General features: G+C 37.5%; 3 protein-coding genes across 3 annotated transcripts in view; 1 reads left to right on the top strand and 2 right to left on the bottom strand.

Annotated features, from left to right (window-relative positions):
- The window catches only part of LOC139726890 (uncharacterized), a 34,322-nt gene extending 26,302 nt beyond the window's left edge, over positions 1–8,020 (top strand). Inside the window, exons 16-23 of the mRNA XM_071637884.1 lie at positions 593–731; positions 1,628–1,641; positions 2,731–2,839; positions 3,657–3,748; positions 4,639–4,878; positions 5,483–5,551; positions 6,235–6,426; positions 7,907–8,020. Coding sequence (XP_071493985.1) covers positions 593–731; positions 1,628–1,641; positions 2,731–2,839; positions 3,657–3,748; positions 4,639–4,878; positions 5,483–5,551; positions 6,235–6,426; positions 7,907–8,020 — 969 coding nt within the window. The remainder of the gene's footprint in view (positions 1–592; positions 732–1,627; positions 1,642–2,730; positions 2,840–3,656; positions 3,749–4,638; positions 4,879–5,482; positions 5,552–6,234; positions 6,427–7,906) is intronic.
- A 7,175-nt stretch (positions 8,021–15,195) lies between these two features.
- Positions 15,196–49,445, bottom strand: LOC139726902 (uncharacterized). Its single transcript, XM_071637896.1, has 23 exons — positions 49,094–49,445; positions 36,896–37,067; positions 35,282–35,361; positions 34,378–34,548; positions 33,700–33,909; positions 33,408–33,501; positions 32,356–32,620; positions 31,544–31,742; positions 30,843–30,934; positions 29,825–29,971; positions 29,070–29,190; positions 28,465–28,604; positions 27,485–27,606; positions 26,344–26,484; positions 25,224–25,588; positions 24,243–24,563; positions 23,352–23,489; positions 22,189–22,297; positions 20,392–20,483; positions 19,881–20,108; positions 19,219–19,287; positions 18,360–18,548; positions 15,196–15,463 (listed from the first exon to the last, which is right to left on the bottom strand). The coding sequence occupies exons 1-23, from the start codon at positions 49,340–49,342 to the stop codon at positions 15,206–15,208; spliced, it is 3,972 nt and encodes a 1,323-aa protein (XP_071493997.1). The 5' UTR covers positions 49,343–49,445; the 3' UTR covers positions 15,196–15,205.
- Positions 49,446–56,538: 7,093 nt separating this feature from the next.
- On the bottom strand, positions 56,539–70,410 carry LOC139726889 (transient receptor potential cation channel subfamily A member 1 homolog). The gene is made up of 14 exons (XM_071637883.1): positions 70,400–70,410; positions 70,155–70,275; positions 69,231–69,370; positions 67,792–67,913; positions 66,985–67,125; positions 65,391–65,683; positions 64,375–64,695; positions 63,302–63,439; positions 61,340–61,448; positions 60,538–60,629; positions 59,163–59,390; positions 58,250–58,318; positions 57,772–57,927; positions 56,539–56,928 (listed from the first exon to the last, which is right to left on the bottom strand). Exons 1-14 carry the CDS (start codon positions 70,408–70,410, stop codon positions 56,539–56,541), a joined length of 2,331 nt encoding a protein of 776 aa, XP_071493984.1.
- Positions 70,411–72,089: the final 1,679 nt, after the last annotated feature.

Below are 72,089 nucleotides of genomic sequence, written 5' to 3'. Positions count from 1 at the left end.
GGTGCATTTTTTATTGGTGAAGGTGTCTTTGGGACTTTGGACATGTAAGATTTTGCATTGTTTTCATTATATGTACCTGAATCTAATGGTAGATTTTAAAGAGTGTAATGAAATGAACCCACATCAACAAAAAAAGAAAACAAAAACAATTGGCAACAGTCATATTCTGACATTTCGTCGAAACAGACTATATCAGAGTACATGAACGTTCCATATGATTGTAAAAATATAAACATTGCTATATTAATATTATATACTAATGTATTAATGTAATGGGTCTCAGCTCAGGTTCTTAAAAGAGAGCCAATTTATGATGGCAAAAAATAATTACTGTAGACTCCTCCAGAGGCGTACATGAGGGACGTCGTAATAATTCCTCATTTTTCCCCTTGATTTTGCTTTTTCTTTAAATCAAAATGAATTTGCTTGCTTCGTATAAATTATCTTTTATGTGTGTGTGTGTGTGTGTGTGTGTGTGTGAGAGAGAGAGAGAGAGAGAATTCAGTTTCGTGTCGCTTTTGCTGCTTTTGATCAAACTTGAGTAAATACCAAAACATTTCTCTCCTATCTGTTACCCTTTCTCCTTGAAAAGCTCATTCAGCTGCGCTTTCAACGCCTCTCGTACCTCAATCTTGGCAATGCCATGGAGTGGACCCTCTACCTTTTAGCCTTATTACTCGTTCTGCCGCTGAATAATACCCCTTTCCCGCTGAAGAAAATCTTCCCCGGGGGCACCTGGGGGCACCCGGGGAACCCCGCAGTGTGAAAGGTCACTCGGTTGAAACCTAGGGGAAGCCTAGGTGAAACACCGATGAAATTTTGGGCAATTTTTACCCGAGAAGCGTCCTGGGTAAACTCCGATAGTTCAACGGGAAATCACCCGGTGGTTCACCGAGAGCGCCCAGCGTGAAAGGTTGTCTCGGTGAAACACCGGGGAAAATATGCAGATTATGTCAAAGGTCATGTTTTGTTTCTGGTCATGCACACGTTTTCAGCTAGCTAGCGCGCACTCGACCTCCCAAATCCACACGTACAGGGTACTAGTAATTCGTGTTTGTAAACATACACTCGACACTACATACTGTATGTCGTTTCGTGTGCAATGTGGCGTTCACAGTGCGACGGCATTGTTTTGCATCGTGCTGTGCATTGTATTGTTTAATTAGCACGCCGTGTATACATACACAAAGCTGATATAGGTTTACAGTGTACTTGATCGATTTGATGCGTCCTCCCTCTTCGTCTTCCTCTGGTGTCTAGCTCTTAACTCTTCCAGTAAAGTCTGATACAGTCCGCCTCTTGCTTGATTTTTTCGTATTTTGTGCTTTTCTCGTCAAGTGCTGGGCTTACAGTGTGCAGGAGAAATCCGTTGACGTTTTGTGCTGTTGAAATTTGAGGGAATTTTGCAAATGGCTGGAGTGTGGACCAAAGACGAAGAGAGAGTACGTATAGCGAGGCAGCAGTGAACGAAGAACTGAGCGGGACGTCGGCTGACGCTGCCGCGTACGAGTCCCTCCTCCGAAAACTTGCTGAACATGGGATCGAAAAAACCAAATCGCAGATGCACAACAAACTCAAGTACATAAGATCACCCACGTTGCGAGCAGAAAACCCGTCTAGGGGAAAGTTTCACCGAGAGCAGTGTGAAACGACGGCACTGAAACTTTCACCGAGAGGTTCCCCGGTGACTTCACCGGGGAACCTCTCGGTGGTTCATCGAGACGGGCAGCGGGAAAGGGGTACTCTGCACGCATGTATACGACCCACGACTATACGACTGAGAGATTATGGATCTAAAATGAATCACAGCAGCCGAAGAATAAACACGCTTGTTTAATTCAGATCCTAAGTTTGTCAGTCGAATATATTCGAGAGTCATAAAGCGTGCGGCGGGCTTAAGATGAAAAAAAAAAAACAACTACAGACGGTAAATCTGGATGGTGAGAATGTCATGGCCCTGATGCACGAAAAGAAACGTACAGTTGTATCTCAACAAGAAATAATTCTCGAACGTAGTAATCGGTATTTGTAATGTTTTTTTTTTTAACCCTTTGACTGCTTTGGATGCCGATTGGTACAGTAGACGACATGACATTGCATAAAGTCCCCGACACAGAAAGGGTTTAATCAAACTTGACACTCATGATGCAAGTTATGAATAGTCCCAGAGGAGTAAGTAAACTGTACTCACCGTGACAGTCGAGCTGAAATAAAATCAAAAGTTACCGAGGAATTTTCTCGATTTTAACCTGTTGAGGACGAGTCCCGAGTATACTCGGGCAAGTGTCTATGGGAAATGCGTGTTGTAGCAAAACCAGTTCTTTAGATAAAGAGATTGAAATAAAATCAGCATATAAAATAACGCTTAGGTTAACGAGAATTGTTGATAAAGAGACGCAAATGGAAAGCTTGCTTTCAAAAGGCGCTAAATCCATTGAAAATGATGGATATAGCGCCTTTTGGAAACTGATTCTTCAAATATTGTTATCATGGTAAATGTCGTTCGGCGTCCTGAATGACGCCAGAATACCATGGATAGGTGATTATCTTTAATGGTGAAAACGTTATCACTTATCCGGTCTCTTTCAGCAATTAATTGGCAAACTTGACCTTTATATGTGATTGTTGGTGCAAACTAGCCTGTCTCGTTTAGAAGAAGACTCAACTTAACTTGTTCTGGTTCAGACCTCCCTCCCCTCTTTTTGCTATATCTGTGTACGATTGGTGTAGGCCTGGCAGTGGCAGTGTGGGACGCTTGCCGTGTTCCTTGCTTGGATCAACCTCATTCTCTTCATACGGCGGGTTCCGATACTTGGGATCTACGTGATTATGTTCCTAGGTGAGAAAGGAGCCATTATATGAAACTGGATACGAGTTCTTGATTATTTCTTTCCGTAATTTTGTTTTGATTATCATAGAGCTTTAACGGGTACCACCCCCCCAAACAATTACAAGAGCTTTAATAAAACGAATTTACAGAATTTGATGACGTGTATAAGAAGTCTAAATGTTTCAAAATGATTGAAGAATTAAAGAATTCACGTTGGTCCAATGATGAATTGAGTATGTGCGTTAAGCTTTGAATTACATTCGAACCATCTCGCAAGCATGTTTCAATAATTTGATAGGTTATGATTATTGAATTATATAGCTCTTTAAAGGGACTGTACAGTACTGGTTGAGGTGGGAATTCATGTTTTTAACATTCCTAAGTGAGATAATGAGAAACCTCTTTCGAAATATGAAAGAGCATGTAATTTTAAGAAGGATTCAACGTTTATTTGATAAAAATTGGTTTTCAAATGGCTGAGATATCCTAAAAAGTGATAATTGGATTATAGGCGACAGGCCACGCCTTTTATTGGGATCTCTTTGTTTCACCTTGTTTTTGGCTATCTCAGCCATTTCAAAACCGATTTTCATCAAATAAACTTTTGCTACCCCTTAGAATTGCATGCTCTTTGACATCTCATAGAGTGGTTTCTGAATATCTCACAAAAAGTTAAAAGCTAAATCCTCACCTCAACCAGAACTGTACACACCCTGTAATGACAGAAATAATGTAAACAAGAAAATGTGATTTGAACAGAGTAAACAACAATAATTGAAACCTGACAGTGACGATATATCAATATTTTGACTTTTTTACTTTTCAGACATTGTTCGTTCCTTCTTGAAGTTCCTCCCGATACTTCTTCTCTTCCTCGCGGCTTTCACCCTCGCCTTCTACGCTCTCCTAATGAACCAGGTACAGTAACCACAACAATTAACATGATCAACACTAGGAGCAAAACGGGACACCACTCACTAAAACCACCACCCCAGTTAGAGTTTATCAAAATTTGGAAAACGGGACTTGGAAAACATGCTAAACTTCGATACCAGCGACTGTTCTTTGTAAGTTCTCATTAACAGTGACAAAGGACCGTAACGGTAAAAGTGCATGATCCAAAATTTACTGTGTACTGGTGTATGTCACACAAAATGTTTATTCAAGATAAAATATTTCAATAACTGATTTTCACCAAAGCCTGCCTCATCACCAAATAAAAACGGCGACATATACATAGTATTCTAAAGATTGTCAGTGAATGCAAAAATTCGAACATTGGAGTCGCAAATAATTTGCTGTCTGAAACAGTGGTTATGGGTAAACACACCTCAGGAAGAAAATCATTCAAGATGGAGTTTCATGCACCTAACCACGAAGGCAAAGCAGCAGAACGACGATAAGCGCCTGCCGGGAAAATTGACACAGTCAATGATAGTCTGCACATTATTGACTCGTGTAAACCATTGTAAACAGGACGTTCTCAAGCTAGACCGGAATAGCATTCTTGGTCGCAGCAACGTAACGTCACCTGTTGTCAAGATTGTGCATGCAAAGGAAAGAATATCTTACTAGAAATAACGTGTCACTATAACAATAACTTTCCTGAAGATGGTAACATAACCTTTTGAGAATGGTGGTTAGAGACATTTACATTAAATTTGTCGTAACTCTCCTTTTAAGAATGTGTGCAGTCTTCCCTGAAAGAGATATCGATTCCTTTCTGTACATTCATGACATGACGTACCCTTGTCATCCGATGGGGACTTCTTTTATCAAGACAATATCTGTCTTTTGTACCGCTGCAGGAACCGTTCCATCGTGTTGAATATTCTTTGGCCAAGACCATTGTTATGATGGTCGGCGAGCTGGATTTCTCGGACATCTTCCACAGTCAGAACTACCTGAATACGGAAAACACTCTTGCGGATGGAAGGGAAGACTACTTCTTGACTTTCGTTTTCTACCGGAGAACTACCTACATCATGTTAACCGTCTTTCTCGTTGTCATGTCCATTCTCATGATGAATCTACTGTTAAGTTTCAAAGTGCTGACTTGCCTTCTTGGAAATCCATTAAAACACACAAATTTATTAAACTTGCTCCGTGGTAAAGGCATAGATGTCACTAGGAGGAAACCGCTGGCATAATGTAATTCAACCTTTAATGTTTACAGACAATATTGCTGAGGCCTTTGAAAGGAAATTGGCTTTTAGATTTATCCGAATCTTTTGATTGTGTCAGTCATCAAATATACTTATTCGAGAAATGTAACAGTATGGGATACGAGGTATCATTTTAGATCGGTTTGTGGTATATCTTCAAAACGGAAATTTGTGACTATTGTTTTTCTTAATATGTTATTGATTATCTCTGCTGATGATACAAATTTGTTTTTGTGAAGGAGAAATATAGATATTGAATGGAAGAACGTATCTATCTGGTTTGTAGTTAACAAATTGAACCTTCATCTTGCTGTTTCATGAATATCATTTTTTTTTAATCAACTCAGGAATGAAAATATTGCTGTAAACAAAAACGTCAACAGAACTTTTTCTAGTCGTGTACCAGAATTTGACACAATATGTAATATATATACATATATATATATAATATATATATATATATATATATATTTGAATCGTCTTTCAGGTCGGTCTTGCAGTTGATGATATTCACGCCATCCAAGAGAAGGCAGAGTTACATCGTCTTAAAATGCAGGTAACTTATTTCTCAACGAAAGGAAAAGTGCACCGAAATCAGTGAAACACTTAATAAAAGTTTGAAAAAAGTCATCCAAACCCTTCAAACGCATGGAGAATAAATGCCCTAAAATATCCCAGTACCAAATCAATGCGATTAAAAAAAAATACATGAACACTTAAAAAAAACCCACAGCAATTAAACCCACAGTAGCCGTTTTTTTTCTACAAGTTCAGGAAAAAATACATTCATTTTCATACAAATACCCATCAAAACTTTTATGGCGATAGATACTTAGATAATCATTTCATTTGGCCTGAACACAAACTTTGGTAATAAAAAAAAAATCATCAAATAATGAAACCTCCTGACAACTATCACGGTCACCTAAAGGAACATATTATACGAACGAAATACAAATAATGGTGCAAAAATAATTGTCAGTCGTTGGAACAATACTAAAACCATCGCTTATATCAATGATGACAACTACATTGATATAGCGCTTCATACAACGTTTCAAAGCGTATTGAACGATTGCAACAAATTTAAACACACATCACAGAAACAATTGCAATTTCTGGATCTAACTTTACTTTTTTTTTTCATAGAGAGCACTGCAAAACAACGAAACTTTCGAGTAAACAGGGTTAATAATCGATAGACCGACTTTTCGTAATCTGTCATTGTTTCACCAACAGGTGGAGATGGTACTGGAAGTACAGCAGACTCTCCCGATCTGCATGTGGAGGCGGGCAGTCATCCAGCGTCAACGTGTCTACATCAACAAGGGACGCCTGATGGCGAGGCTGCGAAAATGGCGTAGCGTCTTCAATTGGATCATGCGCGACTTGATGAATGCCTCCAGGATCTGTTGCAAGAATGACACAAGAGTGAGTCAAGCAGCAACACACGCACACACACACACACACACACACACACACGGTCATCCCACGAGACCCAGGACTCATACAACCCACAAATTCCACATTGAAAACAGGTCCATGAGTCATACAGCTCACGAGTCATACAGCCCATGAGTTCGACACTAGGTAAAAACAGCCTAAAGTTCGACAGATACAACACGGGGCTTAATAAGTCGGTCTCGAGGGCCTTGTTTGCTTAGTGTCGAACTCTTGGGCTGTGTGACTCGTGAGCTGTATAACTCGTGGGCTGTATAACTCATGGGCTCTATGCCTCGTGGGCTGTGTGACTCGTGAGTGTCGGTCTCGTGACGTGCACCCCCCCCCCCCCACACACACACATTAACCGCGATATATTACAACAAATTGGTAATTTTGTCGAGACATGCGTGTCGAAAATATGCCATCTACACCTCAATTTCAGTCCAAATTCAAATCAAAATTAAAAGTCATTTCGTTTTAGAGAAGAACAAAAGTTAACGAGGTTAACGAATGGGATGACAATATAGTGAGATCAATTGGCAATCTACTCTTTTCAAGCAAAAGCGCGTGACATAACAATGAGAATTGATTTTTAACACATATTTAGCAAGAAATGTGAGTGAAATCAGTTGACAATCTTAAATTCTTCACTGTTCTTTTAAAATCAATATTGCTGACGTAACAATGAATGGTAAATTTAAAAGATCTTTAGCAATAAATGAAGGAGGTCGAAAAAAAGATACAAGAGAGATCGACCTCCAATATGATAATCCTATATACATTGCTACCTCTTTGAAACTCAATAAAATATGCGAAGGACAAAGTTATTCTTTTAAAGTAATTTGAAAGAAGGGAGTCGCCTAAGAATTTTATTTGGTCTCATTTCCAACATGGTCCATCCGAAATCATTATTTTTTTGACAAAAAGAAAAAGAAATCATGGTGGATCTTCGAAAATTAGAAAAAAAATGTGTTTTTTGTGTGACTTTATTGGTCACACTCCTATTAGTTTATTTATCTAAATACACATCATAAGTTGCCTAACACATACAACTGAAATGGATAGATAATGACGATCAATTGTTTTAATGTGTACAGGACCATGTGTATAACCACATATTAACGTGAAATGCATACCTATAGCTCCCTGCTCTAATGTTTACTTTTGTAAATTACATTTTTAAAGATCAAAGACAAATCTCTTACTCACAAATACTGTTCAAATACGAATGAAATGCATGTTAGCGGCCAATAGTCCAAATACAAACAAGCACTCATGTCCAGAAACATTATTTCCTATGTCTTCTTTTTTACATTTACAGCGGTACAATATACGTCTAGATATGTCATTAATTCTTTACGTTTCCAGTTTCTAGGAGAATATTCGAAATAATTTCTTTCTGATATTCAGGTAGGCCTATATCGACAATTTACCCTAACATTATCAGGACCACGTCTTTTCATTCAAGGGTGACTTCATGCAAGAAACAGTCACAGCCGATCAGCTTCTCACCAACATGAAATATCGTCTGAAAAAGATCGATAACAAAGTGGAGACCATTGTTGGGTGCGTGAATGGGTGACGATGGCCGACGAGCTATCGCAAGTGCGATCGGAGCAGAAGAAGCTGGAGAATCGGTTCGATCAAATGGAGAAGAAGATGGACTCACTGCTCGAACGCAGTGAGATGAAGTTGGTCGGAGGAGAAAGTCTAACATCGTTCTGAAATGGCTTCGATTACCATGTCCCTTAGGGAGTTTCCAAGGATTATAACACTTGGTGTTTATTAATTTTGTTATGTGCATGTGTATGTGTACAGCGTATGTGCTTATGTGCTTTCATTCGTGTTTGTTTTTATGTAGAATTTTATTACGCCTATCCAAGCATTTTAGAGTCTCCTGTAATGCGAACTAGCTTATCAAACTATTATTAATGAACACGTCAATTCGAATGCGTACAATCTTCATGAGGAATTACGACCTTTACCATCCCTCATAAAGAACTTAGTGGGTACTCCTCAGATATAGGGGTAGTCTTCAAAGGTTCCATGTTGTAGCCATGTTTTTCTCTGTCCAATAATATACAAATAATAGTATAATACACAGGTGAGAGTGCGTTAGTGGAGATGTAGCGCACTCGAGGGTATTTACAATTGTGAAACATGTTGCACTACGTTGTATATACCCGAGAGTGAGCTAACGTCACGAACGCAAACCTGTGTATTATTTGATTTATAAAATGGGTCAAAAACTAACAACATTTTTCATGTACCTTTGTGGGTCAATACCAGTCAGCTACATGTAGCACTCGCTCAAAAGTCAAGATGTCCGAAGATGTTCGTCCCAAACATTTACGCACGTCGCACTCGGAAATCCCGCACATTTAAGTACGTATAAGAGTATTGTACGCCACATGTTATGCACAAGAAAGGCCGGCTGCTGGCAGCCCGAACTAGAAGTTGTTTACAGGATTGACAGCGTGTATAGTAGCGCGCGACTCACTTGTAACAACTGATTGAGTGTGCACTGCTAGTGTAAACATTGTGACGTCAGTGACTTTACGCTTTTTTGCACGGCCGTGCATGTTAGTAAGAAATTAATGCACGCACACGTGACTCATTTCAGCGCTTCCAATTGGCTACATTCTTGAACCCATTTCATAAAATACAAATAGTGAATGGTCACGAGTGTGAAATCTTGTTCCATTGCATGAGTAAAGAAAATGCACTATTTGTTTCATACAACACCTAGAACGTTAACAGATGTGGTCTACACAGATTCTTGAATTCAGCAGAGAAATGGCAACCATTTTCCGTGAAAGACGTATTAGTAGCTGCACCGTCACTGTCACCATGTACGTATACTTACGCAAGTCCAATCAATTGAAGATCTTTTACAAAAAGAAATGACAAAGGTACAGCATTGTAAGCGCGCTTGTAATTGTTGAGTTCGCTCGGCAATAGTGTGTTTATTGTGACATCAGAGCCGTGCAATGGAACAAAAACTATGAGTCAATTGTGAGTTTAACATGGGAGTCAATAGAAATTGGCGACGCCAGCCATGCGCTATCCATCTTTGCTCAAGCAAAATTGCACGGCTGACAGCCACATCGTGAGATGGTACTTTTAGGAGCGTGATGGGCAATCGACCAATTGGATAGTTACATTCTTTTTAGGTGTTGTATAAAGAAGGAATATTGATGTTTATATCGTTGTTTTTTAATGGTATGTATTGATTTTCTTGTGTTAATCATCTTTAACATTATTTTGTTATCTTATTGTATGATCTCATGACATATCATGTACTGGACTTCATATGTAAATGTGCATGTATTGATATTAATTGATGATAATCAATAAGGGATTTTTGACGTGTACGTCCTAAAGTCCTAAAGTCCTGAAGTCAAATCGTAATTTCCTGACGCAAGGACATACATTTATTACACTATAGATCAGATTGCAATCGGAGCAGAACAAATCAACTCCATCAAATTTTCATCCCCTGCAAGTCCATGACTACGTTTGAATGTGGGTAAGGTCATGTAAACAATCATTGGGCAACATGAAACTAGTCTGCGTCACGTCACCGGACGTTGCCTCCTTTTGTGCATGGAAATTGAGCAGATTTTTTATACTGTATTTAGCATACACGTATTCTTTCAATGTGTAACTTTACAATATGTTTGTCAAACCATGTTTCTTTTTAAGCGATGAAACGAAAATGGTATGGTTTTTTATATTTAGTAATGTTATATAATATTCTTTTCATCCATATATACTTGTATCAAAATCTCCTAAGGTAGCTAAATAATTATGTAGCATGATAACGTTACTCGTTAAAATGGTAATGGGAATGTTAGAACTGAATGGATCAACTACTCAGTATAACAATGCTTTATATTTATTTATTTATTTATTTATTTATTTATTGAAACATATTTATACAGGATAAAAACGATCAGCTAAAAGCTGTTTTACATCGAAGTCCTGTGTAAAAACAATGCATTTTCCTGCACAGGGGATACATGTATATACTATAAAAGAGAGACCATCAAAAAGCGAAAAAAAAAATCATTTTCAACAGATTTAGAACAAAAAGGACTGCCGGACTGGGATACAAATGCACAATTCGTTAAGAAAAATATGAAAAATGCTAAGTTTTGGAGTATATTCTGCCCACTATTCACACCAAACAGAATCAATACACACAAGACTGAAACACGCAGTTTTCAGCAACCCCATTTATACAACATCAGACACTCGGTCAAGCCTACAGTTCACACACGGCACACTCACTTACACACATATGATCAGAAGATTTACGGAAACCAATATAGCACATGTGGCAGGATTTTTTTTTTCATCTGTATAGATCGTAATGTTATCATGCAAATGATGTCCTTTGTCAATGTGAATTAATCCCGGTGTAGAGGGATAGAAAAGTATTTAGATGCTTCTTGAGGGATTGTAATGAACTTAAGAAAGATTGTCTATAACACAATTTGAGCTTTGTGTACACAGCTTTTGAGGATTCAAAGCTCTCAAAGATCTCTTCTCAAAGATACAGGTCTGTGCTTTTTGTAAACATATCTAACCAATGTCAATATAAAATTTCATAATTATTATTTTACAGATTCTCTCTCTAGAATTTCGCTTAACTTGCACCAGAAAAAAAGTATACTTGAAACTTATTTTGGTATGCATGTTTGATATATTTTATGGTAAATCTATACTATACAAGGGTATGGCTTGGCGTAGTATGCATATAATATATAGTATCCAGATGTGGTATGGTATCGTATGGTATATGCTTGGAACATGGTACGTACCTCTCCCCGTGTGTCAAATAAACAATACAGAATGTTAAAGAAACAAATCAACACTGTATATTCAATTCAATTCAAACTTTATTTCATTTTTCGAAAAGAACATAAACGTTTCGCTTTCTTTGGTAACAGATAATAAGGTTGCATATAATCAAAACAGAGTAAATTGAGAAAACATAATTGTGGGACCTTGGAGTAACAAATAATGTTGTAATGAAAATTGACTGGAGTGATATAAACGATATAACATTACCCAAAATATCAAAAAATGGAGAGACCCACTAAAAAGGCAATGCTTGTAGAATGTGGGCCCCTCAACGCACTTCAAAAAACGAATTAGATGTGTAATATTTCAGTGACAAACTTGGCCAAGACGTTAAAAAAAAAAGCTCATGGTCGGAAAAAAATCTTTAAAAGTTTATAAAATTGAATAAAGGAAATAAATAAACAACCAAGCATAACAATATAGGAAAAAAACCGATTTACGTCGAAAAGTCAAGGTAAACAAATTTCTATCCGCTATAGATTTGACTGATTGTTAATTTTCAATTTTGAAATTTCGATCGCTGGTTACACTTAAACTAATGTAGGTAAGTTTTTTCATCCTTTTACCGACTGAAATCTTGAGTTGTTGTTGTTGTTGTTGTTTTCAAAATTGTGTGCACATTGTTTTTGTGAAGTCATTATATGCAATGAGTTTTTACAATCCAAAGTCAAAGAACCTGATTTCAAAAGTTGTCCAATAAAGGCCCCTTGACATCCAGTTCCGGTCCTGTGTCTATGACCCCTGATGATATTATTTGGTGTTTAACATTCAAAATTTAGAAATAATTCTTAATTGAAATATTCTTTGAAGCATTTCAACTTTCGGTTTTCTGCACCAATAAACGTCATCCTTCAAAAGATGTTTCTTGCCTTTCGTGGCTTCATCACCGTGAAGTCGGCCGGAATGAATTATGGTCTGCATCTCAACATGATAAGGTGCACCCGTTCCAGGTTTACAAGATCAGTCACCGACAGCAAAAATTCGTTTTATTTTGTTTATAACGCATTTCTTCATTTCAATTTTTCACATGTCTCTCTCTCTCACACACTCTAAAAAAAAAAAAAAAAACTGGCAAAAAAAAAACCAGACCAACTATTCTATCAAATTTTTAAGGTTACTACTGTATAAACTTTTCATTTTTCATTAATAACATTTCTCAGCCATTTCAAAACCAATTTTCATCAAATAAACGTTGAACCCTTCTTGAAATTACATGCTCTTTCATATTTCATAAGAGGTTTCTCATTATCTCTCTTAGGAATGTTCAAAACACGAATCCCCACCTTAACCAGTACTGTACAGCCCCTTTAACCTTTACATGATTATATTCTGCAATAATAACAATTATAACAGTCACATTTAATATAATTTTGGCTAGTTACATAAATTGAACATAAAATCAACGACTTAGCATATCTTATCCTCTCCCAGAAAGGTGAATTCAGATGATATATCTCAGTGATCAGGTAATGAATGTAGATTGTAGTCCAAAATTACTCCGTTTTATCTGTAATAAAATTACAAGCACAACTAGAACTTCCGTGGTTCACAAAACAAAGGAAGTCAACATAATAATAGACTCATTTGACCATAGCGGTTCTTTAACATCTAGCCAGGTATTGTCATATTAGATGACGTGTCACTACATTGAAAATATGGTAATTTTCTTTCTCGAGATGAACTTGACTTTGCACCAGAAAATATTTTTCTTTGGTTGATCTGCTCCCACTTTACTGTTTTTAACAATCTTTACATTTGGCCATAAACGCTGGGAGATTTTTCTCGACAGAGCTGACAACTGGAACACTGTCATGTAAGCTCTGCAGTATTGGTTCAGCCGGAAGAAATGATCGTCTTCGCTTACGCTAATTCTCTTCCAATGTATGAGGAGAGATTTGAAATATCAATCAATAATTGAAAAGGATTTAACATGATGTAATCTCAAACATAACAATCATCATATGAGTCAAGACACATTGGTATACATCTTCTTGAACAAGTACCATAGGTATAAAGACAAAAAATGGTTTGTCACAGTATACAGAAGATCAAGTTTTGAAAGAGAAGCTTTTCATGAAACTTTTCATGAAAGGGAAGCTTTTCATGAAACTATAGGTTAACCCGTTCCATTCAGGAACATGGAAGCCTGTGTATTAAGTCTATGGGGATTTCAGAACTCAGTATGGAACAGGTTAAAGACATAATTTACCATTTGCAGATGAAACAAAAACCCAGCATTAGTGCTTTAAAATAGTTCTAAAATGTGAGTTAGGGATAGAAACAACCACTCTAAAAATTTGAATCCGTATGATCGATGTTAAGTGTTGTTAAATTCACAAAATGTGAATGATAGTTATAATAAAAATGTTTCCAGACTAAACCGTCTACACAGTTACGGTTTATTGAGAAAAACACTGATATCTCCTTATATTTTAGGCTTAGTTGCGAAAATTATATATGACAGGATGTCTTGTGATACAACAGACCTACACATATACATCACATGTGATATTTTGAACATTTTTTTAAATCACTGCTCCCAAAGGTAAACTGGACCTTTAAGTAAAACGAGGGGGAGAAGAATGAGACAGAAAGATGTACAGGTTAAACAATATGCAGTGTCCAGAATTCCAAACTGTATCGCTGCAATACTCTTAATGTGATATTATCATAACATTTCAAAGGAAAGTTTCCTAAATCTTATATCTAAAAACGAAAAATAATGATTTGAAGATTAATGCTTATAATGTTCAAAGATATCAAACTTCGGGGCATCTTGGTAGTAGGATAATAATTCGAACCGAAACCAAATCTAACACTGTCCTGAGGCAGTAAACATGGAATAATCCGAAATTTAAAATAATTTTAAAATTAAAATTAATTAATTACAATTAGGAAAAATAACGAGAATAGCAGCATGGGCTAAACGTGATTAACAATGATACAGGATATGCACACAAGGCATCTATGAAATATAGAAATGAAAAAAAAAAACAGCATTCGGACAGCAGAGGAAAAAGTTATGACAGAAAGAGGAAAAAAAATGCATGTTCCCTCCAGAAAAACTTAATTTGATGACAACGAAGATATAGCAACAAACATTTCAATAACAAAATACTTTTTGTCAGAAGTTTTGAATTTCTAAGTACTCTACCGCACACCGATAACATTAAGTATACATAAAGTTGTGCACACAGTACATGCACAGTGAAACTTAAACACGAGACACGACTCAGAAAAATTATGCTATCACTAAAAAGACTGACCCAGTTAAATCGTACAGTGAATATTGCGTAGTGTGACTAATAATAATATCATTTCGCAACTCATATTAATTTGAACCAAAAGATCATGTAGGGCCTATTCGATATATCATGTCATTTATAATCAATCAAGCTATCACTCATAATTCATAAAGTGCATATTATGCATTTGATATGACGACCATAGTTACTGATAAAACTCTATACACTATTGTCTTACAAAAGTCTACAAACTTCGTGCATATAACTTATGCGTGCACGTAATTTATCACAAAACTATATAGAACTTATAGGCCTATTATCGACATTTGCTCTAAACATGTAACAATTCAAGTCTTATTTTTATCATCTTTATATCTTTGTACACTTCATTTTGTTCGACTCTAAAGAAGTTTCGATGTAACAAAAGCAAACTGCCTGTCCCGAGGACTTTGTTACAACGGAAGCATCCTAAATTTATTTTGATAAGTGGATTTTAATTACACGTGCCTTTCTATTAAGTAACTGTTGAATAATCGACTTTAAAAAAAGACACACACACACACACACACACACACATAAAGACGCAAAGCATGTACATAGTAATGGGAACTCATCACAATGGGACGCAGTGATTGAGTCAATTCAGATCGATCTTACGATTCTTCGTCTAACTTTACCCCACCATGTTTAAGCAACGCGTCTATCTTCTTCTCCATCCGATCAAATCGATCCTTCAAACTCTTCTGTTCCGACCGCACGTGCGATATCTCTGCGTCTCTGCCGGCCTGCTTTGTTATCTCATCGTTCACAGTACCGCCAATGGTTTCTACTTTGGTATCGATTCGCTTCAGACGATATTTCAGATTAGTGAAGAGTTGATCAGTCGTAACCGTTTCATGCATGACGTCGCCCTGGGACAGAAATGTAATTTTGACAATGCGGTTCAGAAACCCACAATCATCTATATAATTCATTTTATATTCTGCGCTATTATTCAATGAAATGTAAAACTTCAAACATTCCTTGTATATTTTGATCTACTAATGCAAATGAAGATAAGGAATGAATGAGGAATTAAGACATACATAGGCCCTATATGTTTTTCCTACGTTATAATTTTGCTGTGTCACTTGTTTTAACATTTGAAACAATGGATTAATGTACTTGTCTGAGTGTCTCTTATACCCTTTTCATAAACTCATCCTCCAATTATCCGCCTAAGAATTATGCGGACATTTCAATAAAAAATGCGTTCACAAACTCTGAAAATTACCCGCACTTTTTTTTTTTTACGAGCGCCCGTCCTGAAAAAGGCGGATAATCGTCATGGTGACTGCACACGTCCCTCCTGTGACCGCACCCCGGCAATTATCCGCATAACTTTGGATTTGCGTTCACAAACTCCAAATCTGGTCCCGATGCTGCTATTATGCGGATAATAGAAGCGTCGAAAAAAAGCGGATAATTCTTGCCCCGCTCCGATTTTACGACCAAATTATGCGGATATTATCCGCATAATTGAGTTTATGAAAGAGGTATTGGGTATTTACAAAATGGACTTTAAAAAGCCAGTTCTACAATAATGGTATAAGACGCGTTATATCAGTCATTACACTCCCAAGAGCTGATTTTAACGAATAAATTGTGATCACTATAACTTCACAATACTAAAAATGAAAAAAAAAATCATAACTGAACAACAACAACAACAACAACAACAACACCAACAAATTCTGGAATGTTAAAACTTGACAGATTTCTAAAAAAAAAACAAAACCCGGGGGTGATTTGATAACAATTAAAACATGATTTAATGTTCATGCTAATGGAGTGTTGATATCAGTAAGCGCAGGATTCTTTTAGCCTACGCATTTTTCGTTTTCTCATCAAATAAATCTTTGTTTGTTTGTTTTGTTTGTTTTATTTATTTCAATACGGTTTAAAAAAACCCACTATCAGCCTCAGGGCTGTTTTTCAGTGAGTCCGTATATATCAACATACATGGTATAAAACAACAAAAGTAAAATACAAAACAAAAATTGCATTCACAAACACGACAAGAAACATTGACAAAACAAAAATACAGTAACAAAGTTTGATAAGGGAAAAAAATGTAGATACAAAAAACAAAGGGAAAAAGTAATCTAGACAAAAAAAAAAATCATACAAATCTGCAAATTACCATATTAAAACGGAGTTTGGAAAATGGTACAATTAATGTTTGACACAAATCTATTCAACTGGGTTTCACATCTGAGATTAATCGGGAGGCCGTTATAAACTTTTGACGCTACATACAATGCGCTGTTTCTCTTGAAATTTGTGTTTGGCTTTGGGAGGGAAACTTTGGATACGTTATTTCTCAGTTGGTAATGTGACAATTTTGTTGTTAATTTAGCAGAAATCTCCCTAGGAACAAGTTTGTGCAGTAGTTTGAAAACCAATATAGCCAGATCTTTTTCTAACTTCACATTCAGACAGTCTATATGTAAGGTTTCATACAGTAGCTTTCGACTATACATACCACTTACTTGTAGGATTATTCTCAGTGCCCTATTCTGAACGACCTGGAGTTTCCGTATGGCGGTAGAATTTGAATGCATCCAAATTGTATTACAGTAGTCAAAATGGGGTTGTATCATGCTTTTGTACAATAAGATCGCGGTATCTAGGTCAATGAATGCGCGTGTGCGTCTTAACACGTGTAAACTACTCAATGCCTTTGACTTTACATGACTTATTTGTGGAGTCCAAGACAAATGACTATCGAGAATAACGCCAAGGTATTTACATTCCGAGACGAACTCCAGCTTGCTATTTTCAATAAAGAAGGACACGTTACGAAAACGGGATAATCTCCTTTGTGATCCCATCAGCATAGCTTTGCACTTTTTTACATTCAATAGTAACTCGTTATGGCTCAGCCAGTTCACTACTGAGGTTAAGTCATCATTCACCTTTCTTTCAAGCTCATAGGGGTCTTTAGTTGCTACGTATAGACAAGTATCGTCTGCGTACAGAGATACAGTACAATGATGGACAACACGAGGTAAATCGTTCATGTATAGAATAAATAACAATGGCCCTAGTATACTGCCTTGGGGCACCCCAGATGAGACAAATGATGTGGTCGACGTATGTCCATTTATAATAGTTACTTGCTTACGAAGAGAAAAATAACATTTGAACCATTTTAATACATCATCACTGAAACCGTACAATTTCAGTTTCCTGAGCAAGATATCATGGGAAATCATATCAAATGCTTTTTCTAAGTCCAAGGTTACCAAACCCACGACATAACCATTGTCTATGGCGGTGCTTATATTTTCAGTGAGTTGTAAGAGTGCAAGGCTTGTCGAGTGGTTTGGCCTAAAACCAAATTGATTCGGGCACAAGATATCGCTCTCCGTGAGATATGTGTAAGTCTGCTTAAAAACAATTTTTTCAATTACCTTCGATAGGACGGGTAACACAGAAATCGGCCTGTAGTTGCGAGGATCGCAAACATCTCCATTTTTAAACACTGGAGTTATTCGAGCTAATTTCCATTCATCAGGAACATGTCCTTCCATTAATGAGAGATTTATTATGTGTGTCAACGATTTACCAATGCATTCAATTGAGTCCTTAATTACACTGCAAGGAATATAATCAAGTCCTGTTGCTTTATTTCTGGGTATTTCCTTCACTTCAAATTACTATAAATATTTTTGGGATACTTTCTTTGCAATCTGGGATGACGGTTATGCTTTTAACATAGAGCCATCAAACCAATGACAGTGTTAACCGCCCAGCTCGACTCACCCGTGATTGGTTCTTGATGCAGATCTTGGAAGCCTGACGTAACACATGTTTGTCTCCGGTGAGGGCGCGGTACCACTTCTCTAACCAAGCCAGGCGCGCTCGATTCACGTAGAAACGTTGGCGCCGGATAACGGCCGACCGCCAAATAAAGATTGGGAGAGCTTGCTGGACTTCCATCACCAATTCCACCTGTTGATGAAACCATGAATGATTACAGAAGCTCTACCGTTACAGTCTCGAATCAACCTTTATTCATGCCACATATCTTGACATTTGCAAAAAGGGATATGCTATTAATGATCTTTAAAGCTTGGCTTTTACAATATATTGCTCTACAGCCATTATAGCAGAAATAGAAATCTGATGATGGCAGTCCGTTTCAGGTTTTGTGTACTTCAGATATATTCTTCTTCTTCTTTACATTACCACATTACTCATCACCACGATGAGGGTCATTCTACTAAATACTCCGTTCCGCCAAGAAAACCTGACAAGTGCCGCATTTCTGGCAAAAGGGTGTATCTGTGTTCTGTAGGTACACTACAAAATCCCTTTCTGTTGCCTGTCTTCTACAGAATGATTATGGCAGAAGAGTGTATTTTCATAAAGGAATCCTCTTGCCATCAAATTTGATCCCACAACCATGTGAAAATGGCTCAAGATGGCTCCTTTTATCTAAGAAACAACAACAACAACAACAACAACAATATACAGCATATTTTGAAAGTTGACACTGACCTTTGCCATGATTATCATGGTCAAGTTGTAGCGCCCGGTTCAAGTTTGAAATTCACAATGAGACTGTCTGAAAAATCAGTGACTGACGAGCAACTTTAGAAAGGAAAATGAGTATACATACCTGCATCGCAAGACGATGTAACTTGGCCTTCTCTTGGATGGCGTGAATATCATCTACCGCCAGACCGACCTGAAAGACCACGTGCGTACATAATGTTATACATGTTTTATGTAAAAACTAAGTAGTGTTATAATGATACTTCGAACTATACCGCCACCAGTCATGTTAGTTGTCTTGAAAACGTGCCAGGGGAGAGTTGTGGAGCTTGAGACTAGGCTCATTTTGCTCAAAACGCTTGAATTTACTCACTCGTTCATGTATTGTGTAATAGGGCCTATTTCTTTGCCCATCTAGCTATCTATCCATCTACAGACAGACCTATATGGTCAAGTGGATAAGGTTCTAGAGCATCAGAAATGAGATCAGTTGTTAGAATCTTGCCAAGTGCTTACATCTTTGGACAAGACGTTTCACCCATGATTGCTTGTAGTAAAGTAGGTGCACAATGGTTATTACTTAACGTCGGGTATTATTAAATACAAGACTCCTTGGAAAAACTGTGCTATCACTGAAGAGGCAACATTCAAATCCATGAGGTGGTATAAACTAATAATCAATGGATTTATGTTTGAGCAGTCATTTCAGAGGTTGAACAGAAATGTATTATACGTGATATAGAAGCCGTCTCCATGTAGCAATATCATTTTTTCCTCCAAACTTACCAGAAGATTCATGATGAGGATTGACATGATAACTAGGAAGAGTGTAAAAATGACGTAGGTGATGCTCTGATAGAAGACAGAAGACAAGAAGTAGTCTTCCTCTCCATCCGCCAGAGTGTTTTCCGTGTTCAGGTAGTTCTGACTGTGGAAGATGTTCCCAAAATCCAGCTCGCCAATCATCATTACGAAAGTCTTGGCGAAAGAATATTCGATCCGATGGAATGGTTGCTACAGCGGGAGAAAAAAAAAACACGTTTTTACGTAACATGTATATACAATTCTGTTCTGAGCAGATGAGTATACGGACCCTGTGGGGAAGATACTTTGATAAATCTAGTGAGCACAAACAAAAAATAGGTGAAGCAAAGTACATGTAATTGTTTTATTCTGAAAACGTAAAGGCCTGCATGTCCCTGTATAGTGATATGGCAGGTGACACGGCATACGAGAAACATAATAAAAATAATTTCGAGCGTTATTTGTCGCTGGCATATTTCCTCTCATTGGTTACCTGGTTCATCAGAAGGGTGTAAAAGGCGAGAGCGAAAGCCACGACGAAGAGAATTAGCACCAGAACGAACTTCATGAAGGTACGGACAATGTCTGAAAAGAAAAAAAAATATCGTCTGTCATTAACAATTATAAAACATTATGATAGACTGGAAATTGAAAATATAACGCTGGTCTGAGGCATGCATTATATAAGTGATGTACTCCAGGTTCATCTCTTCCTATTGTTATCCTTTTCAAACCAAACATATTGAACAAAAATAACTTCATAAATCACGTCACATATATTTCGAATTGAAAGATAAATTTCACACACACACACACACACACACACATACACACATAAACAGAACTGTTTCGCACAGATATGAGGAATGTTCCTTGACGTAAGAGTTTGTCGTTTTCCATGATATTCATGATGCATGAAACTGTGTACAGAAAATGTATGGTTGATATGAATATTTATAAACACATAAAGAATTATATGTATATGTATATGTATGTATATATATATATATATATATATATATATATATATATATATATAGTTAACGAATCAGTAGAAGAAGAACGCCGTAAGAAAAAATAAAAAAATAATAATAATAATTAATCATAGATCTTGAAGATCTTAAAAACGGAGCATAGCTCTCAAATACTGAAAGGCAAGGTCACACTCTTCATCAGTGCCCATGGTGTGACAAAAGATCTTAATCAAACCCGTTTCTGAAACAGACATGAAAACACGTCTGATCATGGGCGGACGGATTTTGAAACTAACCTTTCAAAGAAGTCACCGCGCTAAACAGATGGAGGTAGCACACAATGTCCATAGTGACGCATCCAATGACGCGTAGTCATGACTGCAAGATGACATGGCAAATCTCCGGCTCCAAAACAGTGAATCTGAAAAGGGCCTCATCGCCAACAGTCGGAAGAGTAGCAGAAAATGTACACAGTACAGAAACGTAATAAGAAAATTGGTCTGCTCGGCATCTTGATGCCATCAAGATGCCGAGCAGACCAATTTTCTTATTACGTTTCTGTACTGTGTACATTTTCTGCTACTCTTCCGACTGTTGGCGATGAGGCCCTTTTCAGATTCACTGTTTTGGAGCCGGAGATTTGCCATGTCATCTTGCAGTCATGACTACGCGTCATTGGATGCGTCACTATGGACATTGTGTGCTACCTCCATCTGTTTAGCGCGGTGACTTCTTTGAAAGGTGAGTTTCAAAATCCGTCTGCCCATGATCAGACGTGTTTTCATGTCTGTTTCAGAAACGGGTTTGATTAAGATCTTTTGTCACACCATGGGCACTGATGAAGAGTGTGACCTTGCCTTTCAGTATTTGAGAGCTATGCTCCGTTTTTAAGATCTTCAAGATCTATGATTTATTATTATTATTATGATTATTATTTTTTTACGGCGTTCTTCTATTCGTTAACTTATTATCATCAAGATGCCGAGCAGACCAATTTTCTTTATATATATATATGTGTGTGTGTGTGTGCGCGCGAGCGATTATATTATAGACAAAATATATGTAAAGCTTTATTTATAGATAAGACCTGCTATACTTTTTGCACAAGACCTATTATGTGAGACTATTCTCTTGCCACAAAGATGCCTCTTCCGCTGAGGTCGATATTCATAGAATGATATCATGATGTAAATGCTGAGCTATCGCACTAGCACTACTGCTACTTCTACTATTATAACCTTACAGAAGACGAGAGTGCCAACATACATCTTCAAAATGAATTAGAATTTGTACTCAATTGAGTTTCTCTTTCTCACCTATGAACATGATCACGTAGATTCCGAGCACCGAAAACCGCCGTATGAAGAGAATGAGGTTGATCCACGCAAGGAACACGGCTACCGCCCCACATTGCCACTGCCAGTCCTGTAACGTCAGAGTTGAAAATCAGAAATTATTATACAAGTAGGACAAAGTTATGGGTGATAGCAATCAACGTGGGGCTTTACTAGCACAGAAGAAGAGACACACTGTGAAATGCTTAGTTTTTCTTTTCTTTTCAACGCCTACAATATGCGGTATTGGATATGTAACAGTTGTGTCCTCTCTTTAACACCACTCATATGCTCATTAACGTGAGCATAACTGTTAGCTATCTTACACTTTCCCGCAAGAACACATCCCCCTTTAAAGGGCCCCTGAAATCCAAATGCAAGTTGATTTGTATTGATTTATGATACCCTCAACATTACTTTTGCGATGAAACGAATATCTAGAAACATTCCATATATTTTAACGATTTTTTTCTTCTATTTTATTTAAATTATTTGGTAACTCTCACAAAAAATCCTTCCAAACCAATATTCCTCAGATGACCTCATCTGTCAATCATTGCTAAAGTACTGAAATGTTTAACAAAAGACATTGGAATGCACCTTCCCCTCGACTCAGCATAACTTGCATGTTTCTGTGATATTCATGTGACTAACAAAAGGCATGGCGAGGAAACATGCAAGTTATACTGAGTCGAGGGGAAGGTGCATTCCCATGTCTTTTGTTAAACATTTCAGTACTTTAGCAATGATTGACAGATGAGATCATCTGAGGAATATTGATTTGGAAGGCTTTTTCGTGGGCGTTCCCAAGTAATCTGAAGAAAAATAGAAGACAAAATCGTTAAAGATATATGGAATGTTTCTAGATATTCGTTTCACCGCAAAAAGTGATGTTGAGGGTATCATAAACCAACACAAATCAGCATGCATTTGGACTTCAGGGGCCCTTTAATCTTTCGTCGCTTTAGGAACATAAAACCTTGTCGAAGCGGAAATGAATACAATCCAGATATCTGCTTCTTGATTAAAGAGCTGTTGTGACAGACAGGGTTTGTGCATGACGTTTTAAGATGTCGTCTGCCACTCTGAGTCGCCCCCGAAATCTGAAAAATAAAAACACGGTACGGATTGGGAAACCCCCCTACCAGTCGTATGCTTATTCCGTTGTAGTATTGAACCCGGCTCAGAGGAAGGACGAGTAGAATGGCAAGAATGTAGAGGGACCATTCTATCAGATTACCAAAGCCAAAGTACGATCTGCGTTGAAGGAACAACTGGAAAAGCTGTTTAAGGAAGGACAAGAGAGAAAGAAATACACTATTTGATTTATCAATAACAAAAAAATAGGAAAAATCATTACAAGGGGAAATTACGACCGGAAACATTAATATTCTCCTGTACAGAATCAAAGATCCAAGTACATTTTGAAATGATCCGATATAAAGAAAAAGAACAGTACTAGAACTTGGCTTGTCTACGCCAATAAATGTCTGAAATGAGAGGATGTATGAACAGTCATACCATGTTCATATCTCGCAGAATGAAAACTATAAAAGTTATCGGTGCTGAGCACTCCAAACGTCATTGTATTCTGCGATAACCCTCTAAAGACTAAGACCTAAAAATATCAATATCATCTTACTGTAATATAGCTCTACTCAGACAGGATGAGTTAATCTTACAAGGTCAGCAATCAATGATTAGTGTATGTTCTGTGCCAGTTGATTTATGTTAAAATGTTATTTCGTCAAAACACCGTCTTTCAAACAGATGCTACACACATTGCTGCGTTGTTTATGCAAGGAATCTGTATCACAATTATCCCCACAATTATGAATAACTGGTTACTGACCAGCGACTAACAATTCAACTGTTTTTAAACATTTTTCCTTTAATGCGAATCAATGTCTTTTCTTTAATATGGTACTACAGTAAAGTATAAAGGACGCTTCCACCGATGTAGCATCCAGTCATGTTTAATTCTTTGTTTTTGTAAGAGCATGGAAACGATACGATGAATCTTTTCACAAGCTTACTTCGCGAATGACATTGATGATGGCAAGTATAAGTATAATCCAGTCGCCAATACGGCCGAAAAAGAAGAGCGTGGCCTCGGAGAACTCCCCCACCCAGCGCTCTTCGCCGTTCGTAAACCACGTCACACCATCGGTGGCGTTGGCGAAGCGCACATAGTAACTTGGCGGAACGACGAGGACATATCCCGTAAGCATGGCCACGAAGAGGAAGTAGAATACCAAAGAGGCCCAGAAGAAGAATCGTCCCACTTTACTCCACTTGTGATTGAGGAGGCTAGCCACCAATGGGTGAGATAGCAGATTAGTCCGCTGGGCGGAGACCTGTGACGAAACATCTAAGACTTTTCAGAAAACCGATTTCAATGGCTTGTGATTATTCAAATATGTCACAAACATACACTTTGCTACGTGATATAAGATGACACCGCTTTTAAAAGTGACTATGTGCTGACTTTCACTCTGTATTGATTTTGACTCTTCTTACCTATAGCTTCAAATAATAACATCAACATTCTTTCAATATTGTTTCGAATGGGTGTAGATCAGAGTTACCTCTAAGATAAATACCAAATAAGCTTACAAATGTTACTAGATTTATAATGAAGTCCTGAACTTGCTTATTGTGAATCGAACTGAATAGGCTAAAACAAATTGACAAGAAATAAATCGAGCTGGGCTGCCTTAAGCAAAATTGAACCAAACTGAACTGATCTTATAACTTGATTTGAAGTGTCCGAAATTGATATGACTGGACTGGAAAGAAACAAACTATCAAATTATATGGACAGACAGAAACTAATCAAGGCTGAGTTGACGCTTGACATATTCTGTGTGACGATGAACACTCAAATTGCCCAATGTAGATTGGAACTTAGCCTGAATTTTCAGGAATTCTCGTTGACTGGACGAGTTTCCACCGCAAGTTCTATTGTCATTCTGACGGCAGCCTGACATAAATTGAGGCTATTTTTGATAGCTCACCATAATATTGAGAGGATGACTGAGTGCAATGTCCTTGGAGATTGTCGTATACGGTGTCGCGTCGACCTTCAGATGTCCTCTGGAGTCATACTGGTCTGTCGTCGTCGGGGTCGTCTCCTCCTTCGCATCCGGGACCGAGGTGGTATTCTTGACGTCGTCATCTGTATCGTTCGCAGTCGTTTTGCCGTTCGGTTCAGAGATAAAGGATGTCTCCGTTTGTTTAAGTTCGCCGCTGCCGATAGAATCGTCAGGGTCTACGACAAAAGCGTCGTTTTGGTGTTTCGCATCTTCCTTGTTTTCCTCGTCGTCCTTCTCTTCTTCCTCTTCATCATCATCGTCATCATCATCATCTTCGTCCTCTTCGTCTATTGGAAGATACATAATTACTATCAGTGTCGACTGCGTAATCATAAGACAGCATCATCCACAGTGAGTATTTCATACAGCATGTAAGAAATAACAATGCTTTGTATCATTGGTCGGCATCGTTGTATAGTTATTTCTAGAAATCTTCTAGAAATTGGTTTATTGGAATTTATTGAAATGTCAAATAGCATGTATTATTGATTTTCAGAAAATTTACACTTTGAATTCGAAAGCAATAGCCAGGAGCGTGAAACGAAAGTAATAAAGAATTACTTTTAAATATCTCTCATGGCTAAGCGTTATAACTTCTGAGAAAAATGCACTATCGCGTTGTCTTATTGGGTTTTGCATATAAACTTGTCTCTAGTTATATCGAGGCGGCGTCGAGTTCGTTGCATGAACCCGGTCTTCAAAATGAACTCATTTCAGTTGTTATTTGCGTGTAATTAAGTTATTCACGTCACAGCGGTCATATAAGAGCATTTGTGAAACACACTGAATCTATCTTACGACAATTTGAAGAATATTCATGTAGTTCATATACGGTAAATTGATTTAAGCAAGCGGCAAAACTGAAGAAATACAACGAAATATCATTCTTCTTCATAATATGAAAAGAACGGAATCAACGTGACTTTGTGAGCTTGAAAATCTTTGCACGATGGGAAATAAACCTCTGAAATTCACGCATCAATAAGCGAGATGATATAATGTTTAAAGATTCAACCAACTTGACAACATATATGTTCCTTACCGTCAGAATCCTTTGGTTTCTCCCACTTGGAGAACGAATCCTCCAGGAGCTCGTAGTAGAACTCCACCCAGTAATCGGCATCGTTCGGCCGCACCTCGGGATTTCGCTGAACGCAACGGTCCATCACTCGCTCGGCTATTTCTGTTACATTTATTTTTTGAAAGAGATAGACAAACAAACAGATAAGAAAAGTGGCACTCTACTCTCAAAGAATAATAAACCTGTCTGTGGTTGAATGTCCTCAATAACTTCTACATTATAGTACTCAATCAACAAGGTAATCGATTGTGACTAAACATTATCATGTTCGGTGTTTGTGTGGGCGCGCGTGTGTGTGTGTGCGTAAATATGCGTGTGTATCTGTGCTGGAGTGAGGTATCCCTGGAGTATGCCTAGAGGGGGAAGTGTTGATGAGGTTATACGGGTGAGCGATGAAGGGGTAATGTTTTATAGGACTGGTATGGATTATGTACAGACATTGATCATGTAGATTTGTAAAGCTTTTGTATGTATGTGTGTACATAGGTATGTAGGTTTTTTGTTGACCCCTGGTACATAGGTGTGTAGGTCTTTTGTTGACCCCTTAACAATAATTTATTTCATTATTTAATAATTACTGCTGTGACGAGTATACGCACGCATGCAGTTAATGGGTATATTTTGTATTGTGTACTGTACATACATATTGGTTTTGCTGACCCATTATCAAAAAATGATTTTATAATTATTGCGGGGATGATTATATTTGTGAAGCAGTTACTGAGTGTTGTATAGTAGAATAACCAGAAATTGACACAATGACAGTCCTAAGAATTATTTTGTGATATTTTGACATATGTTTGGAATGTCACGCAGCAAGCAACAACAACTAGATGTTGAATTGTAATCAAGGATGGATGATGGAATCGAAATAAAATATTGTTTGAAAAAAATTATCATTGTTCATTCAGCAGCTCAGCTATTAAGCTAATTACTTTAATCGGACCTCAGCATGGTCAGTGTAAAATGTAGCAAGCAGAATCTAGATGTAACAGGAGCGACATTTTGTATGGAAAGTCGAGGGAAACCACGAGTCGCAAACTACGCCTGTCAGAATGAACATGCAACTATGAGGTAGTTTTCGATAAGGAAGAACGTATACCTGGCATGGTTTTAATGAGTTTTCTCATAGGCGTTGTCCTCTCGCCCGTCTCCTGGTCTGAGCTGCAGACGGACATCACCTCCTGCCATTTGTCGTGGCTAATCAGCAGGTTGGCAATGTCCCTGGTCCATGACAATAAGGGAGAAATTAAAAATACGATTTCAACGATGCTAATGATAATGGTGCCTTAAATAACAACGATCGTGATAGAAAGAATTACCACGATAATCATCTTAAAACTTTCACACATTCAATGGTTGATATACTCAAGGGAAAAAAAAAACAGCAATCACTGATACCAATTTCCTGTTATTATCCCCTCACATGTCCCTTTGTTCACCGTGGGTATGATGAACCTGTATGTTCTTAGTAGAGTCGGTCGGGGCGACCATTAGTATGACTGCTCTGAACTAGTCGAGGCCCTAGCATTACCAAAGTATCTATCTAAACCTTTGTTTGCTAACAAAACTATAGTTAGATCTACAAGACTATTATCAGGTATAATATCTTTCTTTCATCTAAGACTATTATCATACATAAGTATGATGAGTTATAGATAGCATAACACACTTTCCGAAAATCAAGAACAAGAATGTAATCTTATGAGCTGTTCAAATATTAAAACCAAATTGCTCAGCAAAGCTTGAGTAGATAAAATAATAATAATAGTGGCCTCTTATAAAGCGCTGAAGTCAATCAATAATGATTTTTGACAATCGAAATGGCTATATTAGTATGAGTCCAGGGCCCCGTTTAATCAAAAGATATAATCGATTGTAAATTCCCTCACAACACAGGCTGCCATAGACTTATGATAGAAATCAATAACTAATCATAACTCTTCATAAAACAGGGCCCAGGCAAGTCAGCCTACGTTTCATTACAAAGAGGATATGCCACATTAGACAGCGATTGCATGGTCCAAGTTAGATTGATATTTGTTACATTTGATCAAATATCATTGCTTTTCCTACACATACTCATGCCCGTTGTCGATGGCGTGGTCGAGGCAGTTCAGACCATGTTTGTCTCGGAGAAGAATGTCGGCATTTTCGCTGTAGACGAGGAGTTTGACCATGTCGGTGTGACCGTTTTTACACGCGAGATGAAGAGGTGTCATCTATGAAAAATATTGTAGTTCTTAGCACGTAATCATGTTCACATCAACAATTAACATATGATTTCAATTTCTTGATTATGATGATGACACTTTTGAATGTACATTTTTTCATAATATACATGATATAACACGACGATTTTACACCCTCAATTAAACAGAAAATGTAAATACAATCGCCTCAGGATACCATTAGCGAAACACGAACGATTTTTTTAAATCAATTTCCAAAATCTCTCCTTTGTCACAGTTTTGGTAAACTGAAGTTGACCTTTTCCCTGTTCCCTGAGTTCAAGGTATTCGTTAGTAAACGTCGTCAATTTTGTGCAAATTCTAATAATTCTAATTCATAATGAAATCTGAAATTATTTAATTGATAATATAGTCGAGTGTCCCCACTTCTCTCACCCCCCCCCCCCCAAAAAAAAGAGAGAAAAGAATAAGGAGGAGACAGGAAGAGTAAAATACCTTTAACATGTCGTCAGCGTTGATGTTAGCTTTTGACTTTAGGAGCAGAGTTACTGTACGGATCCAGCCGTTGGCGGCAGCATAGTGAAGAGGTGTTCGTTCGTTTCCACTCTCAAAATTCCTGCAGTGAAAGTTAGAATCGTGTGTAAAAACACCTGAAGCTGCAAAAGAAGTCGGATATCATCATGATATTGACTATTATTGGTAGAAGTTGCCTCCAATCCATTTTATCAGGCCGAACTTCGAGGTGGGTGTAATCGAGCATGTACGAAATGGTAAACAGTTAATGATGCAAATAGACTATGTCATAGATTCAGTGTGTAAGATCTTGAATCGCCACAACCCCATCTGTCAATTGAAGTTATAGTCATCTCATCTCACGATTAAAATAATGAAAAAAAAGATGACCTCATGTTCCATCAGATGCAAATCCTTGCTAAATTTAAGTTCCTCATGTTTTCTTGAAATCAGTAAATAACAATCCCGATTCGATCAAACTTGAAAGGTTAACTTTGACTACTCCCGAGGAAAATAGACATAAAATGAATCAGAACCCCGTTTCAATAACAAGGTACGGTAGTTGTTATAAGGTACTGAAATCATCGCATCTGACTGGCTGAAAGTGAATTTGTCAAACAAATGTGTCAGTTCTATAACTGACAACAACTTATATGAAACGGGAATGGCAGCGTTTTTTGTTCTGTTCCTTGTTTCGAGGCTTGTATGACATTGGCATCTTGCATCTTGTCACTCACTCGTCGTTCACTCTGGCCTTTGCCTTGATGAGCTCCTGGACCGTGATGTCGTGCCCGGCTTCTGCGGCGTGATGGAGCGGAGTGTTGCCGTCATCGTCGCATTCATCGACCACCTCCCGTTTCCATCGAATGAGAGCTGTCACGGTTCTGCAGCGGAGAACGGGGAAAGAAGAATGAGGGAGGAAAAAGTGGGAAATTAGGGGTGAAGGTGATAGGCGGAGTTAGAGACACAGGAGACAGAGGAAAGACATAGAAACGGAGAGTGATGTTTAGGAGAGGGGGAGAGATGGAGTGAGAGATGGGAATATATAATTTATGTAGGAGAATAAAAGGTGATGTCCCCATTAGATGATGTATAGGCGATTATACGTTAAAACTGTAACGCCTCCCTTAGGACGAGTAACGAGCATTTATTTATTTTTTCTTTTCATTTCATGTATTGGTTTCTGCAACTTTTTCATGGACGAAATCTCAGAAAGAAAATACATTTCCAAAATACGAAACTAAACATGCAAAATTTGATCTGTGTTTACTTTCTTAATACATGAGGCGTAGGTGCATGTACATGAGGGGCTAGAAACGGGGGAGGGGGAGGGCGGAAGGAGGTTGCTTGATAATAAAGTGAGTTTTAAAGCTTTTATACTATGCTTAGGGTAAAATGTATTCAATTCGTTACATATTGATTTTATTCATAGGCTAAAGTATGATATTTTTTATTTTATTTTAAAGAAGTTAGGAGGCTTAAATGCCTGAGGAAATTCTGCAAGGAGTTCAATTTGCCGGAACCGTGAAGTCTGAGGACTGTTGATGCGCTAGCAATATCCTGTGATGATTGAAGTGGATATTGTTGCATGTATGTGTTGGGTGTATATGCAAGTGATCTTTGAGTGACGAAAAATTGTAAAATGCTGAGGGAAGCATTTTTTAATGATAATAAACATAGCATAACTTCTGCTGTTTTAGTGAGTACTTATGATAATATACATTTGGTAGTAAATTTGATTCCAGTTGGACTCACTCAGTGTGTCCGTTCTTCGATGCGCCTTGGATGAACTTTGTGATGTCGTCATCGCTCATGCCATGTAGTTTGCGGCCTTGGTGAAGAAGTAGCTAAATCAAAGAGAGAAAAACGAATGCAAAGCATCTACGATTAAAGTTTTTGCCCTTTACTGCCAGAATTCGTGGAACTTTACGTATTCCAAGCGATCGAGGTAATAAAAGTATCCCAATGAAGGTCATATGCCTTATATATATATCTTTTGCTGATCAGATGGATATCCTATCAATTTCTCTTCGAAGTGGCACAGAATAAAATAATAAACAAATAAGAATCCCTAAAATTGTGCAATACTCATCTAGTAGAGGGCAAATCTAAATGAAGAAAACGGAAGGAGAGTGGACTGGTGGAAAAGAAAAGAGAAAAGGAAGGCGTGATAGCAAGAGAAAAGGAGGACGGGGACAAGGGAAAAGGAAGAAAACACGGGAAAGGAAAGAAAAGGAATGTAAACAAGAACAAAGAAAAAAGACTTGAAATGAAGAGGCATGAGAAGAAGAAGATGTGCACGATGAAACAGAGGCAACTGTAAAGATATAGGAAAAAGAATGGGTAGAGGGGAAGTATCAGGAAAGGCACCATTGATTTGGTGAGAAAAAGTAACGAAGAAATACAATTGAGGTATTACTAAGCTAGAAAAGCACGACAGATAACACGCGACCTACCTGCAAAGTATCGGCCTTGTTCTCTTCTGCCGCCCACTTGAGTAGCTCGGCGGCGGCGTCCTGGTTGTCTTTGGCGTTCGTGCTCGTGTCCAGGTTGCGCTGGTAATCGAGCAGGGCGATAATGGTGTCAAAGCTTTTGGAGTTGGCCGCCGTCTGGAGAGGTGTCAGACCCTCGTCGTCTAGGCTCATGATTGCCCCCCTGAGAGAAAGAGAGAGAAGAAAAAAAAATTCAAGTTACGTAATGTGTTCAAATTTTTCATAGTTCAAACGATTTTGCAATATTTGAAAGAATAAATGCAATACGTCCAAAAAAATACAATCGATTTTCGCATTGATAACTTTCAAAATGATTGATTCGTCTAAATGCTATTTCAGGGAACGAAACTTCTTTCCAACATTTTGCAGTAAACCCCAGTCAATTCGGTTAAGTGGTAAAAGAGAATTATGGATTGTTGTAAAGCATGTCATGGGCCTGTTTCTTCCAAGTTCAGCACTCGGATGCTCTTGGAACTGTGAACACAATGGACAGAACTTGGAGGGAAGGGATTCCCGACTCGCTCTACAAAGATCCTCATTCCTCTTCGACCACTGAAGCAAATCGGATGGTGTTTTGTGTAGGATGTGGGTAATAAGTTACATTGTCATACCCTGAAATTGTATTTGGATTGACGCACTATTTTCATAGTTATTGTTACGGACGGTCTCGTTGTAATTTTTTAAGACTTACGGTAGAAGAAAGTAAGCTTTGTTTTGCTGAAGAATGATGGACAGCATAAATCTTTCACACCTTTGGGCGGATATTCGACACTTACTTTTCGATCAAATATTCAGCAACTTGTTGATGGTTGTTTGCGCAGGCAAAATGCAGTGGGGATAGATAGTCCCAGTTTTGGACGTTAATTTTCGCGCCCTTTTCACACAACATCTTGACCATTTCCAGACGGCCGACAATACAGGCTTCGTGGAGGGGAGTGTTGTCGTTTTCGCCGCCGTAGTTGAGCACATCTTCGTCATCGTCATCGGAATCGTCATCGTCCTTTTCTTCATTGTCTATTTCGTCACGCTGCCCAGTTCCCACTGTACAAAAAAAAAAAGACTAACAGTTCTATTTTTTTTTTTTGCTTTAGCTTTAGGAAAACATACATCGAAGCACACTCCATACGCGCATGTGCACACGCACAGATATATTATTTAACAGATGTAATTATACCTATTACATTTCATTAATCTTAATTGAAATGATACTAAAGCGTCTTTCGGTCATGTCTCCGCCTGCTCTATATAGCATTAGATCAATAAGATCACATATTATTCCTAAGCAATACCGGATGCAATGCATGAGTGAAGATGTCTGCACTGCCAGTATAAGGAAGAGAGAGGGAGATCAGATTTTTTTATATTTATTCTTTAACATTTCATGTTTCACTAAATTAAATCGCTGTTTATTTTTTGTTTCTTCTGTCACTTAAGCTATTTTTGTAACATTGATTCGCTTTGTGCATATATTTCCCTTATTGGTTTATTATGCTTTTTTTTTCAAAGTATCCCTTTCGGTTATCCAACAGCCTTACAACGTAATCCACTGAACAATATTTATTACAAACAACATAAAAACATGATAATGAAAGACACATACACGTAATCAAAAATCAAAAAACGTAAACAAAAAACAAAAATAGGCCTTAATACAATCATTATAATTTTTCCCGGTGGGGAGGCAATAATAATTACTCACAGAGACATTATTTTCTATTCATATTCCAAAAAAAAAAATGGCAGCAGTAACCACTGCATTTCAATTCAGAAAGAAGGAAATGAAAGGAAGAAAAAGACCAAGGCCCTGTGCCTAGTCTGTCGACCTCACCGTGTTCCAGAGCGAGTTGGACCAGGTCTTTGTGGCCATATCTCACCGCCTCGTGAATCGGCGCCACAACGTTCTGGTTGGTTTCTACCAGCAGCTGGGGGTGAAAGATAGCATGACATTTTTCTGCTTGCAGTTATCCATGTAATACAACAGTAGTAACCATTCTATTAATATGTTTCATACTTTAGATGTAATATACACAATGATAAATACATACATGCATAACATATATCATATGAAAGAGATAGGGATGAATGGAGAGGAAGAGATGAAGAATTAATGACAATCTCACCTCGGACAAGCATTTCTCCTGCTTCCCCTTCTCGATGATTCTGCGGGCGACCTTTTTGTTGCCCTCCCTGAAGGCGAAATGGAGTGGGGTATCGAAGTTGTCGTCCCACACGTTCAGATTGGCGCCTTTGTTGATGAGCATGAGTGCGACGTCCGTCTTCCCGTAGAAGCAGGCGGCAAGGAGGGCCGTAATGCCGCGTTGGTCCACGCACTATGATGGTGCACCATGAGCCAGGTCGTGTGTCGAACACGTTGCAAAGTAAAAGTAAAGCTTAAGTGATAACAGGATTACAAGACAGTTATTTTTTACGGCTTTAGCAGAGACAACGAGAGTGCTATATTTGTTGACACAAAGGCTGCTGTGGTGGTATTCGTAATGGCAGCATTTACACGGTCAAAACAACGTTTGACATTGATGGTGAACGCCTGAGCTTAAGAAAATTCTGAAGTAATGATGGCATTTCCGAACAGCTATTGTCTTTTCCTATATCAAGGGCCATGGGAATGTTAGCTATCGACACAAATGCTGGACATGTGGTTGCATTCTGATAGCAGCATTCAGTCAAATCAATGCTTATAATTGTTAGGGCCTACGTTGTACACATCAAAGCTAATGTTTTATTCCTTTTTGATGTTACAGGAGAAAAAAAAGTTATCAGCAAGGTTAGGGCCTACATACCTCAATATCTATAGCTTCACTCTCTAGCAGATGACTCGCCGTTTCGGAGTTCCCGAGCGAAGCGGCTATATAAAGTGGAGTGCGCCCTCTGTTGTCTTGGGCATTTACTTCTGCCCCACCGTTCACGAGGATCCTCGTAACGCTGTCGCTTGGCGCTTTTGACATCCTCCGCTTTGCCCCTTCTGGAAGCTTTGAGAGCCTCTTCCCGACTTCAGACTGCGAAGAGGAACGATTTTGTTTCCATAATAAAGATTCGAAGTATACTTCCGGGCCTTACATCATACGAATCATAGCTATCATCACTATTCGTATCATTAATACATCACTGGTAAAAAAACAAACAACAACAACAAACCAACAACAACAAAACAACAACAACAAAACAAGAAAGCACACACGCACAAACGCGCGCACACACACACACGCACACACACACACAAAACTGAATTTGAATATTTTTATTCCTGTTCGTTGTTCGTTTATTATGTTTTTCTTTTCGTGAAGAATAAGCATGTATCGATGGTCCATCACTATTATATTTTCGTTTCCTTTTCGTGAACAACTTCACTGCTCGCTTGCGAACAGCACAATAAGTCATTATGTGCCTTTTCGCGTCGTAATGGGAATGAAACCATGAGAGGAAATTCCTTAACGGACCAGAACGTCACACCCGTCAAAGACGTTGTGTGAATTGTAAAAAGAAATTATGGTTATTCTATAATATGTTTACTATTATGATAACTATAATATTGCAATTCGATGAGCCGCCTATTAGAATTTATACATTCAGAATGAAAAGGTACAGACTCAAAATGATAACTATGGGATGTGTTTCAAAATATAACCTAAAAACAAAATGATTCAAACGAATATGTAGCTCGTACAGATCCCCCTTTAAGATTACCTTGGTTTGGTCTTTCTCCTTTCTGGCTGCTGCGGCGAAATGAAGCGGTCGTCTAGAAGCCTCGCCGATGTCATTCACGTCTAAATTTTACGAAATCATTGTTAGGATGAGTTCACTAGGTTGGCAAACAAAATCAATATTGTCATGACAAGTCAAGATATCATTGAGTAATGACCGTTCATTTATAAAGACATACAGAACACGGGATCGGAACGTACAGAGGTACAATGTACTAGTTATGCTGCTACTTTTATGACAACACAAAAACAAAGTTGTGGAAATAGGAGGACTGCTGTAACAGAAGGACTTAGAATTGGGACTTACATAGGTTTAAATCTTTTGCCATATACTAATTTATGGAATGTGTAATCTTCAGTTTAAAAGAAAATATTGGTAAAAGTATGCGTAAAAGTGTAAGATACACTGCAAAAAGTCCGGTGTTAAATAGTGAACACCGAGCTGGTGTTAAATTTTCGGTGCTCATTTATGGTGTTGAATTAACACCTCCGGGTGTCATTTCCAAATTTGAAACTGTTTTTTGAAGAGTTTCTTAGTAACTGCACTTCTTGCTGATTTTTAATTTAAACAAGACGATCATGAATTTTACATTAAAATACTAAATTTTTTGAAAAAATGTGAAAATAAATTTACACCAAAGTAACACCAGCGGGTGTGGTCTCTTATTGAAGCTGGACGGGTGTTAAACCATTGATATTAACACCAACAAATATAAAATCAATACCATGTGGTGTCATTTTTGAATTAACACCAGTACAGAGTCAAAATAACACCAGGTACAGTGTCAAATTAACACCACGAAGTGTCAGGTGAACACTTTTCAACACCATCACAGTGCATTTTCTACACCTGTGGGTGTGGTCCTCTATTGAAGTTTGATCGGTGTTAGATTTAACACCCGTGGTGTTAAATCTAACACCGATGTTTTTACAGTGTACAGTTCAAGAAAAAGTCCAGATATTGTTTTTGCTCATCATTGCCCCAGGAGAAAGGCTTATGTTAACTTTGACACACGCTATGTAGACATCATTCGTTATCTACAGAATGTAATTTTAAGAAAATGATAAGTGTATGAAGAAATGCCAATAACCTCAAGCTAAAAGTTAAACGGTTCGCTCCACCTCTAAATTGGAATTGACAGACTGAGTACAAATCTGACAGACAGAATCGGGACAGAAGAAGAGTCAGCCTGATCTTAGAGTGCTATTTCTTTTTAAACGCATCTCTGGACTCCACTTTATCTGTAGGCCCTAATTATGTATTCAAGACAAAGACTAGAAGGACATTGTTAGATTCATTAAAGTTGCACAAAGTGAAATAAAAAGCACAATCATTGCACGCTGGTCAGAGAAATGTGTAACACATCTGAAAGTCAGAAATATTATTTGGTAACTATATATAAGAATTTCTAAGACTCTTTGACAGAGACAAACAACAACCTACAGACGAATAACAAAAAATCTAGAGAAAAAAGAATATAATACTACTCATTGTGAATTATTATTGTTATTATGATTATTATAATGATTATTATTATTATTACCATTGGAATACTAGCAATGAACGAGAGCATAGAAAGATGGGACATAAAAATACCTGCTCCCCGGTTAACCAGAAGCCTGACCATCTCCACGTTATCACTTTGAGCGGCATAATGGAGGGCGCTATAGTTTTTTCCGTCGTGTTCATTGATCTCGTTGTTGACATCATCGTCGTCGAGTTCATTTAGCAGGGTCCGGAGGTTTTCTAGCTGTCCAGAGCGGGCAATCTGCGGGTAGGACAATGATGGTGCAATCAGCGAGTGCTAGGGTTTCAAGTGCAACTCTTTATGGAGTATAGACATGGTAGAAAGCCTATCTTATACATGTACCATTAGTGACCGCGCATCACAAAACGAACAAAAAGTCACACACACTGATTTTCTGTGAGGACTGACAATAGGTGGAAAGGCTCCATTTCGTTAATCTTGACTTTTTTATATTTTCTGAAAGAGCAAGTCTTCTTCTACATTATGCTTAAATTTGGTAGCATGAAATGAACAGAAAAGTGTGATTTTTAGCAGTTTATCTCGAACATTTTTTTTTTATAGAATAGAGTGATTAGATGTGTCTTTAGAGTCCCCCTTTCATTTCTTAATAAAACCCTGTACACACTCATCACCATCAACTCTAATAACTTTAGAAAGCATAATGCTCCTGATTTGAAAGTTGACATTTATCATGGACAGAATGTGTTAATAGAACGTGCGCAATTAAAGCTTAATCTGATAATCCCTTCATTGTGGTTAAACCGGTAGTTTTCATCCTGCTTTTTTGTCCCATTCATTGCACAGGTAGCACGGCTTGGTGAAGATTAAACGCTTGAATTGACACTGTGCTTCAGAGCCTCTTTTCTCAGTTCACACTTTTCTTGAATGTGTGCTTTCTTTCCAATATCAAGATAGGTTAGGAGAGTAGATATGATTCGAGTTATACATCATTTTAAAGCTTGAAGTCTGCTCTTTCTGAATAATGCTCTTAACTAGAAATCCATTTCTGGCGACTTTTTGTTTGTTTTGTGGTGCAGGGTCATAGGTTCCTTTTGATATATGCCTACCTCTCACCATTGGGATTACCATTCAATTCAGGGGGAGATGCAGGAATTCCATAGAGGGGGGAGGGGCGCCTTTACAAAATTAAAGGGGGTCGCAGCCCCCCCCCCCCCATTTTATTTTTGTTTGTTGTTGTTTTAGCAAAAATAAAGGAGGCTCGCGCCCGGTGAGCTCCCCGGGATCCGCCACTGCAAGTACCATTATCATGATTATAGAACGGGTGGAGAGAATCCTGCAATATCATTGGTCGAGAGCAATGCATCAACTTTTATTGATTTGTTCTAGCTTTCAATACACCATTTTTCTGTTGAAGTGGAAAAACCTATCATTGACCTCCCTTTCACACTCCAGTTGCCAGTGGGATCATCACATCACATCACTTCAATTTTATACATGTAAATTTCCTGTCTCGGAGATATTCGTACGGAAACAAGCATACCGTTGGCACACCTTTCAATTACCATTTTGTCTTTGGGACTTACACTGGACGTAATCATTATATTATACTTTCAGCCATGAAATTTACTGGTCCTAATACCTTTAACAATGTTTAAGGAAGCAAATTACCATTGACCTGACATTTCACTTACTAAAGTCTGGGAGGTGTACCCTCCCTGCTAAAGGCCATTAATTCCGACTAAGTGACTGTACCACTTATTTACCCTTTTTTTCTTAATACACAAGTCCTTTCAATTTCCACTTTTGATATTTTGACCTACCTACCAATCACCACTAGCCAATGGCACGAGATACCATTCTACATCATCAATTTGCTGTAAATTTTGTTTATACATGTATGTTTTATTGCAAGGGTGAAGCTCGTGTCTCGTTTAGGGTAAAAAGGCGACAACGCACCTTGGCGAGCTTTACGTCGCCTTGTCATTGTGCGGTCCGTGTCATACGAAGCGCTGAATGTTCAGCAACTGCACCTCATCAAGTCAATGAATTACATTTAGTTGAAACAAATCATCTGTAGTTTGTTTCCTTGTTTGTTTTTTGATATGCAACAACCGGCAGAAATGGGATAAATTTGGACAAAATTATCTTGCCTCATCTCCATTATTGAGCTTCTCAAATGTTCACCCTTTGAGGGTTGCACTATGAATTGTTTTGAAAATTAAAAATGTTGTGCATAGGCCTACATAACGAATGAGCTATCTAAATACTATAAAACAATATCCCCTGGGTGCATGAGTGATAAATGTTTGTGGTGTATATATATTTTCCTCAGTATTGACATCGATCTAAAGATGCCTTTCAAAACATGCATCCTTTCTTTGTTTCATCACATGAATCATAACATACTGTTCCGTTTGAGTGTTATTTTAAATGTTAATGTCTATCATGTCTATTTCAGCCTTTAAGGGGGGGGGGGTCGGTATGCCTAAAAATAGCTGATCTATGAATCGATATAGTTATACAACATAATTATTGCAAAAGCTATTGAATAGTCTTTTCTTCTTATTTTGAAAGCCACCCAGTTATGCTCGGCACAAGTTACAGTGTTTTAAACAGAACAGGTCTCGGCCCCTATAGATATAATAAACATGTAACTACGGTGGAGCACTGTTTCCAGTGCCGAGGATTTCTACACACGCAAAGTTTACACTAAAGTGTATATTGACTTTCACCAGTGGCCAAACTTATACCCTGTGTACAATGATTGTATCCGTCGCTGCATTGTGAATCAAGGGCGTCAAAAACTTTGTCCTTTCGTGTGCAACGAATGACAATACCAGGTATGCAACGGATGACACAGTTCCGTTTTCATTCTCTCTCATTCCCTCAAACCAAACGATATCCGATAGTGAGACACACGATTGTGTAGTGCGATAAACAAAAACTCTATTCGCGGTTGAATTATTGTATTCGGTTATGTACAGTATGTATATCAAGAGCCCCCCCCCCCCCCCCCCCATCAACGCCTGTTCACGTGTAGGCTACATGCATGTACACACTTTTTTTTTTTTCAGTGATCTTTTTATTAATTCCATTTCCTTTGAGAATATAACAATTCAAAAAAAAATTACACACATTCTACATAACATCTGTCATAAATCATGTAGATATTCCTACAGTTATGAGACATAATCCATAATCCATAAAACCTTGTTTGTTTTTTTATTATGCAACAACCGGCAGAAATGGGATAAATTTGGACAAAATTGTCTTGCCTCATCTCCATTATTGAGCTTTTCAAATGTTCACCCTTTGAGGGTTGCACTATGAATTGTTTTGAAAATTAAAAATGTTGTGCATAGGACTACATAACGAATGAGCTATCTAAATACTATTATGATATACAGGACAATATCCCCTGGGCAGTGCCGTATATTAAGAGAGTCTGGCCAACTCGGTTTTCGGCTTACGTGTTTTGAAGCCTGTGATTGGTCAAAAGCTGGTCCCGTGATCTACAGGCGCCATGTCGTTACCAAAGTCAGTCACGCGGGCGCAAGCAGAGCTCATACGCAGTGCCCATTGTTCATCCTGCGCAGCTACGCGCTAATATTGCCTGCCTTTTGGGACATCCCCAATATCAGCCACGGTGCATGCAGTGGGGACAAACATTGCCGTTGTCCACTTATTGAAGTAGAAAGTATGAAATATATTTTGATAACTAGCTGCGATAAACTAAAGATTCGTCACGCCTTAATTCCTGTGCAGCATGGCGTTGCGCGAATCGACCTGGTTCAAGTGTAATGATGCACCGCTTTCCTTTACGAAGGAAAAAAAGTGGTTAATCAGAGTGCGACGGGAGAATTATATGATTTGTTTTCCTTGGATTCCTCGTGGTGTCTTTCAGACTATTCAGGTTTTGATTCACATTTGTATGTCACCGCCACAACATATAGTCGCCTGAGGCATTAAATTTTGGTTGTTCGTGTGTCCTTCCGTCTTTCGTCCTTCGTCCTTCATTCCATAATCAATTTTGTGGACACCGTTTGTAATGAAATTTGACATGAATGCATGTAATGAGTGAGCAAAGTTTTGTTTTAGCTCATAAACTCTTTCGTGTAAACACGCTCAAAGTGAACGGTCAAAACAGGGAGGTGGGAAGAGAAAATAATGTATATAATGGTTAAATTCTGAGAATATTACTATTTCCTCGATATCTACGTACAATTTCTGATGGTGAGTGCATGTATTTTCAGACGAAACGTACTGCCCGACCTTGATTCTCTTGTGATTTATCTATTCATTTTTTAAATCTTTTTTCTTTTTTTCTTTTTTTTTTTTGGGGGGGGGGATGGGGGCATGGGAAGGGATAAAGGTCAAGGACCAATGTCAGGTAAAATTCTACTATCTATCGTAGAAATATTATTACCCATGCAGTTCCTCCATACCTTGGAGATTACCCAATGCACCAACTTGAAATCAAACATTTATAGGCCCTATTTGCAAGCCATCATTACTACACAATGACGCGTAGGGAAAGATATTTAACGGTGGCCCAGTGGCCCGGGGCCACCAAAAACGCACGTCAGGCCACCGAAATTTCAGAAATGAAGATTTTGGTGGCCCGATCGACCCACTAAAAAAAGTCGAATGTTTGCCTTTACTTTTGGAAATGAACAGCATAATCGGCTCCGTAAGATGCTAAAATAAATGTCAGATGTTTGCTTTTATTTTTGGAAATGAATAACGGTAATATTCGACTCCGTATGATACTAAAATAAATGCCGAATGGTTGCTTATACTTTTGGATATTCAGCTCCGTACGGTGCTAAAACTAATGTCAGATATTTGATTTTGTGTTCGGAAATGAATAAGGATAACATTCGGCTTCGGAAGATGCTAAAATAAATGTCGGATATTTGCTTTGATGTTCGAAAATTAATAACAATAATATTCAACTCTGTACGATGATTAACCCTATTTAAACTGGGGGGGGGGGGGAGGGATCAAATTGATCCCCCCTCGACATTTCGCGCCACGATTCCGCAACGCGCAAAGATTTTGCCGCGTCGTTTCATGACTTTTTTCATTGAAATTAGATTATTTCGACTTCTGAACATTGAAATTAATCAATTCTAATGTAGATAAGCTTGAAAAAGTGCCTGCAACAAATTTTGGCAAAAGACAATAGAAAACAAAAGGTCGAAAAAACAACAAAATACATAAGAAATTAACAAAACAATAAACAAAAACAGAAGAAACTGATTTTGATTGCGCTATTTTTTTTACAAGAAAATTGTTTGATGTGTCTTGAGGAACTCTGACACAAGAATAGCAATCCTTCATTCGCTTTGATGGAGTTATAGGTGAAAATATGATTTCATGCAGAAATTTGCATAATTAATTTATTAAAAATATAAAATCAACATTTTTCTATTGTATGATCATGTAATCTTGTATCATAGTTGACATCCAGCTCTATGTTCAGGCGATCGCGCGATCGGCGGCCGAGATCTGAATGGGGGGCGGGGGGGGGGGGGCAATTTGACCCCCCCCCCCCCCCCAGCAAAAACTTGGTCTCAAATAGCCCAGTTAAAATATAGGGTTAAATAAATGTCGGATGTTTGCTTTTACTTTCGAAAGTATAAATAGCAATAACATTCGGCTCCGGAAGATGCCAAAATAAATGTCAAACGCTTGCTTTTACGTTTGGAAGTGAATAGCAGTAACATTCTGCTTCATATGATACTAAAATAAATGTCGGATGTTTGCTATTGTATTTCGAAATGAATAACAGTAACATTCGGCTAATTATTGATTCATTTCACTTTCGGAAGTGGACAGCAGTATACGTTGCCTCCGTACGATAATAGAATAAATGTCGGATGTTTGCTTTTAAATTTGGAAATGAACACGGTAATATTCTGCTCCGTACGATGCTAGAATAAATAACAGATTGTTGCTTTTACATTTGGAAATGATTAAGGGTATGAATCGGCTCAGTTAGATGATAAAATAAATAGCGGATGTTTGCTTTCATGTTGGGAAAAGAAATAAGGATAACATTCAGCTCCGTAAAATGCTAAAATGAATGCCGGTTGTTTGCTTTTATTTTTGAAAATGACTAACGGTAACATTCGGCTCCGTAAGGTGTTAAAATACTAGTAAATGTTGGATGATTGCCTTTACTATCAGAAATGAATAATGGTAACTTTCGGCTCTTTACAATCGGCTAAAAACAAATGTCGGATGTTTACAATAATGTCTGCAAATGCTCCCCGGCACTTTCTCATTTCAAACGTAAGTTTTGACCATCGCACCTGAATAGGCATCAACTTTGATTAAAGTCTATAAAGCCTATATATTTGCTAAATCTTAGAACTCAGAATAACGGTAAGATGATTGAATTTTCTAAACATGGGTTCCTGTATCACTTCAGCAATACTTAATTTTAAATTATGTTTCTATCTTAAGTAGGACCGATTTAGTTTTCTTATGTTTTTCATGATTTTTTTTCGGTCCACCAGATTTTACTTTTGGGCCACGAAAAAATAAAAGTCAGTTTACGACACGACATACTGTGGCTTCTTCTTTTATTTTTGCAGCGATAATTTATCATCATTATTAGTAGGGTACCTATTCAGGAATTATGTCCTTTAGACAGCTTCCTTATGTGCTTGAGTCTATTGGAATGTGTAAAAATGATTGATTGTTGGCTTTTGTTCCACATGGATGGAATGAAGAATGATTGTCCCTCCCACAACCTACAATATTTCTCTCTCTCTTTCTCAATAAAAAAGTCAAGCAACATAGTGATGTGCGCCTTTGGGACGCCTGCGTGTACACGCTAACCCCTAAGCGCACACGCTAAAACCATAAGCGCACTGTACGCTGGGTAACGACATGGCGTTCAATTTTTGAGTTGGCCAGACTCTCTTAATATACGGCACTGCCCCTGGGTGCATGAGTGATAAATGTTGGTGGTGTATATATATTTTCCTCAATATTGACATCGATCTAAAGATGCCTTTCAAAACATGCATCCTTTCTTTGTTTCATCTCATGAATCATAGCATACTGTTCCGTTTGAGTGTTATTTTAAATGTTAATGTCTATCATGTCTATTTCAGCCTTAAATTAAAGGGGGGGGTTCGGTATGCCTAAAAATAGCTGATTTATGAATCGATATAGTTATACAACATGATTATTGCAAAAGCTATTGAATAGTCTTTTCTTCTTATTTTGAAAGCCACCCAGTTATGCTCGGCACAAGTTACAGTGTTTTAAACAGAACAGGTCTCGGCCCCTATAGATATAATAAACATGTAACTACGGTGGAGCACTGTTTCCAGTGCCGAGGATTTCTACACACGCAAAGTTTACACTAAAGTGTATATTGACTTTCACCAGTGGCCAAACTTATACCCTGTGTACAATGATTGTATCCGTCGCTGCATTGTGAATCAAGGGCGTCAAAAACTTTGTCCTTTCGTGTGCAACGAATGACAATACCAGGTATGCAACGGATGACACAGTTCCGTTTTCATTCTCTCTCATTCCCTCAAACCAAACGATATCCGATAGTGAGACACACGATTGTGTAGTGCGATAAACAAAAACTCTATTCGCGGTTGAATTATTGTATTCGGTTATGTACAGTATGTATATCAAGAGCCCCCCCCCCCCCCATCAACGCCTGTTCACGTGTAGGCTACATGCATGTACACACACACACACACACACACACACACACACACACACACACACACACACACGTGCACAACCACACAAAGGGAACGCACATCAGCCGCATTGGCATCTGTCTTAAAACGTTGCATTTTCCCCAAAATTATAGACATTCGGACATCAAATTATTGCATTTATTAATGAATGGTTGATTTAAACGGAAACTTGATTCTGCAGCTTTTTCTGTCTTTACTTAGTTCAGAGAAGCAGCTTGTTTTTATGAGGATTTTCTATGAAGGGAAAGGGTGTGATGTAGAAATGTAATTAGCCTTGCAATAAGCATCTATACAATGTAGCCATAATGGGAGAACCATTCTCGACTAGCACTTGTGCTAACTTTTGGTTTCCCCTTTAACAACATTATCTTTTGTTTGTTTTTTTTTCCCAGGGGCCCGTTGCATAAAAGTTACTATTATGGTAACTTTGCCATCCAATGGTAACTTCCATGGAATTCTTGATTTTGATTGGCCGTTCAGTATTATTGCCATGGTAGTTACCATTGGATGGCAAAGTTACCATAATAGTAACTTTTATGCAACGGGCCCCAGAACCTTTGTCTATGCATATATGTCTATATTACATACTTATTCATTCTCTTCGCCTTTTCATTGATAAATGAATCTCAATGAAACTAAATCAATTATACCACATGTATTCTTATGTAAGATAAATACAAGTATGCCAAATATATGCTTGCATAGCTGTAAGAACCTTGTATATCATTGTATTCTCATAAAAGATTTTCATGTTATTGTATCTTACCCTATGTTATTATGTTATCATATTCACATGTATAGGCCTACATGTTGTTAATAAACTCAACGCACTCATAATGACTCGTTCTTTCATGACCTCTCGTAAAGGTTAAGTATTGGCATTTGTAATTGAAGAATACAAGATATCAACAAATCACAACTATTGAGTAAGCATGCAGGTGATTTTAAAGTGCACTGGAATAGTCTTTTGTCAAGACGTTGTTGTTTACACATACGCTCGCCAGTTGACGAGAGAATTATGGACAGAATTCCCCTTCATGCAGACTTGCTGCTAACAAGTGTCAATTTATACTATTAGTGAAGAACATACTCAGAACACTTAGAAGTGCGAATGAAAGCGCCTTGATTGAAGGTCAGATTTCAAAAAAAAAATGAAGAAAGAGAAATTTAGACTAAAGTTTAAATCTGGGGCATGAAATATGTATTTCGAACGCCGAAATGCACCTTTATCCTCATTATGAAGTCGTTTAGAGTAGACTCAAAGTTACGTGTAGGAGAGCCATATCCTTTGCGCTTAGTCACTGTACATCTTGTAACGATTAATTATAATGGAGAAATCGTGATGAAGTGCCCCGACATAGAAAATCTAATTTTATTTATTTATTTATTATTATTTTTTTTTGCAGCGAGACGAACAGCTCAGAGCAACTAAGTTGATGTTTGAGAGGCCCTGGTAGAGATAGGGGATTACTTAAAAATCAATAATAATGACAATAATACAAAAAATGACAGTAGCAATAATGATAATGATGATGCAAATTGAACTAGAAAGATTTCAAAAACACACTTCTTATTTGCACAGAATCAACTTTCCTTTGGCCAACCAAAAACTTGGTTGAAAGACTCACAGCATCAAAACTTTCTGACATAAGCACTTTGTAGGTAGCAATTCTATACTGCAACAGGTTATCACCAGTGGCATTTTAAAAACCTGTCAACTATAGAAAGCAGAACTCAGTCTTATCCAACTCGTATTCCTCCAGATTTTACTCGACTAACCAAAGTTAATGATCGATATTATAGATCCGTCCGACATTGATTTACTGTCTTTAAAGATTGGTTATTCCATTATATACGATGGGACAATCCTTTAATTCAATCATGCACCACTCTTCTTTCTTGCAAATTTGCCTTGAAAAGAAACCTAATATCAACAAACAAATCATGAATTGATATTGAGTAAAAATAACGAAATTTATTATGATGAAAAACTGCTTGCTTTCGGTATTGTAATATTCATAAAATGTTATAAGACTGAAAGCGTAACCACATGTTAACAGAGTAATTATCAAGAGCATTGGCGCTTGTAATAATGTGCTTGGTAATACCTTGTCGTCTTCTTAGTCTTTTCAAAGACCGTCACACTTTTATTTCTGATATTATATTGAGGGGAAAGAGCCGCAGCCTGTCACTGGGATTCACTATGTCATGCCCGTTTGACTGTGTGACGAACCTCTGCTCCCTTCACTTGCGATTACTCAGTATTACAGAGAAAGAGTCTTTGAAAAAGGCTACTCTCTCCTCTGCTGTTTATGGTTTAGCTAATGTTTAGATACCCATAACATCGCCGGTAAAATATGTACAAAAGTGAGCACGAAGCATATTCTACCTTCATTTTGTTTGAAAATATGCGAAATCGAATCTAATTTACCTTTTAACCTTGTTTGCTTTAAAAATATGCAGAAATCAAATCACATCAAACCAACAAGTAGCGGGAGAAGAATTACAATTTTATAAATCTTGTTTTTTATTCAATTTTAGATTATGTTATTGCTATCGTTGTTTAGTTTTTTCCTTTTTTTCTGGGGGAGGGGGTGTGGTAAACCTAGTCTAGACATATTAAGAATTTATCATTCCGAACCTATTGTGCGTCCATGCCCGAAGTTCACCTGTGAGCTATGACGTTTCTGGAGACATTATTGGCCATAGGTATAGGGTGTTAAAATCGAAAGATACATCATACGGGGAAAGGGTGTTCAGTAATACACGCAGGAAAAAGGAGCATTGTGCGAGCTGTTGTCATTCTAACTGTGTAACGTGCCTACGCATATTATAGCACGGAAGTATACTGTGTATAAAAAGGACAGGAATTTCTCTTCTTCTCCGCTTGGACGCATTTCGGATTTCAGTGAGGCCACTTTGGGAACTTGTAGCTAGCTGTGCTTGAGTGACCAGTGCCTAACAATATGGTGCTATCGTAAATAACGCCTCCACAACCATGACCTTCACTTCACAGGACGAAACGAACGTAAAGGAAGTTGCGGTATGAAAACCCTTATTATACGCCCTACGATACGCTGTTATTTTCGCATACAGATATTTTCGCGAATGAGAAGGTCATAGGCATTTTCGCGAGATGTTTTCGCGAATTGACACCGACGCTAACGTAAAAATGCACTATATTATGTGTATAGCATACCCATCAGGCATTCTGTGTGACTGACATATGTGTAGAGTAGCATGGCTAGCTCAGTTCATATTGCATTAACACTTTGTATCCGCTATAGGAGAGAGAACTATTAAAATGTTAAAAAAGTGTATCTATAGACACATACAAATTGATTACAAACGCTGACAGACTGATAGAAAGATAGATGAAAATAATTGAATGAGAGAAAGACAGAGAGGAAGAAGGAAAATGATTATAAATCGATCGATAGATAGATAGACACGGTAGATAGATAGAGAGATTGAAAGAAACAGTGCGCGAGTTGATATTTTGATAGATGAATAATAGACAGACAGATAGACAGGACGATTTGTAGATACGTATGGAAGCAGATAAATAAAAGAATAGATGGAAGATACTCCAAGCAGAAGGCAGTTTCTGGAGGTATGTCACTGCATGCAGAGAAGTGGATAGCTGTACTGTCACACTCTAGTCCCTATACTTCCTCATATCTTTTACAGACAAAATCTCCCTTTTTTCCGAACAAATTCCAGGGATTAATGTTCTCTATATAGGCCAGAAACGCAAAGCTGCTCAAAAATGTAAGCATCCTTCACTTCTGTTTGATTCTTTTCTTTTCTTTTCTTTTCTTTTTGTCCCACCTGACCGGGAGCTGACAATAAAGACATGCTGATTCTCTGTCGACCAAGAATTGGTTGTGTGCAAGCCATCCGCAGTTGCAGTGGCACACCCTTTTACATTATACCCATATCCCCCCCCCCCCAAAAAAAAAGAAATACAACGGGACTCTCCGCAATGATATCTTTGAAACATTGAATCAATCTAAATACAAATTCAAGGTATGCAACAATAACTCATTGCCCACATCTTACAGAAAACCTAATTCAATTTGCTTCAGTGGTCAAAGTGAAATGATGAATTTTGTAGAGGATGTCGGGAATCTCTTCCATCCAAGTTCTTTCCATTGTATTCACACACAAGATCATCGAAGTGCTAAACTTGGAAGAATCAGACTCATGAAATGCTTTACAACCTCCACATTTCTCTGTGATCGCTTTACCAAATCGAATGGGGCCTTCTGTAGAATAGAGCTAAAATGTTATATTTTAAGACACTGAAGGAGCATTTAGACAGGTATCATATTGGGTGTTATCAGTGCGAAAATGTGATTGTTTTTTTTTTGGGGGGGGCATACTGTAGAATGATCAGTAAGATTGGTGAATGTGCTGAAGAAAATACAGAAAAATGTAAAGAAACTAGCCTTAATACATTTTGTACATCGCTTTTAAAATAAGAAAAAAAATCTACAGCAAAATCCGGCGTATAATCATTCCAAAGAATAAAACGTGTGAAGATGTAATAATCTCTCAGTTTACCTGCACAATCGATTTTCGCGGTTTCGCCTTTTCTTTCTTCTTGACCGATTTCGCACGACTTGGCGTACTGTCTGCTTCCAAATCATCGCTCCAATCAGACAGATCGAAGTCAGAAAGATCGCTGTCCAGCCAGCTATCGTCCAAACTATCGTCCCAGCTATCGTAGTCGTCTGCACCCTGAGTCAGAGCAGATGTCGGTTGGGAAGCTACTTTCATTGACGCCGTCTTCCATTTCGTGGCGGCTGCCATTGCGATCTCGACGTTAAACCGATACTACTGTAGGCTTCGAAAGGAAATCAGCTGCGCATTTTATAGTGCAGGTCTAATAAAGAGAAGGGACCAAGTCCAGGTTAGCAGTTGTGTGTGTACCTGTCCGCCAGCGAGAGGAGCTTCTGCTCGAACAGGATTTGGAACACTTTCCGCATATCACCCAAGGCCTTTAATCGATACAGTCAGGCGAATTCAGCTGTGACGCACTTCCGAAATGCCGAATTCTCCACGTTTGGTGCACCACAAACGTGAGGCAAAGGGAGAATTGGAACTGTACTTGTTTGTTTTGTGCAGAGTACCAGAAACAATATGCTTGCTTGTCTGTTGTATAGTTTTTGTCTATCTAATTGTGAATTGCAAGTTTTATAGCCATCAGGCGTGTTTGTGGAGTTTGGGACGTGTTTGCTTTCCTGCGCCGAAAATTTTGTACTCTTTTAAGTTCGACATATCAATGTGGATTAGTGTGTGTCCAAGTTGTAAGATTGAATGCCAGTGTAATGAAGGACCTTTGCAAAAAGGTTCTTTAAAGTGACTGCAAGTGGCAAGTAAATGTTGTCTAACCTAGAAAGTAGAATTAAAACATTTTGTTTAAAAATCTCTCTGTGTGTGTGGTTGCTTGGATATCATCAAGGCATTTTTCCTTTTTTGTGTTTTCGTATTCATTGACTAATAAAACAGAAAATCCATATCAAGGTACGGTACATACAAAATATCTATTCTGAGAATCAACTCTTGCGAGGTTTATAAGGACATCCGTCGGCGTTGATAAGTATATCCTTTGATATAGGGGCTATGTTCAATGACGTCGTGATACGGATGCTATTAACGGCATGGTGTAGTTTCGTGTGAGATCTGGCCTCAGATTTCTAACTTTTTTGATGAGATAATTCTTCTTCTTCTCGAGTCACTACGCAGAATGGATTCTTCCAATCCAATTTTGGATGCACTGCCTGGTACAGGCGTTAGAGGTGCCAGATCTTCTTGTGTGTAATGCTCTGGTAGAAGCAGGGAGGTGGAAGAGAGAGGCTCTCTCTTCCACCTCCCTGGGTAGAAGTGGACAGACAAGGAGATGTTGCATAGTCTGCTCCTCTCCACACAGGCAGGTGGTGTCATCATTCTCACTATACCCCCACTTTGCGAGGTTAGATTTGCAGCGGCCGACAGCACTTCTTAGGCGATTGCAGCTGCGACCAGAAAGGCCATGCCTCACTGGCGCCTGGTGGTGTTAATAGTAGACACCGTATGCGGTGTATAATACATGGGTAAGGCGTTCAATCCACTCTAGGCGTTTTCACATCAGCCCGATGTTTCGAAATAGCGCGCTATTTTCTGACTTGGGAAATTAAAAAATATCTCGAGCTTGGATTTTTATCGGGCTGATGTGAAAACGCCTAATGATAGACGCTGCTTATCAGATAATGAGAAACCGACTTATAAAATGTGAAAGAGCACGTAATTTCAACAAAACAAAATAATGCTTTTATGATGCAATTCGGCTTTGAAATTACCAAGATATCCAAAACAAAGAGATTAGAATAAAAGGTGGGACCCTTCTTTTTTATGATTATTTCGTTTTACTCTGTTTTTAGATATGTCAGGCATCTCAAAACCGATTATCATAGAATAAGCATTTAATTCCTCTGAGAACCATAGCTCTGTAATCTCTCATAAACAGTTTCTCAGTATCTTTCAAAAAGTTATAGGCTAAATCATCATCATCATCATCATCATCATCTGCACCAATACTATACCATCACTTTAACAGCCTTTTCGATAATAGTCCCGCGAGTGTGTGTTTGGTCTATTATGACAGCCTACACTTCACTGTAGAATGATGTAGTCTGATTTTATACAGGTACTGCAAGAATACCAATGCAGTAGCGCAGTTAACGTAATAAGTCACCATGAATTTGAATTCACATAGTTGCATTTACATAACTGTTGATTACTGTAAGCAATATTTAAAATACCCCCACACCACTATAATCGTCGGCGTAATGGCTAAATCGCGATACAGCTCGTGGACGTATTTTACTAAAGTGTTGATGTCGAGCCTTGCCCGTGATGTCTATCTCATGAGCTGTATAACTCGTGAGCTGCATTACAGTGGTGTGGGGCTGTATGACTAATGAACAAGAATGACTCGTAGGTTGTATGAATCGTGGGCGTATGTCTAGTATATGTAAAGCTATTTTTTTTTTGGGGGGGGGGGGTGGGTGGGGTGGGTGGAGAAGTGACTTTTTTCTTTCGCTTTTATTTACATTCCTCGAGTTATTATTGTGATACATAACATTATCGCGATATCTCTCACCACCCCATTCTCTGCTCTTTGTTTGGTTTTTGCCAGAGAGCGCTATACACACTGATAAACTTAATCAACTATACACAGTAAAGCAACACACGCGGAACAAGACGTTAAGATAGCAGGGTTTAGTAGTCTAAATTTTCCCTCATTAGATACTTTTTAAAATGATTTTTTTTTTGTTTTATTTCACCGGAACTGTTCAGCATATCGTATAATTCTAATTCAAGAAAGCTCCCTCCTGTGAAAGGCCCTCACCCTCCTTCCATCTCCATTTTGATACAGTGCACCTAGAAAGAACACTATTTTGTGATTCAAAATGTCCTGAATATCAATTTGATGTGCTCTATATTGATTGAGTATTTTCTTTATATTTCACCCCCCCCCCCAAAAAAAAAAAGAGAAGAAAATAAATAAAGACAGTGTGCACAAGATCATTGATGTTCTGTTCTAAAAATGCGATCACAAATGAAATTATGATCCCATTTCGTTTTCGGATTAACAAACACTCGAAATAAAGAAACTTTGGTAATGCTTCCTCCATAGACTGACTTCATTTCCTGAATTGCACCTTAAACCAAAGACACTGGATATAAATTTTGATAAACAGTAAATAAATAATTTAACTTGAAAAAATTCTTCTGTCGAGTTGTTTATAACAAACATAAAAAGGTCTCATCAATTCAATGCTTGGTGGTTTGCTGATTATGGGGTTTTCCGATTGCTTGCAGTAAATGAATGAACAAGGAAACAGATAAAACATTGGCTAAACAAGAAAGTTGTAAGAAAAACGAAAATGTTTAAGAAAGTTGTTTATAAGCTTTTATCAGTTGTATACCCTTGCTAGTGGTTATGCACTAATTCGTATATGTTTTCCATTTTTTTATTTGCGAAAAGAGTCACTTCAGTAAAATTGACAAAACGAAAAAAAGTCTACATGGAAAAAAAAGAAAAACGACAAAAAGCAGAACCTGACATGTTGTTTATGATCCCATGTTTGTTTCTTTTATACCCACAGCAAGAACCGTTTGAAAAAAATGAAGAATGAGAGGAGAAGGGGCTCCAAACCCCTCCCTCTTGTTTCGTCATAATGAGTAGATTTTTTGCAACTATATTTTTTCAAAGTCTCTTTAAAACATTCAAACAATAAGACTGCGTAGGTGGCTGTTAGCACAAGATTTAAGCTTTAAGCTCTGAATTGTAAAATTCATCCAATCTAGACCATTGTCAAATGTCAAATTGTCAAAAATGTCACTATGTCAAATTTCATGTGTATGTGTGTGTGTGTGTGTTTCAACCCTTTCTTCTGGAACTTTCGGAATGCTGATAATGTCCGTACATTGTACAATCATGATCATCAAGTACAATGTCATGTCAATGCAACAATCAACGTTCAAAATGTCTCCACAGATTTTGTTTTATGTATATTCTATACATATATATATATATGTTGCAAATTCACGTATTGGCTCCAATGTAACGAAGAATAAACCGGTAATGCAATATTTCGCCAATTATAAGAAAGGATGAGTTTATTGAGCAACTCAAATTTTCGGTGGCTTCCATCCACCTTCTTCAGGAGTCTCCGCATCTAGCATTACCGGTTTATTCTTCGTTTTATATATACATATATATACGTGTGTGTGTGTTGTAGAACAGCCATCATAGACGATTTCATAATGTCTTTCATCTGGAGTTGAAGAATTTTCCCTATTAAAGGGGAAGGCTAGTAACTGATCAGTGGGAATCAGTGGAAATGCTGGGAGATTATTGTTCCACTCCTTATGGGATTCATTCAAGAGTTCATTGTATATCTATTGTTGTGTGAAAATGATATGCTTCAGAATGGTCTCATATTCAAGTAATGTGCAGTTTAATGCTTCCAGGTTAGCGTCCCTGGTCAGTGACGGAGCATTAATCTGCACATTACTTGAATATGAGACCGTTCTGAAGCAAATCATTTTCACACAACAATAGATATACAATGAACTCTTAAATGAATCCCATAAGGATTGGAACAATAATCTCCCAGCATTTCCACTGATTCCCACAGATCAGTTACTAGCCTTCCCCTTTAAATCTCTCGAAAACTACAACTGTAGAAATTTGGAGAAGATATGTTCGCGGGAAGGAAAATTCAAGTTGATTATATAACACACACATTTGTGTCATAATCATCAGCCGATAACGACACACACATTATTGTTGGAATGGGTCCAAGAAAATAGAGACCGTTGTATCGCGCATTTCACTTTTATTAGAACTTCTCGTTTAAAAATTTCTATCATATGTCACTTAGATAAAAAGATATTCAATTCGTAACATCACTTCATCGACTATTTCATTTCATGAAAAAAAAAATCTCTACAAAGCATATCATGAAAAAAAAAGAAAGCTTACGATATTTGCAAGCGTCTAAACAAAATCACCTGCAGTCACTTACAGACACACGGTCAAACAGATAAAATACTTTGGGTTACTTTTTGATGTGTGTACGGCACTAGCTCATCAAAATCTGTAGCACATCGTCTGAATCCTCATCATGTTCAGTCAGAGAGTTTTCTATCTAACCCCATACGGACAATATCGTAATGTAATATATTTCATGATATTAAAACAATAGAATTCCGATAAACTGAACCATAAACTCTTACACTTTTCCTTTTCCATGTTTTTTTTTTTTACCTGCAGTGCACAATATCTCACTGATGTAAAAGAATGAATTAGAAAATGATTTTTGTATTTTACTGAACTTCACATTACATCACGGCGCTAAATTGCCCTCCATATAGGAATAACGTTTGAATGATAACTTTGAAGATTTTCTTTTACCAACTTATAATACAATGTGCTTCTCAAGTGAATTGACTAAAACCCTGTGATTTCAACCGAGTGAAATGTAATATTTCTTTCTTTTCTTACCACACATACTGCTTCATCTTTTACAAGTAAAGTTGTCTCATCCTGGAGTTTGCGTAGCAATGCTTCAAACTGTACAGAGTGTGAATCTACGTAGACATTTCTTTACAATTTTGATAAAATTTCAGTAAAATGGGAATAACCACTTTTGTTATGTGTTCGGGAAAGTATATGTCATGAATGTATATTGGAATCCCAGGAATAACAATTTATTATCTTTCGTTTTTATTTGATGCTAATTTCTATTACTCAAGGACAGTATAAATGGTTCCTGTTTACTGTTTCACTAGCATTGCCCTGAATAATGGCAGGCTACTGGTATCCAACTTGCACACAGTCTGTTTATGTTAGTGAACGAATTTCGTGAGTTTAAAGGTACTGTTTTTCTCATATTTTTTTCAAAATGAAAAACAAAAAAGTCCTCCACTGCGTGAACGCGTCTGGATAATAGAGACTTCAGGATGAAAGGAGGCCGGATATAAATCGAGGTCGAACTGTATAATATACTAGTATACCGTATTATTAAGTTTTCCACATTGTACAACTTCTCTGCTCGTAGAAAGTTTACATATCAAAACAAACAAACAACAGACAAACACGTTTCATAATAGGTACAAAGAAATACACGGGCAGACCACCTTGATATTTGAGGATAATTAATTTTGAACAAAAACCACACTTTGCGCTCTGTATTGATACACAGCAAATTAAGTTACGTATCTAGAACATTTTGAAATTACACATTGTAGCACGGTGTAAACTTTGTTCCCATGTGCATGATTTAGCATGTGTGTGTCACAGGATATACTCACATTATCAAAATGCAAAATAAATTTGTCCGGACAATAGACGAGCAAAATGTAAAAAGAAAAAACAAACAAACAAACAAACAAACAAACAGCACTAGTAATCAACTGTCCTTCTCTAAAATACATCAGTTTATGGTCTTTAAGGCACGGTAAATAACAGCACAATAAGATTTTAAAGTCCTTTTATGACAGATACGCTTTTTTCCCTTGGCATACAACAAGTTCTTAGGTACACACTTGTATCATTTCAGACATTTCAATTCAGTTCAGTTTATTCATATTTTTTGTTCATATTTCCATTTTCTCTACGAAACTACATAGAACCATTTAAAGTATAGTAATACTGTTGTGAGAATAGAAAATGTATACAACTATGCTTCTTTATTACAGCAAAACACATGCACACACACACACACACACACACACGCAACAGAACATACTGAATGCAAATGTTAATGGTCATATTATTGTGATAATAAAGGTGTGGCAAGGACATAACAAAAATGTGATGGGGCCTACAAGTAGTTGTGCATATGTGGAGTAAAATTCATAACATAAAACAAAAGTGTTAAGTAAGTATATTGAATCTGTTAAGTAGTTTAGTCAATAGATGTATAGATAGATACTGAAATCAAGTTTCAAGTTTCAAGTATCAAGTAACTTAATACTTGAAGTGACACTTTAAAGATTGATGTATCTGTCATTTTGATGACTAGGAGAACAATAAGTCAATCAACATCAAAGTTTATACCAGTATATGCTGCATACACAAATGTCATACAAAACAAATGGACTTGCATAGGGTATCTGCCAATAAGGCTTCTCAACAAAGGTCGTGTACATACCCTTACTTGCTATGAAGCTAGAACCTAGCTGTTAAAATTTCGCAATTATACAGTAATTCTCTTAAGTTCATTTACAATACCTGTGTTATACTTCAGCCCTGAATAAAGGCACTTAAAAACAAACATGTACACTCATTGACACACATAGACACGGCCACCCACACCTCACACACACACACACACACACACACACACACACACATACATACACACACACCCACACATAGTGCATGCATAGAAATTATCTTTAAATGGAAGCTAACTGATCGAGCCACTTTAATCAGTGCTTATATTTAACGATCATTCGTCCAACTCTACCCCACCATGTTTAAGCAATGCGTCTATCTTCTTCTCTATCCGATCAAATCGATCACTCAAAATCTTCTGTTCGCGGGATAGCTCTGCGTCTCTTTCAGCCTGCTTCACCAGTTCGTCAGCCTGCTTTGTAAGTTCGTCGGACTGCTTTGCCAATTCGTCACCCTGCTTTGTCAGTTGGTCGGACTGTTTTGTCAATTCGTCGGACTGTTTTTCCTGCTTGTCGGCTTGCTTGGCCAGTTCGTCAGACTGCTTCGCCAGCTCGTCGTTCACAGTACCGCCAAAGGTTTCTACTTTGCTATCGATCTGCTTCAGACGATACTTCATGTCGGGGAGGAGCTGATCGGCGATACTAGTTTTATGCATGAAGTCTCCCTAAAAGAAAATGTTAGTTTTTCAAGTTACGGTTAAACATAGAGTCCCACAATCATAATGTATCACTGTTTGGTACTCATTCCTGTACTTTCATTAAAAAATCCATAAATAGGCCTACTCTTTGTATATCTCAATGTTATTGTATTGTTAATAAAGTATATGAGATATGTAAATGCAAGTTACTGCGTGAATATGACGTGTTGACATTTACATGCTCGTTCCTATTGTAAAATGTATATAACTGCCATGTACGTCATAATATCTGTTGGCAAATAAAGCACTTGTCCTTTGAAATTAGGAAATAAAACAATCAACGAAATTGGTTTCATAAGACGATTAGTTGAGTTTTTTTTCTTTTTTTAAGATTAGAATATGACCAGACGGCATAACATTTGAATTTTCATCAAATTAAGTCAAAATAATGTGACAGCTTTGGCAGACTAATGGGGTGTTGCAAGAAAGTTGCAATCAATTGCAACTTGCAACTGACTGTCACTGGCCAATCAAAATCATTGTTGCATGCATGTCTTCTTAATAGGGCAGACCCTGAGCCAATCAGAATGGTTGTTTCAAAATTAGCAATTATTTGCAATTGATCGCAACTTTCTTGCAACACCCCATTATAAGAGTGCACATTTGCAGAGTGGTTATGTCATGTTTAATAGCACACGACTCCAGGAACCTACGCACAGATTTGTTTGTTTTTGAATGTTTTACATCAAATGAGATAATGAATACTGGTAATGATTTCAATAGCAAAATGGGAGTTTATAGTGTCTAAATCCACAAAATTAGCCATTAAAAAGCAATAATATGGACAGTGTTTAGCGCAGCTCGACTCACTTGCGCCTGATTCTTGATGCAGATCCTTGACGCCTGACGTAATACTTCCTTCTCACCGGTGAGACCCACTCGATTCACATCGAAACGTTTGCGCCGGATGACAGCTGACTGCCAAATGTAGAACGGAAGAGCCTGGACTTCCATTACTGATTCAACCTGTTGATGGAACCATAACAGGTGTTTTGATTTTATAATTTCAGTTAATAGTTAACATAACAACTATATTTTCGACCTCAATGACCCTCAAATTGGACGATATTGTTTGATAAAAGCCACAAATTCAACCCAGATACACCCTTTTGCTCAGTTTTGTGAAATTCACAGTCCGGCTGCTTAACCTATTGAAGACGAGTCCCGGGAATACTCGGGCAGGTGTTTGGGCAATTAATGCATGTTGTAGCAGAACCAGTCTGCCCTCAACGGGCTGATTGTTATCCGTTACCGACGAGCAACTGAAGACAGAATATTAAGTACATACCTGCATCCCAAGACGATGTAACTTGGCCTTCTCCTGGATGGCATGAATATCATCTACCGCCAGACCGACCTGAAAGACCACAATATATTTTGAACTAAGTAGTGATGACTAGTTTAGCTTTATCGTCAACATCGTGTCAGTTTTCTTGAAACGTACGTGACAGTGGGCAGGTGGTGGAAAAATTGAAGCTGGAAACCAGACTTATTTTTGATCAGAACGTTTGGATCAAACCGCCAATCCATTTTGGCATTTATTTCACTGTCTATCAGTCTACCTGTTTATCTCTAGACAGACCAATGGGAAAGTATATGCTCCAGTGCATCAGTTAAGAGATCAATGGTTGGAATCCCTGCCAAGCAGATCTACGTGTATTCTTGAACAAAACGTTTGACCCATGATTTAAGATTGATACTACTGAGCATTGGGCAATATAAAATGAAGAGTTTATTTGCAAAAGGGTTTAGATCCACTTTTAGTACTTAAGAGAAAATTAGGTTTATTTGTGAGAATTTGTACACAAGTGTATGGAAAATCTAAATCTAATTTTGCAATAATTTCTATTCAAATGGTTGTCTGCAGTTGAAATTTTCACTGTAGCTAACTCAACTGGAACTCTGTGCAGTGATGGTAATAACTCAATTTTCATCAAAAATGGATCTAACCCCTTTTGCAAATGAGCTCTTCAAATGCAAGACACTTTGGAAAATAGTAATAACAACATCAAACCCTGCGCTATTGCTGAAGACCTTCGGTACATCCGACAACAAAAAGACAATGCCATTATTGTTCAAAGAGAAACAAATAAGCAAACACTGGTACCTCTGTTTAAATCATCATTTTTTACAGTCGGACTTACAGGGTCAAGTGACAAAATGTCTTTGTCATGGAACAATTTCAGTCTTTCCAAACTTACCAGAAGATTCATGATGAGGATTGACATGACAACGAGGAAGAGCGTGAAAATGACGTAGGTAATGCTCTGGTAGAAAACCGCAGTCAAGAAGTAATCTTCTTCGCCATCCGCTAACGTGTTTTCTGTGTTTAGGTAGTTCTGACTGTGGAAGATGTTCCCGAAATCCAGCTCGCCTATCATCATGACGAAGGTCTTGACGAAAGAATACTCGATCCGGTGGAATGGTTGCTACACCGCGAGAAAAAAATGATTATGTAATGTATGTTTTATTTTGTTCTGAGAAGGGGAGCGTGCAGACGCTGTGAGAAAGATATTTCGTGTAGTGAACTCAAACGAAAACTAAACTCAGTAATTTCGTGGTGAACATGTGAGGTCATGCTGTTACGGTTATTGTGACATTTGATGAGCACATAAAACCATTTTAAGACTTCTTTGTAGCTGGCAATCAGCGATGTTTGCTTGGTTTTGTTTTGTTTTGTTACAAAATCATATCTTGAGTACGCATCGAATAATATCATGAAGTCGCGGGACCGGGACGGCTACACGATGACATGTAAAAGATTCCGTAGTCATGGGAGCGACACTCAAAATCACAATCCTATAGTCATGCACTTGTAGACGGGTTGGGCATTCGTCTTCAACTGATTTGTTTGCCCTGTCATCGATGATTCCTCATTTTTTCTTGTCAAGAAATATTACTCAATTATCACTACTAATTAAATGCCAGATGTCAGATGTCAGATTTCTAAGTCTCCTACCTATTTGCAGTGTTCACTTATTTTTTTTTTCATTTTTCATTTAATCTGGCTGGTTGCTGCTGTGAATCTATTCCAGATGTTTTCTATTATTTTTCATTATATTTTAATTTCAATTCTAATTTGTGTTCAAAATTTCCACAAAAAATAGCACAGAACAGAAATACAATTACGTAATACCAAAATTATACAAAGCATAAATTGGCTGAAACTTCACCAGAATATCTGGTCTGTTAAGAGTTGGGCTATGGTCAGAGTATGAGAAATGATTATGATGGGGCCTACTAAAGGTAAGCTTGTTCAGCCGCAGGTCCCAGGATAAATCACATAGGGGGGATATGAATTACAAATATCTGTTTAAACCATACTATAATTGACAGGAACTTATCAAAACAACACAAAAAGTCAAATAAATGTTAGTAAACAAAACACAGGAAATGTGACGTACACACCGAAAACTTCAGCACACATGAGCGCAAATAAAACCAATAATAGTTCTACATCCTTGAAATTTTAAACGCTACATAGTTCAAGTCTGCATCAGAAGCGCCCTCTATTTTTCTACTCATATCATTGTGCTGTGCCACGTGATTTGGCAATCGTTGCCATGGTTACTGTACCTGGTTCATGAGAAGGGTGTAAAAAGCAAGGGCGAAAGCAACGACGAAGAGAATTAGCACCACGACAAACTTCATGAAGGTCCGGAAAATGTCTGAAAAGGAATCATTTTTCTTCTGCTGTTATTTAAAAGCAAGGTACATTGAGGATTTAAAATAAAAACAGAGCGGGTTTGGCCGATAAATTCTATCATTAACGTTACTCTAAATTCCTCACATCCTCTTATAAGTCTATTGAAACAAGTGATTTTTAGAATAAAAAAATAAAGAAATGAAACACTGTAAATAATAATTATAATCTTCATAAATAAATCGTTAAACATCGCATAGTTACTTTACTTCAGTGTGACTCATTTACTTTTTTTGCCCTCCCCCCACCAACAAAAAGTTTCACCAAGAAGAGAAAAGTTAAACTATACATGTAGGTTTACACAGAAATCTTAAAACATGAAACGGACTTTTACCGTGCAATGCATGCGTGAAACATGTACTTATAGGCATAGATATTTTGCACTATGTTTATTGTATAATGTATATATTATGTGAAAATACATTTATGTAGATAGCTTTTGGCTCATACATAAGAGGAGCCTTTAGCCTACAACATTATTATAATATGTGAGACTACAGATGAATCTTGATATGCCTTTTCATCTTCATATGGCAGAAAGATAAGGTGTAACTACTGATATATCACACTCATAACACCACCCAGACGAGAACCCCAACATCCCTTTTCATAATTATGAATCACGATTTCTCTCCCTTCGCCCAGAATGAGTATACTCAAGTTTTCTTTTCTCACCTATGAACATGATCACGTAGATTCCGAGAACAGAGAACCGCCGCATGAAGAGAATGAGGTTGATCCAAGCAAGGAACACGGCAACCGCCCCACACTGCCACTGCCAGGCCTGTAGCGTCAGGGGGAATTTGAGTCGAACTTAGAATTTAAAGGACAAGTTCACCTTCATAAACATAAGGATTGAGGAAATGCAACAATATTAGTAGAACACATCAGTAAAAGTTTGAGGAAAATTGGACAATCGATGCAAAAGTTATGAATTTTTTAAATTTTTGTGTTGGAACCGCTGGATGAGGAGACTACTACAGCTTGTGAGTCATATGCGTACAACAGTATAAAGAAAATGTAAAAGAAAATTCAACATATTTTCACTTTTTTCGCATAATAAAAGAGAACTTGACTTGCCTCTTTCTAAAGGCAGGGGGAATAATATTACCCATAACATTTGTCGGTAACGAGGCAGGGGAATGTGTACTTTTTTCAAAAGATGGAATTTTGTGAAATTCTCTTTATATTTTCCTTATATTGTTGTACGCATGTGACATCTAAGTTATTCATACACTGCAGTAGTCTTCTCATCCAGCGGGTACTGCACAAAAACTTCAAAAATTCATAACTTTTGAACGGATTGTCTGATTTTCCTCAAACTTTCAATGATGTGTTCTACTAATATGGCTACATTCTCTCAATCCTTATGTTTATGAAGGTGAACTTGTCCTTTAAGATTGACTACTGTTGTATGCCACTGGTTTCACTATTCAATTTTATTAGCCTAGCACCACCCACTTCAAATTGTCAAAAGTCAAAAATGTCAAAAATGTTTACAGAATTATTTCTTTGCTGTTGTGTTGTTTTGTATTATCAACGGCTACATGAAAAAGTCTCCAAAATCTTCATTTTCATTAGAAAGTTGAGCAACATTGAACACACGCACAGCATGCCATAATTTTTAGTTAATCTTAGATTAAAGGTCCGGTTTACCTTTGGGAACAGTGATTTAATAAGTATTCAAGATATCACATTAGATGCATATGTTTAGGTCTGCTGTATCACAAAGCATCCTACCATTTAATTTTTTTTTTCAATAAAGTCTAAAATATAAGGAGATTTCAGTATTTTTCTTATTCAACCAAAACTGTACACGGTTTGGTCTGGCAACATTTTTCTTATAACTGTTGTTCAGATTTTGTCTATTTAACAAAACCTAATTTTGATTGTACGGATTCAAATTTTTACAGTGGTTTTTTCTATCCCAATCTCATATTTTAGAACTATTTTAAAGCACTAATGTTTGGTTTTTGTTTCATCTGCAAATGGTAAATTATGCCTTTAAAAGTTCGACTTAAATTCTTCTTGAAACACTCCCAGGTTTGACAAACAGAAACAAAGTCAAATTTGAAAGTTAAACGCAGGACAAGAGAACAACTGCAGTTTCTCCAAGTGAAAATGTCATTTTGCATAAAAGAAGACACAATATCATATCGCTATGGGGTGAATGGCAGCCAGTCACCCCATAGCTCAATCCCATAGCTCAACCCAATACCTAACCCTAGCAGCCGCTGAGCAAAGTGTGGAATTGGACATGTTTCCAACGCTTGGTTGCCTTCCATACGCGGTGTTTGATAAGTAAATTGCAGCGTTTGCGTCGTGCCGTCGTCTAAACTCAGAAATGACTTCTCAATTCTCTACCTCATAAGCACTTTCCTAATGACATATCAATAGGAACATGAAGCCCCGTCGAAACCCGAAATGATTGCACTCCAGATGACTATGATATTCATTATCATAAGATCTGCCATGACAAACAGGGTTTTTTTTTGTTTTGTTTTGTTTTTTTTGCCTCACGTATACAAAGTTATTTGTCACTATTTTGAAATAGAAATGATAATATTATGCATGTTTGATCGTGAATACGTACATACATCTTCAATAAATAGATGTGTCGCTTAAAAATTCTCCTACCAGTCGTATGTTTATCCCGTTGTGATATTCAATCCCACTCAGAGGAAGAACGAGTAGAATGGCCAGAAGGTAGAGGACCCACTCTATCAGATTCCCAAAACAGAAATAAGATCTGCGTTGAAAGTACAACTGGACAACCTGTTCAACGATAGAGAAGAAAAAATGAGAAACACGCTTCGATTTTAGACAAAATTAATCGTAAATAAAATGGCAAATGACGGTCGAAACTTTTTTTCCAGCATCGACATGATAGATAATCTAAGCTTCAATTGCATTTCAAAATCATTTCAAAAAAGAAATGGGAGGCAGGCCTACTAAAATTTGTCTCAACAAATCCCCATAGATGACTTAAGACAATGTATTAAGCTAAGAAGATAACGAAAATTCATGATAACAGTTGTCGAAGCTGCATACAAAACCAAACTTTCATATTCTAATTCTGCAAGAAATCTCGGCATAATATACAACTGATAAGTAGAAACATCATGCTCATTTGGTGTAGTACAGCTCTATATAGTGAGGCAAAAACAGCTTACAAGGCGAACGATCACGTCCAAAGCATGATATGATTTCTCAGTAGGCCTTCGCGCTTTGGCGATGAGTTTTTGTTTCCTCGGCAACCTGATACCACCGTGGATGCGTTCTTTTTTCTTTACGGCATTAAAGTATCTCCATTTTCAATCGCAGGTTTCTGTGCAGCTGTGACGCCACAAATGAATTCTCCATTTCAAATAAGATACAATGTATTGAAATGTCGTAATACAGCTGTACCACACGGGAGCCTAAATATATGCACAGTAATTGCAGCATTAGGTAAAAGTATCCGTATCTGGGCAATAACCCTTAGAGGGCAATTACCCCTCGATTAAATACTGGTTAGTGGTAAGGTTGGAGGAAAGATTAGGGTTAGGGGTAGGTTTAGGGTTAGGATTAGGATTAGGATTAGGATTAGGGCCAGGGGAAGGGTCTGGGGTAATTGCCCACGGAGTAATTGCCCTAGACCCAAGTCTCATTTTTGTGTGAGTAAAAAAAACACACACAGAAGAATAGTATGGTTCTTTTCACAAACTTACTTCACGAATGATATTGATGACAGCAAGTAGAAATATGATCCAGTTGCCAATACGACCGAAAAAGAAGAGCGTGGCCTCGCGGAATTCTCCAACCCAGCGATCCTCGCCGTTTGCAAACCACGTCACACCATCGGTGGCGTTTGCGAAGCGCACATAGTAGCTTGGCGGGATGACGAGGACGTAGGAGGTGAGCATGGCAACGAAGAGGAGGTAGGAGACCAGAGAGACCCAGAAAAAATATCGTCCCACTTTGTTCCACTTGTGATTGAGGAGGCTGGCCACCAGGGGGTGGGCAAGGAGATCCGTCCGCTGGGCGGAGACCTGCGACGGGATATCTTAAACTTCTTTAATCGACTTAACACGTTTATCATTAATACACAACCAAAGTCCTGAAACACTTTGTAAGCAGATTTGACATCGATTTTAGAATGAATCAAAATGTTTGCTTTGTGTTAGCCCGCTGAGGACGGGCTGATTTTGCTACAACACGCATTTCCCATATTATATAGACAAATGCTCGAGTATACTCAGGACTCGTCCTCAACGGGTTAAGATGACTATCGATTAGAATCTCCTTCAAAGACATAACAGAATGGGGAAAATGTTAACCATTTCTATAAAATGAAATTTTATGTTAAAGTGATTGGACTTAATTGAATGAGATGGGTATAGGTAAATTGAACTGAACTAAATCGAGTACAATTTCTGCACCGATCTCAAAGAACTGAAAGCTGATCTCAAGTAACGTAAGCGGGGGTGAATTGTACAGAACTAAACTGGATAAACATGCATGACATTCAGTTGAAGGTTCAATGTGTATTTTTACTCTGTGTATAATATGTGTGTGTGTCTGTCTGTGTGTATTTGCGTGTCTGTGAGTCACGCAATATAGATGTAGTTCATTATAATGGTTTGCATTCTAAGAGACTTGGCGTAGGTACTCCACTTGCCATGCTTGCTCTATTGTCATTCTGTTTGTATCATGACCCAAAACTTAGACTAGTTTGATATCTTACCATGATATTGAGAGGATGATTGAGTGCAATGTCCTTGGAGCTTATCATTTCATAAGGAACCGCGTCTACCTTCAGATGCTCTTCGGAGTCATATTCCCTTGATTTCGGTGTCAACTCCTCGTCATTAAAGACAGAGTTGTCATCCGAATTGCAAGAAGTCACGTTGCCGTTTGATCTGGGTGTAAACGATGTCTCCGCTTGTTCACGTGCGTCGTCGCCGTCGTTGCCGTCGTCGCATTGGCCTGCTCCCTCTTCTTCCTGCTGTTCTCTCTGTCCTCCATCAACTTCGCAAACTTCGTCCAGTGAAATAGAAATTCCATAGTTGATTTGATTTAGTTTGAGTTGCTTTGATTTGATTTGATATGATACCACTTTAAGATTACACAAATTGTAGTAATTTCATTATAATAATTATACACACACACTCAACAACTTCTGTTGCATTATTTTGGTATACGTCCGTTCCGATGTGTTGGCTCAGTGAGTAGAGCGGCTGCCCTCACAATCGGGAGGTCATGGGTTCAAACCCCGGCCGCGTCATACCAAAAGACGTTAAAAGATGGGAGTTGCTGCTGCCTTGTTTGCCGTTCAACAGTTGAAAAGGTTAGAGCAACGTCGATCTGGCGCTGCTCAGTGGCTGCCGGGCCCACGATCAATTGGGCAAAATGAATTTCCATTCTTGGACAATAAAATTTGGAGTTTATATCCAAAACAATTATTATTATTATTATTATTGTAGTAGGCCTATTTATTAACATGCGTTACATCTTGCTTTCCATACAGAACGATTGTCAAATCAAGCTGGACTGTTTGGAAACCGATAATGCTTAAAATCAATACTCATTTCATTTCACTCATTTCATATCATTTATTTCATTCCATTCTATTTCATTCCAACAAAAGTAAAAGTACGGTATGACACTTGCTTATACAAGCGAAATCAGTGCAGCTTATTTTTACGATAAAACAAAACATAGTTTCAGGAAATGCATATAGATAAACTGAAACTGAATTGTATTAACGAAAAAACTTGTCGGAAATGTATGGAACTGCCATTTGATTGCTAAAAAGCCTACCTGGTAGAATACATTCCACTCTTGAGCAGCAATTGATAGGTAATGACAAACGAAACGATAAGAAAAAAAAAGAGGTCATAATAAAAGATGGGAGGCATCTTTTATTCGGACTATTTTGTTTTACTTTGTTTTTGTATATTTTAGAAAATGTAATGTCAAAACCGATTTTCATCAAATGAACTTTGAATTCCTCGTAGAACTATTATGCTCTTTAACATTATTTTCATAAGTGCTAACTAATCATCTCGCGAAAAGCTAAAATCTGAATCTCAAATTTAAAACAAAACTACAAGGTGTATATGATTCCTTTATGCAAAAAAAAAGAAAATCATTAAGATTCGGAGAACCATCACTCTTTATTACACGCACACTATAAAAAAAAATAGCTTCGTTTGCAAATAGTGGATAAAAGGTGAATTTGTGGAATTTGAAAGTCTTTGCAAAATGGAAGGCCAACCTCAAATATCAAAGCATCCATTAGGTTAAAAGTGAAGCTTGACAACACTGGTATTTCTCACCGTCAGAATTGTTTTGCCCCTCCCACATGGAGAACGTGTCCTCCAACAGCGCGTAGTAAAACTCTACCCAGTAAACGGGATCGATCGGTCGCACCTTGGGATCGTGCTGAACGCAACGGTCCATCACTTGCTCGGCTACTTCTGTTTCGTTTTTTAAAGAGATTTCCAAGCAAACAAATCACCAAAAAGTAAACAAACAAACAAACAAACAAGCAAGGTATTTTGACATGTCTCATCTCAAAGCTCGACTAAGCTTTCTGTTATCATACACTTGGTTTGATGAATATTCCATTATCAATCGATCGTCAATGCGAAAGGTAGCGAGCAGAATCTTGACACTTAAAGGGGATGACTAGTAACTGATCAGTGGGAATCAGTGGGAATGCTGGGGGATGATTGTTCCAGTTCTTATGGGATTCTATTGTTGTGTGGAAATTATTTGCTTCAGAACGGTCTCATATTTAAGTAATGTGCTGTTTTAATGCCCCATCACTGTGCAGGCATGCTAACCTGGAAACATTAAACTGCACATTATTTGAATATGAAACCATTCTGAAGCAAACAATTTTCACACAACAACAGATATAGTAATGTACTCTTAAATGAATCCCACAAGAATTGGAAAAATCATCCCCCACAGCATTCCCACTGATTCCCACTGATCAGTTACTAGCCATCCCCTTTAAGGTGATAGGAGCACCCTCTGGTAAGGCACTCCGAGGTAGAACACTACTCGCATACATGTATACCACATCTGCCAATTACCCAGAAGAAGCCGAGAAAGTTAGAGGTAAGAAGATGCTATACCTGGCATATTCTTGATGAGCTTTCTCATTGGCGTTGTCCTTTTTCCCGTCTCCTCGTCTAAACTCCAGACGGACATCACCCACAACCATTTCTTATGGCTAACGAGAAGTTCGGCGACGTCTCTGATACATGATCATAATAAAGAAATTAAGAATATAGATTCAATGATGTTAATAATAACAAAATATGATGACAATGATAGTAATAATAGAAATCATTCTGATAATGAAAATTATTAACGATGCTGTGACAGCTTGAAGCCAGACAAGTCAATTGACATTTATTTTCTTCATACAGAGGAAGGATAACACGTGTAACAGCAGCTGCTATTCATTGTTGAAGTTTGAGGAACACGTTTTCTGCTTCTTGGAGGGCATCCACTTGATAAAAACATCTGACATAATCTTAAAGTTCCTTTCATAAGAAGAAGAAATGCCATTCCGTGTTTATATAACACAAATACCATTCCGGTATACTCTGTTCATTGCAATATGTGTCTCACCATTGAGAGATTGTTCGATGGCCTATAAGTAATACAAGCTGTGCTTTTGATTTAGGCTCGTCAACTTTGCTTATTAAGGCTACAACCATTTGTTGCAAATGAATGATGTTACTAGTATAATTGTTTCGATTTTTTGTTAGAAAAAAATGGACAAAATAGTATATATAGATTATAATTGAAGACCTGAATATAAGAACGACCCAAGTCCAATTTTTGGCCAAATTCAGTTTGACATGGGAAATTGTAGCTCATGCATGGACTCATCTTGAGTATTAATGATAACTCCTAGGCTAATTACCCCCGGAAGTGCCAGAAATGAATGAGTTAAATCTTATATGAATGTAAGAATGAAGGACTTGGGTTATTCTTACATTCATATTATAGCGCCCTCTCTCATCCTTCTCTCATCTCTATAGCAGAATATCATGTACACGTATATGATTCAAAGAACGAACCAAGACCATATCATTCAAAGAACAACCCAAGTCCATCACTCAAAATGGCTTCTCCACAATTAATGTAATTGTTAATTGTCATAACAAATTATATGTTCTAATTTGTATATACAATGTTGCCTTCCCATCACAGTTAAATAGAATATTATTGGACAAATAAAAAAGATATGAAGTTTTTTTAAGTTTACTCGAAATGGTTTTCCATGGACTTGGGTTGTTCTTATATTCAGATACTCAATTAACAGTCATTGCAACTCAGTTATGTTTGTTTCTTGTTTTGAGAACACAAATTGTGAATAAAATTCAAATCAAATCAAATCACAGCAAATCAAATGTTGGGACAAGACGTGTAACACGTACTTTGTAAACGCAAGATCGACTTAACTATTAACAAAATGGCACATAAGACTCTTATTTGATGGTCAGAGTTTGATTGATATTTGAAATGTATTCCTCTTTTTTTTTTTGCTTTCTACACGTACTCATGTCCGTTGTCGATGGCGTGGTCGAGGCAGTTTAGACCATGACCGTCTCGGAGAAGAATGTTGGCGTGCTTGTAGTAGACGAGGAGCTTTACCATGTCGGTTTGACCGTTTTGGCACGCGAGATGCAGAGGTGTCATCTATGGAAAATATTGTACTTCATATCACATCATTGCTTTGACGTCAGCACTTGATATCATTTTCCTTTAAGGCATTATTTACCATTTGCAGATAAAACAAAAACCCAGCTTTAGTGCTTTAAGATAGTTAAAGACTTGTGACTTAGTGATAGAAACATCCAACTATTTTTTCCAATCAGAATAATCAATGCTAAGCATTGTTAAAATAAATACAGAAAATGTGAACAACAGTAATGATAAAACTGTTCCTATAGAACTAACCGTCTACAGTTATGGTTTATTAAGAAAATAATGATATCTCTTATATCTCTTATATTTTAGGCTTTACTGCGATTTTTTTTTCATGGTACAATGTTTTGTGTTAAAAATTACCTACACATACTAAAAACCATCAGATGCGATATCTGGAACAGTTTTTACATCACTGTTTCAATGGTGAACAATATGGTGCTGAAAAATCTAACACAAATATCAAAAAAAGTGTATAACGATACCCATTCATTCATACCCTCGAACCAAAGAAAATTAAGTAAGAAAATACAATCGTCTCACAAGACAATTAGCAAAGCCAATAGATTTTTTAATTAATCCTCCATACTCTTTTTTTGGGACAATTTTTTTTCTCCAAATTTAGTTGGTCTTTTTCCCTGTTCCCTGCCTTCTCAATGTAAGATAGTAAGCAGTATTTATGTTTTTCAGCAATTTACAAGGAATTCCATCCTCCATTCGAATGCTTCATCCTCCACCCCTAAAAAAAAAAAATGAAAAGAAAATTTCAAAATACCTGTAAGAAGTCGACAACGTTGATTTCAGCATTTTTCTTCAGGAGCAGATTTACTGTACGGATCCAGCCGTTGGCGGCAGCAAAGTGAAGAGGCACTCGTCCGTTTGCACTAGAATAATTCCTGCGATGCAAGTTTTATTCATGTCTTAGAGCAGCAGGAGTTGCTAAACAAATGAGATATTATCCTCATCATTTTTATGTACAGATTTTGGCACATTATTTTAATGGGATGTGGGGTAGAATACCTGCGGGTCATGGCTATTAGGTTAACCTTTTCTTGCCCCTAGCAGCCCTGTTTTCCATGTCACAATCTAGGTTGTGTTTTTTATTGTTTGTTTAGTTGTGTTTTTCTCATTTCCGTATTGTCTCTGTGTATTTGTTAAACTGAATCAAATGTGTTCTGTGTTTACCCATGTACACATGTATATTGTCTGAAATACCAAATAGATAGCAGTAATATGAATAATGATAATTAACAAATTTTGGAAAAAGTGAAGTGTCACCAAGTCCACGTTATTTGGCCCAACTTCGTGGTTGGCTGTTAAAAAGGAAATATGTAGCGTACAACAAATGATAAAAACTAGAAAAGCACTTTGAACTTATTTCCATCCATACACGCATACAATGTCCTAATTCATATCTTATATTATATTATATCTATTATTAGCCTTTTGATTATGACCGATCAGCTACGCCTGAGGAAATCACGCGCCTTAGGACTCGCAGATTGAACTGCAAAGTTATATTGACCTTACATACCAAAAGATCGAAAATCCTTTAAAAATTCATAGACATTCCTGGAGCACATCCAAAATTTAGTCATTTGTTCCTCGTGTCATCGCCGACTTTTCCTGCAGTATTCATTCAAATCTGTTCACAACTATTTGAGTTATTTTGCAGAAAGACAAACCACAATTGATTACACAATCTTCTTTCTTGGCGGGGGTAATTATATCACAGATTTATTGTGTAAAAGTGAAGTACTACATACTCATCTTTTACTCTAATTCATAGTCTGCATCTCATTATATTACCTTCGCCAAAAGATTATTGAATTATAATTTGTTTGGTGTGTTCTGTTTGTAAGATAACTCGAAAAAGCTACAAACCGATTGAAATGAAATTCTCCAGAAAAGCCAATAGTTCATTTCAATTCAACTCAATTCAATTCAATTCAATTCAATTCATTTCAATTCAATTCAATTATTTCCATCCTTTTTTCTCCAACAGAACACAACCCAAAATAAATCAGGAATAAACGCATACATTTGATTTGATTTGATTTGATTTGATTTGATTTGATTTATTTATTCTCTGTATGCCATTTTTTTTTCAAATACATCAACGTTCTGCAATTTCATTAACAAAGTACAATTTGACTTGCTGGAAGGATGATACAAACGATATATGCATGCATACTGGCAAAAGTTATGTTTAAGTTGAGAAAACAAAAAGAACTGAGAGATCCACTAAAGCGAGCTCGTATATTGTGAACCACTCAAAGGAAAATCTTATGAAATACTTATTTGCGAATACCTAGCACAAATATAATTTAATACAAGGCGGAACAAAACAGGAGACACAAAACAACAACATGACACGACTTGACAAAATGGAAGGAAAGAAATGAAGGAAAGAAGGAAAACAAAGAGTGCCTACACGCTGAACAAGGAAACGGAAGACGGAATTGAAAATGCTTGAAAAATAGCTGATGTCTGCACACAGCCGTACAAGGATTATGATGGCTATTTCATTACATAATAATGAATTCAGAGATTAATTGATTGATGGATGGATGATGAACCCTGGGATTGATGAGCCTTAGCCAATAAAACAGAAAACACCAGAGAGGGTTTAACAGGAAGGATTTCAACTTCCGCTTAAAAGAATACAAAGATGGAAAATTTCTAATTTCAAAGCTTAATCATGTTAATG

The sequence above is a fragment of the Diadema antillarum genome, unplaced genomic scaffold, assembly GCF_040938485.1.
Source record: "Diadema antillarum isolate AM-2024a unplaced genomic scaffold, OU_Dant_1.0 seq00000103_RagTag, whole genome shotgun sequence".
Taxonomy (NCBI): Eukaryota; Metazoa; Echinodermata; class Echinoidea; order Diadematoida; family Diadematidae; genus Diadema; species Diadema antillarum.
The sequence above is the reverse complement of the archived record's forward strand: the minus strand, read 5'-3'. Positions and strand labels throughout refer to the sequence as shown.

Excerpts from the sequence above, each read along its gene's own strand:
- LOC139726902 (XM_071637896.1), bottom strand. The coding sequence starts at position 49,342 with ATGGCAGCCGCCACGAAATGGAAGACGGCGTCAATGAAAGTAGCTTCC. Across the intron at positions 34,549-35,281 it reads AGGAGAAAGACCAAACCAAG|CGGAGGATGTCAAAAGCGCC; the intron begins GTAATCTTAAAG and ends GAAGGGGCAAAG. Across the intron at positions 30,935-31,543 it reads ACAAGGCCGATACTTTGCAG|CTACTTCTTCACCAAGGCCG; the intron begins GTAGGTCGCGTG and ends TCTTTGATTTAG.
- LOC139726889 (XM_071637883.1), bottom strand. Across the intron at positions 63,440-64,374 it reads TCATCAATATCATTCGTGAA|GTTGTCCAGTTGTACTTTCA; the intron begins GTAAGTTTGTGA and ends ATCGTTGAACAG. Across the intron at positions 59,391-60,537 it reads ACACCCTTCTCATGAACCAG|CAACCATTCCACCGGATCGA; the intron begins GTACAGTAACCA and ends CTCGCGGTGTAG.